At 41.9% G+C, this 72089-nt stretch overlaps 1 protein-coding gene, 1 non-coding gene and 1 pseudogene across 6 annotated transcripts; 1 reads left to right on the top strand and 2 right to left on the bottom strand.

The window, feature by feature from the left end:
- Positions 1–6990: 6990 nt before the first annotated feature.
- On the bottom strand, positions 6991–8285 carry LOC117095343 (annotated as a pseudogene).
- Positions 8286–19389: 11104 nt separating this feature from the next.
- On the bottom strand, positions 19390–69306 carry SF3B1 (splicing factor 3b subunit 1). Of its 5 annotated transcripts, XM_033230762.1 has the most exons (25): positions 69173–69306; positions 54965–55131; positions 52099–52203; positions 51496–51610; positions 49580–49659; positions 47845–48015; positions 39167–39404; positions 37240–37452; positions 36855–36976; positions 33786–33983; positions 33586–33687; positions 32099–32278; positions 31460–31546; positions 31063–31333; positions 30492–30637; positions 30250–30396; positions 29554–29679; positions 28873–29094; positions 28409–28591; positions 28212–28323; positions 26621–26741; positions 26147–26278; positions 23619–23891; positions 20519–20735; positions 19390–20019 (listed from the first exon to the last, which is right to left on the bottom strand). In XM_033230762.1, the coding sequence occupies exons 1-25, from the start codon at positions 69198–69200 to the stop codon at positions 19861–19863; spliced, it is 3915 nt and encodes a 1304-aa protein (XP_033086653.1). In that variant the 5' UTR covers positions 69201–69306; the 3' UTR covers positions 19390–19860. The 5 variants fall into 5 exon arrangements, 4 of the variants coding, with proteins under 4 accessions (XP_033086653.1, XP_033086654.1, XP_033086655.1 ...); XM_033230763.1 differs by lacking the exons at positions 51496–51610; positions 52099–52203; positions 54965–55131; positions 69173–69306 and adding an exon at positions 49966–51257 and having other exon boundaries at positions 19861–20019; XM_033230764.1 differs by lacking the exons at positions 19390–20019; positions 20519–20735; positions 23619–23891; positions 26147–26278; positions 26621–26741 and adding an exon at positions 27104–27198.
- LOC117095505 lies at positions 33228–33362 on the top strand. Its single transcript, XR_004442040.1, has one exon. It is a non-coding gene; the product is annotated as a small nucleolar RNA SNORA4 (small nucleolar RNA).
- Positions 69307–72089: the final 2783 nt, after the last annotated feature.

The raw sequence follows: 72089 nt of genomic DNA, 5'->3' as shown, positions 1-72089 counted from the left end.
TCTTGGCTCATTGCAACCTCTGCCTCCGAGGTTGAAGCAATTCTCCTACCTCAGTCTCTTGAGTAACTGAGATTATAGGCACGGGCAACCACACCTGGCCAATTTTGTATTTCTATTAGAGACAGGGTTTCACCATGTTGGTCGGGCTGGTCTCAAACTCCTGACCTCAAGTGATCCACCCACATTAGCCTCCTAAAAGTGCTGGGATTAGGCCGGGCGCGGTGGCTCAAGCCTGTAATCCCAGCACTTTGGGAGGCCGAGACGGGCGGATCACGAGGTCAGGAAATCGAGACCATCCTGGCTAACACGGTGAAACCCCGTATCTACTAAAAAACACAAAAAACTAGCCGGGCGAGGTGGCGGGTGCCTGTAGTCCCAGCTACTCTGGAGGCTGAGGCAGGAGAATGGGGTAAACCTGGGAGGCGGAGCTTGCAGTGAGCTGAGATCCGGCCACTGCACTCCAGCCCGGGGGAGCTTGCAGTGAGCTGAGATCCGGCCACTGCATTCCAGCCCAGGCGACAGAGCGAGACTCCGTTTCAAAAAAAAAAAAAAAAAAAGTGCTGGGATTAAAGGCGTGAACCACCTCGCCCAACTGCTTTAGTAGTTTCCCCCTGCACCCCCCCAACCCGCCCCTGAGACAGAGTCTCGCTCTGTGGCGCAGGCTGGAGTGCAGTGGTGCAATCTCGGCTCAGTGCACCCTCTGCCTCCCGGGTTCAAGCGATTCTCCTGCCTTGGCCTCCCCAGTAGCTGGGATTACAGCTGGGATTATGCCCAGCTAATTTCTGTAATTTTAGTAGAGATGGGGTTTCACCAAGTTGGCCAGGCTGGTATAAACTGACCTCAGGTGATCTGCCCACCTCAGCCTCCCAAAGTACTGGGATTACAGGGGTGAGCCACTGTGCCTGGCCTGTGCTTCAGTACTTTTGATGTGAGAGGTATTTATTGTTCATGCCTGACCATAATACCTGTATGTTATTAATTTTTTTTTTTTTTTTTGAGACGGAGTCTCGCTCTGTCACCCAGGCTGGAGTGCAGTGGCGGGATCTCAGCTCACTGCAAGCTCCGCCTCCCAGGTTCACGCCATTCTCCTGCCTCAGCCTCCAGAGTAGCTGGGACTACAGGCACCCGCCACCTCACCCGGATAGTTTTTTGTATTTTTTAGTAGAGACGGGGTTTCACCGTGTTAGCCAGGATGGTCTCGATCTCCTGACCTCGTGATCCGCCCGTCTCAGCCTCCCAAAGTGCTGGGATTACAGGCTTGAGCCACCGTGCCCGGCCGTATGTTATTAAATTATCTCTCTCTCTCTCTCTCTCTCTCTCACACACACATACACACACACACTCTCTCTCTCTCTCTCTCTCTCTCTCTCTCTCTCTCTCTCTCTCTGATCCTTCTGGCTAAATCAGTTTTCCAAATCTTTTGACTTCTGTCCTGCATAGCAGCTCCACCTCATTCATAAGCGTCCAGTCTTTTTTTCTCATTCACACTCTGATACTCACAGTCACCTCACAGCCCTCAGACTACAGATCTTATGGGTGTCAACTTCTCCGGGGTGCCTTTCTAGATACCCAGGCTGGACTCTTTGGAAAACAATGGATGAAAGAGAAAATGAAGGGTGAAAAAGGAACTTTCTTTGCTCTTTCTTCTTGAGGACTAGACCAGCATGGTGAACAGGAGCACTTTCACAGGCAGTCAGGGCCACCGTAACAGAGAAATAAAAGCTCTTGCTCAAGTAGAGAAAGAAAAAGCAAGATCCAAGCTCACACAATTCCACCTCTGATTTAACTCCAGAAAATGCCTGAGGCCAATTCACTTAAGACTTACTTAAATTTTATAGCTCATTTTTACTACAGCATCATGAGCCTCTTATTCTGCCCAATTTTGTCATATTTCAACAAATGAAATGGAATTTTGCTGTTAAGCTGCCTAAAGAACAGAAACATTTGCTGAAGAGAAATACAAGAAGCCAAGGAACATAGACCTGGTTATTATTTCTCATCATTATCACCCAAGAACATCTAGCACGCCTTTTTCTTCTTCCTTGTGAGGAAGCTGGAAGCTTCAAGGCCCAAGTCTGAGCCACATGCTTTTCATTTCTTGACCTCCTCCCTGGGCCTCCACAACACCCGCTGCACACACAAAGGCTCCATCCTCTGCTTGCAGACTCGGGCCCCATCACTTTTACCATTTTTTCAGAAGTAAATGAAGCATAAAAAGTCAATACTCTGCATACATATCAGCTCCAAATAATAATCGTTTGCCTGCTGGCCCTATCCATTCCCTTGATCTGTACTGACCCTTGCGTGGCTCCAAACCTTCTCAGCTTTATGAAGCACTTTCACGTTCATTAATTCAGAGTCCTCTCCCTAAACCTGAGAGAAGGGTATCCTTCTCTTTGTATTACAGAACTGAGAATGGCTGGGCAGAGGGGAGGTGACTGGCCAAGGTCACACAGGTCAGTGGCAGACCCAGAACTCTAACCCCCAGTCCAGAGTTTATTTTTCTATAACCTGTACAAGGTTCTCCCTTGTTAGAGACATACATAAATCTGAGCCTTACTGGGCAATGTTGGGTTCCAGAAAAAAATAGTCTCAGAAGCTGGTCACGGTGGCTCACACCTGTAATCCCAGCACTTTGGGAGGCTGAGGTGGGCGGGGTAGCTTGAGTTCAGAAGTTCGAGACCTGCCCCAGCAATATGGCAAAACCCTGTCTCTGCAAAACAAACAAACAAACAAACAAACAAAAAACCACAAAAAATGAGCTGAGCATGATGGCACACATCTGTAGTCCCAGCTATTCAGGAGGCTGAGGTGAGAGGGTCAACTGAGTCCAGGCAATGGAGGCTGCGCTGAGCTGAGATCGTGCCACTGTACTTCAGCCTAAGTGACAGAGTGAGACCCTGTCTCAAGAGAAAAAAAAAGTCTCAGAAGATGCAGAATGAAGTAGTGCTAAGAACTCAGGCTATGGAGCCAGAGAACCAAAGTGTGGATCTGAACTCTACCTGCTAATAACTGTATGATGCTGTGTAATTTCGGGAGGCTTCATTCACACAATGCTTCATGTGAATTGCTCCCCCATGTGAATGATGACTAATGTCTTCAGTGCAGGTGTCTTGGGAATTACATGACTTCCCTGTGACTCAATAGTTCCATTGGAGAAAGGGGCATAATGAGAACTATTTCCAAGGCTGTCATGGCAACTGAATAAAACAAAGCCTACAAAGAGCAGATAAAGCCTGGCCCAATCGCAGATGCCCCAGATGCCCTGTCTCCTTTGAGGACGATTTCCCTCATCCCCACCCCACTGCATATTATCCCTTCTGTAGAAATGCTTGCCTCTAGTGAACGGCTTCCCCTCCACGCCCTCGGCGACTCCCACAGCTGGGACATCCCATAACCTATACTGTGTCAGGCACTGCACTAAGCCCAAGCATGCATGCTCTTCCTCGATCCCCATGTTGCAGGATCTCCGCCACCCTTTCACTAATCCAGACCCTCACTGAAGAATGAGCACCCCAAGTTGCTCCAGGAACACCTGGATAACGGGATTCTCATCTCAGTACTGCCATTAACAATCAAGGTGACCCACAAGCCCCGGATGTCGCTGCTCTGAGTTCCAACTAATTCATCTACCAGGAAAGGTATCTTAATACCTGTCCTGTCCCTTAAGAGAATTGCTGTCTCTATAAACAAGATGAATCATGTGAAGCCGTAAATGAGAGCGGAGAAGAAGGTGAATTCAATGTAAGAGGCTCTAAGTTATTGTTGAAAGAAATGGCCAGGTTCTTACTAACTGCCGAGAACCCCATTTTAAAATTTACCTCTGGGTCAGGCATGGTGGTTCATGCCTATAATCCTAGTACTTTGGGAGGCCAAGGAGGGAGGATCGGTTGAACTCAGAAGTTCAAGACCAGCCTGAGCAACATAGTGAAAGCTTGTCTCTACAAAAAAACTAAAAATTAGCTGAGCGTGGTGGTGTGTGCCTGTAGTCCCAGCTACTCAGGAGGCTGAGATGGAAGGATCGCTTGAGCCCAAGAGGTCAAGTCTGCAGTGAGCCATGATCACATTGTGCCTGTACACTCCAGCCTGGGTGACAGAGCAAGACACTGTCTCAAAAAATAAAAATAAAAATCTACCTCTGAGGGCTGGGTGTGGTGGCTCACGCCTGTAATCCCACCACTTTGGGTGGCTGAGGTGGGCAGATCACTGGAGGTCAGGAGTTTGACACGGGCCTGACCAACATGGTGAAACCCCATCTCTACTAAAAATACAGAAATTAGCTAGGTGTGGTGGCACAGGCCTGTAATTCCAGCTACTTGGGAGGCTGAGGCAGGAGAATCGCTTGAGCCTGGGAAGTGGAGGTTGCAGTGAGCCGAGATGGCACCATTTCACTCAAGCCTGGGCGACAAAAGCATAACTCTGACTCAAAAAAAAAAATCTTCCTCTGAGAAGTACAAACAGAACCTGACAGTACTGGAGGCAGAAGTCTAAACACGAACACACTAAGAAGATAGAAAGCTTCATGTAATGTGCTATGCAGTGCTAGAAAGGAGAACATGAGGGAATTCCCGCTGAACCATAAGGACGCCTAGACTAAGGCAGGGACAGACATCAGAGAGCCTCAGGATACCCTGCAGACCTCTTCTGTACTCCTGGTTTCAAGGTGACCATGTGGACTGAGGGCCAAATTACTGCCAATCAGATTCAGCCCACCTGTATGTCTCTTACCTGTGCAAACCCATGGGCAACCACATGGACTCCTCCCTCTTTTCTTTCCCCTGCCCTCCTTTGCATAGCTTTAAAGAATGGAAAAGTAGCAGAGTTCCTGAAGTTAGATGTGGGATAGTACATGTTTCTGAATGTACATTCCCCATGAAGTATATTTATGGGACAATTGGGTGTCATATATGACTTAGAAACTCCCCTAGAGAACTAAGATGTGAACAGGCCAGAGATGTTCCTTCAATTCCACCAAGCACCTGCTGCCACACACCAGGCCTGCACTGGGCACTGGACATAGAAAGGGGCAGAAAGCATGAGCCTGGACCCCCAAGGGGTCATGCCATAATGGGTGGGGCAAGGAGGATTTTGGTTCTGGCTATTTGCTTTCATTATTATCTCACTGTTTTCATTGGTTTTTTGGTTTTTTTGTTTGGTTTTGGTTTTGTTTGAGATGGAGTCTCGCTCGCGGCTCACTGCAACCTCTCCCTCTTGGGGTGATGTGATTCTTGTGCCTCAGCCTCCTGTAGCTGGGATCACAGGCCCGTGCCACCACGCCTGGCTAATTTTTGTATTTTTAGTAGAGACAAGGTTTCATTATGTTGGCCAGACTGCTCTTGAACTCCTGACCTCAAATGATCTGCCAGCCTCAGCCTCTGAAAGTGCTGGGATTACAGGAGTGAGTCGCCATGCCTGGCCTAGGTTTTTTTTTTTAATTATTATTATTTACTATGTCTTTTTTTTTTCCCAGGATGATGGGGGTGAGGGGACAATAGCCCAGCATCTGGTCATAATTTGTAAATCTCCACATTCTCCCTAACACCAGCTGGAAACACTTCATGCTCTAGCATCATTTTACAAGTTGCTGGCAAAAAATAAGCATCCATCTTATTTAAAGACTGTGATAAAATGAGAGAGATGGTTATTTGCCTTATTTTTTGTCTTTTTTTTTTCCCTTTTATAAAAACAGTAAGTTGTTTACAGTGCCTTCAAAGAATATTAAGTTAATAAAAGCCAGCCTTTACCTTAAAGTCTTTCTTCAACAGTGAGGTTTGTCAGATACCAAGGGCTGGTTTCTCCTGAAAATCATTAACGGTCTGGCGCCAAAGGTGTGCAAGCCACAATTAACCGGGGCCAGCCTTTGTTTTCCTAGGCTCTGCTGCCCCCTGTCAGAAGCTAAGAATATTACAGGAAATAGAATATTTTGAACAAAGGTTTTCACAGAACAGCAGTTTTAGGCTCTATCAGGTGATGAAATAGAATACTCTCCCATCTTGTGAATGAAGACCAAAGAATTATTTGCTTAAAAATATGCCTATTTGCTTGGCTGCTTAGAAAGAAGTTCTTGAGCAACTCCCAGCAGTAATCACCTGTCTGAAATAATTCAGGCGGTGGCTGTCATTCACTGAGTCCATCTGCACATGTACAGGGAGCGGCAGACGGGTGCTGGGGGCGTGAGGGTGAGTTGTGTGTCCATCCCACGTCGTCATGCTGTTCACAGACCATCGGGGAAGACGAGTGAACAGACGACTTCCACGTCGTAGAGCGAGGGAGAAGTGTGTGCGCCCCAGGTGCTGGGGAAGCACACAAGGCAGCACCTTCGCCAGGGGTGTCCTAATGAAGTTACGGAGTCCATTCTCAAAGAACTAGTGGGGACCACCCAGCTGAAGGGAAAGCAAAGAGCTTTTCTGGATAGTGGCAACTGCATGTGCCAAGGCAGAGGCTCCTGGAAGAGGGTGGCAAGTTCTGGCAATAGGAAGAGGGGACTGAATTATGCGGTGGTCCTACTCTGAACATCCCAGCTGCTACTCCGCTGCCTGGCAACTGGTGGTCCCCGGGCCATTTCATCTCCCATTGCCTCAGTGTACGGTCAGGTCAGAGGCCAAGACAAAGGCAAGGAAAAGGGACCCTGGAGGAGGATCCAAGGCGCACTAAAGTGCTGGCAGTTGCCTTGTGTTCTGCATGCATCCTTTTTTTTTTTTTTTACTTTATTAAAATACTGAGTTTTATTTCACATGTATATTTTTGTCTCCCCACCATTTCCATGTCTGACCACCGCTACTACTGTGTCCTATCGTAACATTCCACACATACTCAAAACCAAGCAAAGGGTGGAGCTCCAGCTTTAAAAACTAAACAGGCATTTTGGACAACACATTCTTGACAATGGAACCTGGACAACACTTAACAAACATGGTAGGGAAAGTTCTCACTCTGCATTATAAAAACGACAGCCAGATTATCAACTATTACAGAAATGAAATAAGACGGAACATTTTTAACAAATTGTTTAAACTATTTTCTTAAAGAGACTTCCTCCACTGCCAGAGATCTTGAATAGCCTCCTGCTCAGTTGTACAGAAGCAATTCTTCACATAATTGATGAACTTGGCTTCCACTCTGCGAAGAAAGCCACCTTTTTCTATACTTGCTTGCATTTTTCCTTTAATGTCTTCTACAGAACTAGGTCCTTTTGGTGTTTTAGGAATTTTTTCCTGTTTTTTGAAGGATTCTTGTCCTTTTGATCTTGGTGTTGATGATGGTTTTGAATCTTTTCCATTCTGATTTGGCTTTTGTGCATTTGTGGCTCAAGTATCTCAAATAGATTTTTTCACTGGTGCTTTTTCTTCAGCTTCCTCATCATCAAAATCGTCATCTTCTTCATCATCATCTTCAGCAGCAGCAAGTTTTACTTTTTTCTGTGGAACCTTGCTACCACCTCCAGGGGCAGACCCCTTTCCTGATATACTTAAGAGTTTCACATCCTCCTCCTCTTCATCTTCTGACTCTGCATCTTCCTCCACAGCTACTAAGTGCTGTCCACTAATATGCACTGGCCCTGAACCACACTTCAACTGTAAGACCACTGGTTGTGATTTCAAAGCCCCCAAGGGAAACCGTTGGCTGTACAGACATTTTCTTTTTTCGTTTTTGTTTTTGTTTGTTTGTTTGTTTTGAGAGAGTCTCGCTCTATTACCCAGGCTGGAGTGTAGTGGTGCAATCTCGGCTCACTGCACGCTCTGCCTCCCGGGTTCACGCCATTCTCCTGCCTCAGCCTCCTGAGTAGCTGGGACTGCAGGAGCCCGCCACCTCGCCCGGCTAATTTTTTTTGTATTTCTGGTAGAGACAGGGTTTCACCGTGTTAGCCAGGAGGGTCTCGATCTCCTGACCTCGTGATCCGCCCGCCTTGGCCTCCCAAAGTGCTGGGATTTACAGGTGTGAGCCACCGCAGACATTTTCAAAGTTGCCAGTGTTACTTGAATTGGACTACCTTGGTAATTCATTGCCTCTGCTTCAACAATGTACAATTCATCCTTTGCACCAGCCCCTAAACTGACCGTTCTTAAACGTAACTGGTGCTCGTTTTCATCATTTTCTACCTTAAAGTGATCATCTTTGTCGGCCTTTAGTTCACAACTGAAAAGACGGTTCTGGGGCCTCAGGGGGCGCGTGTCCACATCCATCGCATCTTCCATCAGGTGGCGGCATGCACTTCGGTGGGAGAGAAGGCGGACGGAGATAAACCAATGCTGCTCCAGAGAACAGCCGCGTAGGACAGAATCATACCAGGAATGTTCTGTATGCATTCTGTCCACATCCACAAGAGTTCAAATATTTTGCTATCTGGCCGGGCACAGTGGCTCACGCCTGTAATCCCTGCGCTTTGGGTAGCTGAGGTAGGTGGATCACTTGAGCCCAGGAGATCCAGACCAGCCTGGCCAACATGACAAAACCCCATCTCTAAAAAAACACAAAAATTACCCGGGCATGGTGGTATGTGCCTGTAAGTCCCACCTACTCAGGAGGCTGAGGTGGGAGGATCAGCCGACCAAGCCCAGGAGGTTGAGGTTGCAGTGAGCTGAGATCATGCCACTTAACTCCAGCCTGAGCGACAGAGTGAGAACTTGTCTCAAAATATATATGTGTGTGTGTGTGTGTGTGTGTGTTGTGTGTGTGTGTGCGCGCGCGCGCGCGCACGCGCGCACTAACTGAGGACACTATCTCAAAACCTGAAGAGAAAGGGGATCACTAAATAGCTAACAGAGATTTGGACATAATCACAGCTACTGTTCACAAAATGACACAAGGAAACACCAAGCGGGGAGTAAACAGTGATCATCTGTGGGATTTGAAAACTCGACCTTCAGGAAACACCTAGATTGATTGCTCATAAAACTATTTCCTTTGCCCAGCTGCCCACCGTCTGGGAAGTGAGGAGCGCCTCTGCCCGGCTGCTGTGCAACGCTCCAAGTGTGAAGAGACAGGCTTGTGTGTGATATTTCTGCCCTCCCCAAGTTTGCATTTTCAACATTAAAGTTTACTTTTTAATTGAAAGTTTTAAATTGGAGAATTAAAAAAAAAACTATTTCCCCTCAGTCCTGAACTTGTTTCACCTCATGAAACCAGTTAACTAAGTGACAAAAGAAAGTTTTGTCTTTATCAGAGTACACACACATGCCAAGGCATTAATTATTTACAATTTCCCGTTATTTATCTCATTTCCATTTAGTGCCTCATCTTTCAATGAGCCATATGTTTTCCCTTTGAACAGGGTTTTGGCAAAATTTTTCCATTTTTTTATGTCGCTGTAATTCATTCTCTATCAAACATTAAATATTCATTTATTTCTATACTCTGTAATAAGGTTTTCCATCCTTCTGGTCTCCTGGTGACTTTGACTTTATCAGTCCTATTGAATTTTGGTAAGAAAATGATACCCCTTAAAAAAATCATATACTTCTCATTAGTTCAGAACAATAGGGTTGAAAACTAATTTTGATAGTTAAAATAGCTGAAAATAGCTGGGCACAGTGGCTCAGACTTGTAATCCCAGCACTTTGGGAGGCTGAGGCGGGCAGATCACGAGGTCAGGAGATCGAGACCATCCTGGCTAACACGGTGAAACCCCATCTCTACTAAAAATACAAAAAAAAAAATTAGCCAGGCGTAGTGGCAGGCACCTGTAGTCCCAGCCACTTGGGAGGCTTAGGCAGGAGAATGGCGTGAACCTGGGAGGCGGAGCTTGCAGTGACCAGAGATTGCACCACTGCACTCCAGCCTGGGCAACAGAGCGAGATTCTGTCTCAAAAAAAAAAAAAAAAAAAAAAGCTGAAAATAACACTGAATACGTGCATCAGTGGCAAGAGCATTGGCTTGGAGTCAGACCAGCCATGCTTGAAATAACTGCACCATCAATTAACCTCTCTTAGCCTTAATTTTCTCATTTGTGCAGTTGGCATAAGAAGTGTCTACTTCTTAAAGGTGCTGTGAGAAATAAGTGAGCAAATGAATGCTAATGCATTTGGAAATTATAAAGCACTAATCAGATGTAAAGCATGTTCTTAAGTTACTTATTGAATGAATGTAGGTTTTATAATTTTTCCTTTGAACACAAAGGTTCTAATCATGATGACATTCTTTTTTAGACATTGTCTATTTGCACACATCTCACCAAAATCAGGAATGATTTTCTTCTCTTTGCTAGGCCCCAGTTAATTGATTCTTGTTAAAACTAACAAGATAAGCTGGGTGTGGTGGCTCATGCCTGTAATCTCAAGACTTTGGGAGGTCAAGGCAGGCGGATCCCTTAAGCCCAGGAGCTTGAGACCAACCTGGGCAACATGGCGAAACCCAGTCTCTATTAAAAATACAAAAATTAGCTGGGTGCAGTGGCATGCACCTGTAGTCCCAGCTACTTGGGAGGTTGAGGTGGGAGGATCACTTGAGCTTGGGAGGTGAAGGGTGCAGTGATCCATGATCATACCACTGGACTCCAGTTTGGGCGATAGAGTGAGACCCTATCTCAAAACAAAAACAAAAACAAAAAGCTAGCAAGACAAAAATTTTAGGCTGGGCATGGTGGCTCACACCTGTAATCCCAGCACTTTGGGAGGCCAAGGTGGAAGGACAACTTGAGCCCAGGAGTTGAGACCAGCCTGGGCAAGATAGGGAGACCACCATCTCTACAAATAATAATTTGAAAAATACCCAGGCATGGTACACGCCTGTAGTCCCAGCTACTTGGGAGGCTGAGGTGCAAGGATCACTTGAGTCTGGGAGGCTGAGGCTGCAGAGAGCTGTGATCATGCCACTGCACTTTAGCCTGGGCAAAAGAGTGAGATCCTGTCTCAAAAAATGAAATAAATAAATAAGTAAATTTCAGCACACAAGAAAACAGCACTGCATTCAAAAAAGATTTTCCTTCTTATTCTTTTATTTTTTCTCCAAGACAATATTAAGTAATAGCTGTCATGCATCCCTTTTCAGAGCAATTGCCTGTTTGTTTCCCTGCCTTGTCACGTGTATACATGATCTATTGGGGTGGTTGGGCAGAGTGCTGCAGCTCCAAGCTCCAGAAACAACACGAACAGCTCACCCGTCCCAACTCCTCATATGGAAAATGTCCATCCCCACTCTGTCTGCAAATCCAATTAGCCAGGGTCATTTGGAAGATTTTCTATAAATCATTTTCCCCTGGAAAATACGGAATATCCTAGATCCCTTTGTGTTATAAAAAAGCTATTTTTCTGACTAACACCCTCTAGACCTCTAAAGTAAACTTTTAAGGAAAGAAGCAAACAAGCAAGTAATCCGAAGAACACAAAACTAGTTTGATACTGTTGCCTTCCACAATTGTCCCAGCTCTTGGGCAGTGGTTGTCTAGCTTGGAGGCAGCGATCAGCAGGGGCCACAGTATCACAGTTAAGGAGGTGGAAGAAAGCACCTGGGTGGGTACCATTACGTAGTCTGAGCGTCTTTGAACTAATTCAGTTCTGAGAACATTTGCTGGATAAGTTATTTATATATCTATGATCTGGATCAAGGAAATGAACTAGAGATATTGATCTTCATGCAAGCATGGTTCAATTCATGCCATTTCCCTACTTTAAAATCTTCAATAAATACTTGTGGAATAAGTGAATATTGAATAGTCAGTAGTTACCCATTGCCTGTAAGATAAAGTTTAAGAATGGCCTTTAGAGAGTGATGATACCGTCTGGATCTGTGTCCCCACCCAAATCTCATGTAGAACTGTAATTCCCAGTGTTAAAGGTAAAGCCTGGTGAGAGGTGATTGGATCACAGGGGTGAATTTCTCCCAATAGTTTAGCCCCATCATCTTCTTGGTGCTGTTCTCGTGATAGTGAGTGAGTTCCTGCCAGATCTGGTCGTTTAAAAGTGTGTGGCACCTCCCTTCTCTCTCGCTCTTGCTCCTGCTCTGGCCGTGTGACTGTGCCTGCTCCCGCTTTGCCTTCTGCCATGATTATGTTTCCTGAGGCCTCCCTAGAACCCAAACAGATGCTAGCACCATGCTTCCTGCACAGCCTGCAAAACCATGGGCCAATTAAACCTCTTTTCTTTTTAAATTACCTAGTCTCAAGTATTTCTTTATAGCAATGCAAGAACAGACTAATACAGAGGCATTCCATAATCTGAATCCAAAATACCTCTCATGCATTCATTTGTTCGATAAATACATACTGGGTGCCTAGGAAAGGAAGTACTGTACTTGGCGCTGTAGATTCAGATTTGAACAGACACAGCAGATACTGGCCCTGACTTCTTGGGGCTACATCTGATCTTCCGCTATTTCTCACCATTTGGGCTGTCCCCGCACTCTATTTTCTTAGACGCAATCCATCCCAGTTTCACTGTTTTGCCAAGGCTCTTCATTGTTCCTTTCAACACCATATATGCAATTCTAACTTTTCCCTAAAAGGTATACCCTCCTCCTGAAGCTCCCACCTAATCTCCTTTCCCTCCTCCTCCCATGTGAGGGAAGGTCCCAGGTGAAGGAAGTTTTCCCAGCACCTTACAGGGAAGGACCTTTTCAACTATGTTTATAGTATTAATAGTTAGCAAATGCCTTGTAGATAGCTGACACTTAGTAAATATTTGCCAAATAAATGAATGAAGTCCTCGTGATTTAAATTGTAGATACTGTGTTTACGCCCCTGAGAAACATTTCTCAAACCTCCTTAAAGTTATCATCTCATGAACTCAAAAGCCAAGTAGATCATTTGTTCATGATTACTCAGTGCAATTAAAATATATGGCTGGGCACAGTGGCTCACACCTGTAATCCTAGCACTTTGGGAAACTGAAGCAAGAGGATCACTTAAGCCTAGGAGTTCAAGACCAGCCTGGGCAACATAGCAAAACCCCAGCTCTATAAATAAATAAGCCAGGCACAGTGGCTCATGCCTGTAATCCCAGCACTTTGGGAGGCCGAGGCGGGCAGACCACTTGAGCTCAGGAGTTCAAGAGCAGCCTGGGAAACATGGCAAAACCCTGCCTCTACAAAAAATACGAAACTTAGCCTGGTATGGTGGCATGCGCCTGTGGTCCCAGCTACTTAAGAGGCTGAGGTGGGAGGATTGCTTGAACCTAGGAAGCAGAGATTACAGTGAGCTGAGAATATGCCATTGCGCTCCAGCCTGGGAGACAGAGCAAGACACTGTCTCAAATAAATTAATTAAAGAAAAAAATGTAAAAACCCCCATTAGAAAATGAAAATATATTGGACTATAGATCTCATTTGTTTACCATTCGGGGTAGAATCATGTCACTATTCCCAGAGAAATAAAACTTAATGGATGTGCTTCTCAGGTGCTTCTAACCACTGAATGACACTAGTTCCATCTAAAATGATTTGAAGATTTAAAGAGCAAATTTTTATATATATATATATATATATATATATAATTTTTTTTTTTTAGACGGAGTCTTGCTCTGTCACCCAGGCTGGAGTGCAGTGGCGTGATCTTGGCTCACTGCAACCTCTGCCTCCTGAGTTCAAGCGATTCTCCTGCCTCAGTCTCCCAATTAGTTGGGACTAAGGCATGTGCTACCATGCCCGGCTAATTTTTTTGCCTTTTTAGTAGAGACAGAGTTTCACCATGTTAAGTCAGTCTGGTCTCGAACTCCTGACCTCAAATGATCCACCCACCTTGGCCTCCCAAAGTGCTGGGAATACAGGTGTGAGCCACCATGCCCGGCCCAAATCTATGCTTTTAAGTCTTCAGCTAAACTCACACCAGTCCCCTAATTCTCTTTCCTTCTGCTGCACCTGCAGATCAATCCAACCAAATACCTTCTCTAGCCAGCTGGACTGTTGAGCAGTACTAAAGAATACCCTGCAATCTCTTGGGATTCCCAGACAATCCAAACGTCCCTGATGAGTGCCTTTTATTTCCTTAAGAGTTATTTCCAAAGTGCTTGCTCCTCAAGCCACCTGCCAATCTCCATCCCTTCTAATGTCAGCAATAACAGAGGTCTTTTCCCTCATGATAACAGGCCAGGAGCGATGGCTCACACTTGCAAATCCCAGCACTTTGGGAGGTCAAGGTAGGAGGATTTGCTTGAACCTAGGAGTCTAAGACAAGCCTGGACAATATAGTGAGACCCCATATCTAAAATAATAACAACAAAATAACTATGTCAACAGCAGCAGCCATTACATTTATTAAGTGCTGTGCTTTGGCATTTTGCTTTATATACATTATCTTAGCTAATCTTTACAAGGACCACCACTTACTTAGGTAGGTACCATTATTATCCCCATTCTACAAATTAGAAAGCTGAAGCATAGGTTAAAAAACTTGCCCAAGGTCACATAACCAGCTAGTGGCATGTCCAGGTTACAAATCCAGGACTGACTGCAGAGCCAACTGTTAAACCTATACTGTGTTGACTTCCTGTTCCACTCTTCTGTCAGGGCACAGAGCCAGGATTCCCAAAGGCTACCTGGCTCCCCCAGGTGACCTCATACCAGTGTCAAGACAGTGAGCTCTCCTCTTCCAGTCCAAGACTCTCCAACAACCAATGTCAGTCAACTAGTAAGCAGCAGAAGCAATATGGAGATATACCTACGAGGTTTAACTACATTATGCTGACCTGCTTTATTGGAAAAAGCAATGGATTTTATCAAAATTAAAAAGGCTCCCTGCACCGTCTCTTTTAATTTCACCCAGGTTCCAGCAAAGTACCTTCCTGGAAGTGTTTTGATCACCTCTTGGCTATCTGTGTCTAAGGCCCACTTGCTTCCACACCCAAATAGGCACTTCCATCCCTTTTTTACTGTGTTATTGCCACATTGAGAATGGAGTGGTGTCCTAGTCTAGTGCTTCTCAATTTTAATGTACATGAACCACCTGGGTATCTTATAAAAATGCAGTTTTTTTGGTTTGTTTTTGTTTTTTGAGACGGAGTTTCGCTCATTACACAGGCTGGAGCGTAATGGTGTGATCTCGGCTCACCACAACCTCCACCTCCCGGGTTCAAGCAATTCTGCAGCCTCAGCCTCCCAAGTAGCTGGGACTACAGGCATGCACCACCATGCCTGGCAAATTTTGTATTTTTAGTAGCGATGGGGTTTCTCCATATTGGTCAGGCAGGTCTTGAACTCCTGACCTCAGGTGATCTGCTCGCCTCACCCTCTCAAAGTGCTGGAATTACAGACGAAGCCACCAAGCCCAGCCCCAAAATGCAGCTTCTTATTCAGGTTCCGGATGGAGCCTACTAGCATGTGTTTCTCAGATCCCCATGTGACATTGATACCAATCTCCAGGCCACACTTGAGTAACAATGACCTAGATATGTGGCATGTGAACAGTTCTTCCTTGGTGATCATCTTGTTGCTAAGTGATTTTCTTCCCAAATGTATAAATTATATTCTGCTTCTGTGACCAAAACTATGCAAAGCATCAGTTTATACATTACACATTATACATACTATAGACACCAGAGTGTCTGAGTGTTAAACTTTACCAGTTTCTTTTTGCATGAATTTTTTACACAAGTCTCATTTTCCTCACTGTGTCCACTTGTTTCTAAAGCACCAAGAAAACTGTTTTGAAATTCTGACATGCCATAGATGAACTTTCATGCCTATAGCCCACGATATCTTTTTCCTTATGGACTCAGGAAAGATGCTGCTCCTCCTCTTCAGGAAAATCCTTCCATCTGTGCCTGATTTCCACCCTTCTCTACCTCATTACTCATTCAAGCAATCGCCCACTTTGTTTAGCTCATTAGCCTCCTCCTCTGTTTTTTATCTAGTCAAAACTTCTCTTCAGCAATACTGCTTGAAAATTGTCTCAGGAAATTCACTATTTAAAATAAACATATAAAAGCAAAATAGCAAAAATTTTAATTGTTGAATTTAAGTGGAAAATATACGGTTGCTCACTGTAATAGTCTTTCAACTTTTTTTGGGCAGAGTTATAGAACAATTTCTTCTATTTAAAAGTTTTTTCCTAGCACAAACCTATTTAGATTAAATCCCCTCACCAGCCACTCAGCTAACATGTTAAAATTTCCCTCCAGAACTTCATTAATCAGCCAGGCTATAAAAAAGTAACTGTCCAACATAAGGCCCAAGCATGTGCTTTTATGAAAAATCTTTCTAGAATTCACAAATGTTAAAACTTATTATAACAGGAACACTAGAGATGTCACTGACTACACTCACTACTCTGATTTACTTATTCCCTCCTGCCTACAACTGACTGCCTTGCAAACCTACATTCTCTATCAAGTCTCATTAAATTCCCTCCATGGCTTCCTATCCAAATTTTTTATTTTTTTTTTTTATTTTTTTTATTTTTTTTTTATTTTTTTTATTTTTATTTTTATTTTTTTGAGGCGGAGTCTCGCTCTGTAGCCCGGACTGGAGTGCAGTGGCCGGATCTCAGCTCACTGCAAGCTCCGCCTCCTGGGTTTACGCCATTCTCCTGCCTCAGCCTCCCGAGTAGCTGGGACTACAGGCGCCCGCCACCTCGCCCAGCTAGTTTTTGTATTTTTAGTAGAGACGGGGTTTCACCGTGTTAGCCAGGATGGTCTCGATCTCCTGACCTCGTGATCCGCCCGTCTCGGCCTCCCAAAGTGCTGGGATTACAGGCTTGAGCCACCGCGCCCGGCCCCAAATTTTTTAAAAGGTGAGGAAGGGGTTTCTGTACCCTGCCTGCCCTCCTCTTCCAGCCATACCATATAACCCACCTATCGCCAGCTCACAGGTGAGAATAAAACGCTTGAAGACCAGCATCCCAAGTGGAGCACCAAGCCACCTCCAGCACTCCTGCCCACCCGGCTCCCACCTGTCACAAGATGCTCTGAGGACCAGTGTGGGGTCATCTTACACATTTTCACTGCTTACTTTCCCCAAGACTTATGCGGAGCTTTAGCCCAAGGTAGGCATTTAAGTATTTGCTAAGTTGTATTTCTAGTTACTTCCTAGATAACTGCTGCCTAAAATCAAATGTTTTACATATCATGCTTTAATTTTATTAAACATGTAAGTTCTGCTTAAACAATGGTCTAAGGCTAGCTCAGTGGTTCTCACCCTAGGAAGACTTTGCCCTCCAAGGGACATGAGACAGTCTGGAGGCATTTTTGGTTTAACACTGAGATGAGGGTGTGCTGCTAGCATCTCATAGGTAGAGGTCAGGAACACTGCTCAACATTCTGCAAGGCACAGGACAGCACCCCCACAATAATGACTTACTGATTCAAGATGTCAATAATGCCAAGGTTGAGAAACCCCTGGGTAGCTGTAGCGTTTTCTTTTAACCTTAGGGGATTTGAAAGCCACTGGAAACCAAAGAGCCAAACTGAACCTATGTGGCTGCAACTTTTTTAGTTTCTTATTAAGAAAAAGTTCTCTGGTTTTTCAACATTAAGTTCCCTTATTTTGAAAACAACCGAAAGAGCTCAATATTGCAAAAATGGCACAACCACAACAGAGTGCAGTGTGATAACAATACAGAGTCAACTAAGATTAAAAATTGGTCTACTAAGACTTTAGATATAATATGTTTTATTCATCTAGTGGTACTTGGTGCTCACAGGGCACCGTACAACAAGTTTTAAAAATACAATATCAAAAAAAACCAAACAGCCAGAGATCAATTCCATTAGAGGGTGATGGCCCACAGAAAAACCAACAAAGGTCCACAGAAAAACCCACCCTGTGTCCTTAAGAACATTTCCTTCTTAGTTTGGCTTTAAGAAACACCAAAAGAAAATATGAAAGAAAAGGTCTTTTAGAAGATAGGTAAAACTTCACATAGCGTCTTCCATGTATCACAAAATGCTTTCCTTATTTAATAATAAGCACATAAAATAATCCAAGTATCTGTGAGCCTCTATTTGGTCTCAATTTTTTAGGTCATAGCTTTCACTACTTCCCTCCTGTCCTCAAATTATTTGCATCAGTAAAAAAGTTACTTAAGATGTTAACAGTCTCCTTTGCTCCACACTGCCACTACAAAGCCTATTTTCCATAAAAAGCCAGAGGCCAAGCAAACGTAAGCTACTAAGTACTTGAACTGAAAATATAATGAAAATTTCCAAAGTGATACATCATCAAATTTTGGCTTTGTAATCTATTTGTATTCAATTCTCTGTCATTACTGAAGGTCATTTGACATCAACCATAGAGAGCAGTTAAAGTTGCATAGAAGTACTGCTGAAAACTTGTAACAGAAAGATGAGTTTGGAGTGTTTAATTTTACTACATAGTGACATATTTTCAGAAAGTTGTCATACAAGGAATGATGAGGAATTACAAATCCAAGTTGGAAACCGTTAATGCTCACTATCGATTTGTTGAAAGTCAATTACAAGCTGTTTTATTTTTATTTTTTTTTTGAGACAGAGTCTTGCTCTGTCGCCCAGGCTGGGGGCAGTGGCACCTTCTCGGCTCACTGCAAGCTCCGCCTCCCGGGTTCACGCCATTCTCCTGCCTCAGCCTCCCAAGTAGCTGGGACTACAGGCACCCACCACCACGGCCAGCTAATTTTTTGTACTTTTAGTAGAGAAGGGGTTTCACTGTTAGCCAGGATGGTCTTGATCTCCTGACCTCATGGCCCGCCTTGGCTTCCCAAAGTGCTGGGATTACAGGCGTGAGCCACCGCGCCCGGCCACAAGCTGTTTCTTAACTAAGCTTCCAAAGCAGGAACTATTCAAGTGTTAACAGGCAGTTTTACTTACAGTAGTAGTTATATGCTAATGCTGCTTGCAGAATTTATTTTCTCTTTAGTGTTCACAGAAGTACTACCACATGGAGACAAAACAAAATAGTAAAAATAGTATAGGTAGTAAAAAGGCCAACACCAAGAAATTTGGGGCCATAACATTATAAAAGGTTGAAAATATACTTTACATATTTGCTAAAAAAATTAAGTCTAGTACTGCCTTAATGCTTGGTTCCTCTATCATTAAATGGCATTTCATTCAGTTTATGCTGAACTCTTAGATCAACTTATTACTGAATACAAAGCTAAGCAAACCTAGACATTTTAGCTGCTGCCACTGTATATTATCACAGTACATAAGGAATCCATTCTATCAGCATTACTTAGGTATCCTCACTCTTAACAGGCAGAAAGCAGTTTTGAAGTAAAGTTAAATTCCTCACTTGCTAACACAGCATACCTGTCAAGTGTTGGACAAGACTTAAACCACTTCCTTTAAACATGTTCATAAAGCATTTTGAGAAATCAAGAGATGAAAGGCGCTATGTAAGTACAAAATATTCAAGACAGTTTAGCAAAAGTGCTACTTTTCTACGATGATGGAATGGTTGTGCTAGTTTGAGGGGAACACCTCCTGAGGCTACTGTTCTTGCTGTCATTATTAACAGAACAATGGAATTTTGACAAAGATGCCATCACTTCATATAGTTTTTATTCGGCTAACTACTTTCTATTAACCAGGTGACAGAAAATGAAATTAAGCCACTTATTCCACATAAACCAATACTTTATCAAAGTTCCGCATTTTACAAGTCATGTTCAAAAAACACACACAAATTAGCATTTTGTACACAAATGTTTATTTCTCAATTAAACATTCCCTTTAAACACAAGGAATGAGTTCTAAATCTTCATAAAGATGAATTAAAAATGAAATCCCTCCAGTATAGTGTATGTAATCACTGTGTTCTTGGTCACTACTGGCATTTACTGCTTAACATCAAAAACAAAGACAGGTTATTTAAAAATCATGCTACTGGATTTCTAGCTCTTCCTCTATGACCAGTTCTACACTGATCTGCAATGTTTAAAAGTTTACATCACCAAATCAAAGCAAGTTTAAGGTGTGAAGTAGCTGTGCATTAAACACAAAATAAACAATAAAATTATAAGATATAGTCAAGTTCATAACGAATATAGGTGTTCTTATCATCGTTGTAGATTCTTGGGTAATGTGCTATGAGAGCATCCTGGGAACCAATGTAGATGGAGTTGTAAATTTTCCAATATACATCTCTGACTTTCCGGGCTGGGTGAAACAGACCCTAAAATAATAGTGAATAGTTACATTATTTCAATTTTCAAGAACACACATAACCTTAACAAAATTAACAAATCATAAAGATATGATTCAAAATTATTTCCCTTGGGGAGTGAGGTGGGGGCTAGTAATTATACAAAGCTAAAATGGAAGAGACAAAACTCACTCCCCCCTCACCACACAACTGTTCTACCATATGGCACAATATACCCTATTGATAATCAGGAAAAGTAACTTAATTCAACACACTACTTTTCTTGCTAAGTAATCTTTTAAAAATCTTTTACAGGGAGTGGGGGGAAAGGGGAGGGAGAGCATTAGGACAAATACCTAATGCATGCGGGACTTAAAACCTAGATGATGGGTTGATACGTGCAGCAAACCACCATGCCACATGTATACCTATGTAACAAACCTGCACATTCAGCACATGTATCCCAGAACTTAAAGTATTTAAAAAAAAAAAAAATTCACCGATTAAAAAAAAAAAAACTTTAACTTACCTGTAAACAATACTGCAACATTCTACATGGTCCAATAGCAACTCTGAGACCCTCTAGGGCTCCCATAACTGCCTGAATTACATGAGGAGATGTCTCAAACACATTGGGCCATACATAGTTCAACAAGTGATTCAGTGAATCTTCACAACCAAATCCATAAACCCCAAGTGACATGTGCTGTACCACTGCACTAGCCGTCTGTCTGTGTACAAGATCTCTATAAGGGAAGGGAAAAAAGTCCTTTAAGATACAGTCTTATAAGAAAGGGGGAAAAATCCTTCAAGATATGGTCTTAGTTTTACAGGAAATATTCACCTGCCCATTGGAAACGAAATTACTAATTCAGTGCACTAAATAGATGTGAAATCATCCTAACATTTTGTGTGTCTAATATATCCTTTAGAATAACTAATGCTTCCACTTGAGAACTTTTGCTTTAATGACTCAAGCTTCGCTATCGCTCAACAATTAAGCCATATTTTCTAATTAACTTTTTTTTTTTGAGACAGAGTCTCACTCTGTCGCCCAGGCTGGAGTGCAGTGGTGTGATCTTGGCTCACTGCAACCTCTGCCTCCCAGGTTCAAGCAATTCTCCTGCCTCAGCCTCCTGAGTAGCTGGAATTACAGGTGTGTGCCGCCACACCCAGCTAATTTTTGAATTTTTAGTAGAGATGGGGTTTCACCATGTTGGCCAGGATGGTCTTGATCTCTTGACCTTGTGATCTGCCTGCCTCAGCCTCCCAAAGCACTGGGATTACAGGGGTGAGCCACCGCGCCTGGACTTCTAATTAACTTTTAAAAGGAATATGAGCAGGAGAGCTCTGTGAAGTCTTGGCTTTATTATGCTATTAAAGAGGAGGTATGTAATTCTAATGTATGAATAATAAACAGTAATATCTTATTTTAAACTTTTTTCTCTTTTTAAAAAGTATTTTTCAGGCTGGGCATGGTGGCTCATGCCTATAATCCCAGCACTTTGGGAGGCCGAGGCAGGTGAATCACCTGAGGTCAGGAGTTCTAGACCAGCCTGGCCAACGTGGCGAAACCCCGTCTCTACTAAACATACGAAAATTAGTCAGGCGTTCTGGGAAATGCCTGTAATCCCAGCTACTCGGGAGGCTGAGGCAGGAGAATCACCTGAACCTGGGGGGTAGAGGTTGCCGTGAGCCGAGATCATGCTGCTGCACTCCAGCCTAGGCAACAAGAGCGAAACTCTGTCTCAAAAAAAAAAGAAAAAAGAAAAATTATTTTAAAAAATTTTTATTTTGTTAGAGATAGGGAGGGCCTCGCTATGTTGCCCAAGCTGATCTTGAGCTCCTGGGGTCGAGTGATCCTCCCACCTTGGCCTCCCAAATCATTTTAAACTCTTGATTATAAACTTAAATCTTTACTAGTACTTCAGATACTGGTATATAATAGGTAACTAAATTAAAATTAAATTCCCTTCTCACGTAAAGTTTAAGTTTCAATAACTCAATCTGGGGAGAGGAAGAAAAGATCAACAATTTTTTCAAACCTACAGAAGTAACTATCATCTCCTATGTTAACTGAGTATATGTTCATGAAAAATCAATCGGTTATTCATTCCACAATTATTCAACCAAGTATGAGCTCATTGGCTAACACACTGGGATTTGCAACGGGTATGAAAATGAGTTTCCAGACCAGGGACGGTGGCTCACGCCTGTAATCCCAGAACTTTGGGAGGCCAAGGCCAGTGGATCACAAGGTCAGGAGATAGAGACCATCCTGGCTAACATGGTGAAACCCTATCTCTGCCAAAAATACAAAAAATTAGCTGGGCATGGTGGCACATGCCTGTAGTCCCAGCTACTTGGGAGCTGAGGCAGGAGAATCACTTGAACCTGGGAGGCAGAAGCTGCAGTGAGTCGAGATCATGCCACTGTACTCCAGCCTGGGTGACAAAGCGAAAAGTCCGTCTAAAAAACAAAATGAGTGTCCACGCTTTGCTCCAAAGATAGTAACACAGACCATATCAAAAGAGAAAAATACTTGTATTTACTAATATTCTTGTTTTTCTTATTTATTTTAATAATGTCACTCAGCATAAGAATGAAGGAATGAAGCAGTATTCCTCATTAATACAAATTCCAGCTGAAGTATTCTTTTCATTTAGTAATTTTCAATGGAATTACTCCCTCCACTTCTTAGTACACAGAACAAAGTTTTTAACTGCAGGTGACATACATTAATGACTGCACTATGGTCCTCACGCACTTCTCACTGAGGAATATGGAGCAAGGGTGATTTACCCTCATATTTTTTAGCCCTGGGCAGCCAGGCTTTTACAGAGCACAATTCTTACTTTGCTTCCATGTCTTGCATATACACTTTCTGGTAACTTGTCAAGTCCAGTTAAGTCTCCCTTTCAGAAGGTTATTAATGAATAACTTTAATCTGTACACAAAAGTATGTGAATGGGCTCTGATTTGAGTAACTTCTCTCTCCTGAAAAATAAAGAGCCAGTGAAACAGTTCTTTCCCTTACTATGCCTGCACTTTCCTTTGCACTTTCTTCAGTTACTTTTGTGTTTATGGCTGTGCATCAGTCTAGATGGTAAAAGGTATTAGCAATCTGTCAAATAACTCAAACAGTACTGTACTGGTGGTCACCATCTGAAACACCAGGGACCTGCAATAGGAAGAGTGTAGCTCTGGCAGGCTATGTTCAGTAATTCAAAGGCTTAAGAGAAACCTGTCCTTTACCTGCAACAAAAAGCTAAAAAGATCAGGTCTCTGCCACACTGATTAGCTCCTGCTCATCATGTCCTCTAACTATATTTGACCAATTTTGAAAACAAAAGATTATCAGTCAACCCTTTTCAAAATGTATTTAGTTCAATAGATATGAAAAGAGATTTAAAGGGGGTGGGGGAACTTGAAAGAAAGTCTGGGGAATCACTACAGTGTGCACATTATTTTAAAATAATAAGTCATATTTACAATGTTCCAAGACTCCAGGCTAGCATTTTTTTCTTTAACTACATTACAGTAAAAAGTCATCTAATAACTATTTCAGGATGTTCTAAAATGAAGGAAGAGTTATAATTATTTTCTTGTAATCAGTTCAAGTCACTTACCTATCCATTAAAGCATCTTCAAGTAACGGTGTTACAGCATAAATGTAGTCTTTCCCCATTTCACCAATATATTCAAACAAGAAGGAAAGTGATTTTAACACTCCATTTTGAACATTCAGTTCAGGAACTCTGTATTCATTCATTAAGGCAGGGAGTACTGTGAAGGGTGAACATGTTTCCGCAACAATAGCTATTGCTACAGTGGTACAAACTCTGTTCTGCCTTTCTTGAACTTTGAGGTTGTTTAGTAGTGTAGCCAATACATCATGAGGGCTGGAAAAAAAAAATGGGTCAACAAGCTGTTACATTATAAGTCAAAAATTTATGGAAGAAAAAAATGCATAAAGATGAAAACTTTTAAATATTAATAATTACAGGGAACTCAGTAATTTTATAAAACGCAGTACTTCCAAGTCATTGGCATTGTTGTTTCTACATTAAAATTTCATATAAATTAAAAGGTCAGTTTAAAAAAGTTAACTCTGAGAAGATCAGAGGTCACAGCTGTACAAATTTTAAAAATTTTGGCCGGGGGCCGGGCGCGGTGGCTCACGCCTGTAATCCCAGCACTTTGGGAGGCCGAGGCGGGCGGATCACAAGGTCAGGAGATGGAGACCATGGTGAAACCCCGTCTCTACTAAAAATACAAAAAAATTAGCCAGGCGCGGTTGCGGGCGCCTGTAGTCCCAGCTACTCTGGAGGCTGAGGCAGGAGAATGGCGTGAACCCGGGAGGCGGAGCTTGCAGTGAGCCGAGATCGCGCCACTGCACTCCAGCCTGGGCGGCAGAGCGAGACTCCGCCTCAAAAAAAAAAAAAAAAAAAAATTTTTGGCCGGATGCAGTGGCTCACGCTTGCATCCCAGCACTCTGGGAGGCCGAGGCAGACGGATCACGAGGTCAGGAGTTCGAGACCAACCTGGCCAACATAGTGAAACCCCATCTCTACTAAAGATACAAAAATTAGCCGAGTGTGGTGGCACATGTCTGTAGTCCCAGCTACTTGGGAGGCTGAGGTGGCAGAACCACTTGAACTTGGGAGGCAGAGGTTGCAGTGAGCTGAGACCATGCCATTGTACTCCAGCCTGCGTGACAGAGTGACACTCTGTCTCAAAAAAAAAAAAAAAAGTTTAAGTTAACTCAAATTAATTTTCATATGTAATTTTCAGTTTTTAAACTTTCTGAAATATAAAGAAATTTAACTAAATGTTTAAAGTGAGTAATTCTCTGAGTTGTCAAAATGGGCACTAGAACTAGGTAGGAGTGATGAGGGGAATATCTGAATTGTGGTCTCCCATTATAAACCATATAAAATCTCTTTTCCTTTTATCTTCCCTCCCACACAATGTGCTGCATCTATTTGCCTCTTCTTTGACATAAACTTAGAGAGACACTGGGGCTAAAAGCTTGCACAACAGCTATTCACTACAAATTTCTTGACTCCATCACCACTGAAATAAATACTATGCTACCAAAATAGGAGAGAAATTAGTGTGTGTTAGGGGAGGGGGTGTGGTCTGGTTAATTCTACCTAATTAATCAGACATTCACATGTCATATTCCTTGAACACATTTTCTTAAGCCACATGGACATGTGGTGTCTCGTTTTCTATAATGACTGTTTTTTCCTATTTTAGTTGTGATGGAATGGAAGCAAACCACCATAGATTATCTCACAAAGCAGCTATAATTCAGTTAAATCCATGGAGTAATGTTAGAATAGCATTTTTGTTGTTTTTTTTTTTTTTAGAGACAGGGTCTCGCCCTGTTCCCCAGGTTGGAGTGCAGTGGCACAATCACAGCTCACTGTAACAAACTCCTGAGCTCAAACAATCCATAATACAACTTTTAAAACACATAAAGCATTAATATGAGACTTAAATGATGCTGTGAGACTAAAAATTTGCCTTAATAGTTTAAGCAATATCCTAAAAGACACATTTTGAATTTTTCTGAAAATGGTACTGTTTCCCTCCCTGAAAACACCTAAAGTATAATTAAAGTAAATCTTAAACCCTTCCATCTATTTCAATTCAATTAAGAATTTAAGACTACAGGCTGGGTGTGGTAGCTCACGCCTGTAATCTCAGCACTTCTGGAGGCCAAGATAGGTGGCTCACTTGAGGTCAGGAGTTCGAGAACAGCCTGGCCCACATGGTGAAACCTCATCTGTACTAAAAAATACAAAAATTACCTGGGCGTGATGGCGCATGCCTATAGTCCCAGCTACTGGGGAGGGTGAGGCAGGAGAATCGCCTGAACCCGGGAGGCAGCGATGGGTGCAGTGAGCTGAAATCAAATCACTGCATTCCAGCCTGGGTGACAGAGCGAGACTCTGTCTCAAAAAAAAAACAAAAAAAACAAATTGAATTTAAGAATACATTCCCAAAATCAGAAGGTCAGTGGTTAAATGATTCTCAACTGCATTATTCAGACCATGCCTCAAAAGAGATTTCTAAATGAACTATTTTTCAATACCACAATGAATTTATTATAAAGTAATTTTTTTTTTTTAATGGAAGTAACACTCACCCAATGGCCTTTGCAATATAACCAAATGTGTTGACTGTGGCTCTACGAATAGCCTTTTTGTGGGCTTTTAAGAGCTCTAAAAGCTCAAAGCAAATCCTCATCCACTCTCTTGCAGACACATATTCAGCTCCCCTAATTTAAAAAATACACATATTATTTGTGACAGTAGGAAAAGTTTTAAGGATAAATTTGCAAATTCAGTTCTAAAAACATGATTGTTAACTCATTTTAAGCATTAAATAAGAGTTATTACTCTTCAGAAAGGCTGAAGAGTTAGTCTTACAGGTTTAGTCTAAAATTACATGGCCACCCCATTACCATCCAAATTGAAATTTGACTGAAAATATTAATACTAGATAGCCTAATCATATACACTTATATTAGTGACATTAAGAAAATTTTGCTAACTGAATACAAAGTGGCCAAATTTGAAAACTGATACTGCTTATAAAAATGTGTGGGTAATCTGCTTACCTGTCAGCAATACGCCCAACAAGATCAATACAATTCTCTTGTACTTTTTCATGTCTGTTCTTTAAGATGGGGGTGAGTCTAGGCAGCAGATCTTTAATTGGTGGAGTCATCTTATGCATACCTATTTAATAGAAGTCAATAAACTATCAACATTTGAATTGCAACTTTTGTTCACTTTCCTTTTACTTAGCAACATCATATATGACTATGCATAAATATAAACTTACAGCTGCCTATGGAAAGAGAAAGCCCCGGATTCTGATCAGACTCAGAATCGTTTTTAACTTTTATTAACAATTTTTGATTACGTATAGAAATGAAAGAAATCAGTGAAGTGATTTAAAGAATGATGGATACTCAGTAACAAAAAAGTTTCGTTTGGTTCTGAAATGTATTTGTGCACTGACATTTAAATACGGGGACAGCTTATGTTCCGGCCGTACACAACAATATAAGCCAGAGGTAAACATGTAAATACAGCAAAAATTTCCAGAAAGGGCCCCCTTACCCTTTAACTGCAAAACAAACAGATCTCCAGTCTCCCTGCAATGCAGGGCATACTTGGATGGTATTTACACCTATGAAGAGAGAAAAAAGGAGGCAGCTGGCAGGGGCTCTTGCTCTAACTAGAATCACTTGCTCTGATTCTCTCTCCATTGCTCTTCCCATGCCTCTCTGACAAACAATATGGTTTAAAACTCCCTGCAAACCAGAGCCCTACAAGTGGCCATGTAAATAATTTTTGGCTAGTGGCTATCTTCAAGTGTAGCACTGGGCTGCATTGGAGATTATATGCAAATACAATAGTTTAAAAATGTATATTGCATAAATACCTCTTACAAAACAAGAAAAAACAGTGGCTCTCTCACAGTCAGATATTTTGACTTCTGCTAGGTTATCAGAGCCTCTAAACTCTGCAGGAGTTACATTTGGCAACAGTTATAATCAATTTAAAAAAAGATTAAATACAAGAAACCATTTGTTTTCTGACATACTGCCCTAACAGAATAAAAACTTTGCTCTCCATATCCAAGACCATTTGTAATATAGCTGTGTTTTGGGTTAGAAAACTGAATGGACAGTATTGAAAACTTGGGTATGTAAATAAAGACAATAATTTGATCAGTTCACTTTTCTGATTATATTCCTTGAAACTGATGGCAAGTAAAAAACCTGTCATAATCACTAATTCAAGGTTTAAATATACATACATAGTTCTAAAACTAAATTAAAACTTTAGGTTTCCCTTTTCCCCCTCGTAGCAGAACATGGCAGAGTATATTTCACCTGACACACTATTTCTACTAGGGTCCTGTATTCCAAGACTTCAAAGCTTTTTGAGCTGTGACTACTCCCACCTCTCCTGTAGGTCCTAAACTTGCCCTTTTTTTTCTCTTTAAAGTAAAATATAAATGAGTTTTGGGAAACAAAACTTTTGTGACATCCCCTGACTTAACTACAATCTTGAAGTGCTTTTAAAAAAGTAACAAAAACCTCCCAAATCCTAAATAAGACTTTACTTACAGAAAAAAGAAAAAGAAAAAGAAAATTAAAACAAGAAAAAGTCTTGTAACCACAGCAAATTCCATACCTATGACATTCACAATGGCCTTCAGTGCTCCGAGAATGCTGCCCAATACTTCAGGGTACTCCTCACCCAAATACTCATACAACACAACACCCAAGTGTCCCATCAATTTTTCCTATAATAAAACAAATAATGTTAAAATGTTACTATTTACATTAAACTATTTGGTGAATAAGTAATAATTTGAAAAAGAAGTTTACCTCTTGACAAGTCTTCATGACAACAGCAGTTCGAGAAATCAAGTCAGCTGCCTGCTGCCTAACTTTTGCAGATTTGTTATTTAAACGCCACAAAACTGTACCACAGATCTGAGGCAAGTATGGTTTGACTCGTTTGCCAAGAGCATTAACCACTGTGCCAAAGCCGTTCAACATTACTGAGTCCTAAAAAATAAATTTAAAAAAAAGACACATTCATTTGGTTTATGACTGCACAGTTGACATAAACTAATAGCCAACCTTTTCTAACCACCCAAACATCTGTGGTTGTTTTTTTACATCAAATCTTAAAACTTGAGGTAGAATAGTATTTTTTGGTAACCGAGTGAGCATATTAAAAATTACTTCAAATTCAATTGCATTCTAGAAAAATTTGCTTGACAACTAATATGCTTTTCTACAAATATTAAAGTCAGTAGCAATGTGCCATAATTAGTTATCATTACCTCTGTAGTCTGTTCTTGGAAAGCATAAAGAATACCATCAATCAGTTGTTCTTCAAGTTTATGATCAATATCTGCTGCTCCCAAATTGCCCATAATTTTCTCAATTGTCTCCATCACCATTTTTCTGTACTGTTCAGCTTCATCTTTCAGATCATCCACAATCCTGGATATAATTTCTGCTGCACCTACTTTGTTTGCCAACTCCACAGTAGTATCAACTAACTAAAAAGAACAGGAAAAAAACATTTTAGACTGCTTTTCCAAGGACATAAAACAACATCATTAAAACCAAATACTCTAAATACACTACTTATTTAGCTAATAAACATGATAAGAATGATTCATTGCTATTTATTAAAGTTGAAGAGAAAAGTGACCAAACATCGAAAAATGAGTATAAGTTAACATGATTCAAGGTAAAACTGTGTCCATGTTTCATCTAGCTAGATAAAGCACTGAATTTACCAGACAAAAACATCAATTCACAATTGAGTATTAATCCTGAAATCCAAAATCAAAATGGAAGTTAACTGGCTGACTAAAATCCATCTCCTTTCATAATCAAGCACATATAAACTATGAGATAATTAAGGCAAAAAATAATATATAACATGCATTCAAGTCGACTAAAGAATGAGTCAAAAGGATTTTTGAGAATATTCTTTTAAAATAAAAGCTTACCTGTCGGTAATTTCTTCTATCCAAAGCCATCCTGTGCTGCCAGAAGTGTTTAAAAAAGGGAGGAAGAATCTCTGTTTTAATGTAGTTTGCTTCTACACCATCTGTCCCACAACACTGTTTTACCACCTAAAAGGTTAAAAAATAGTAATAATAAATCAACTGACTTGAAATGAACAGACTACTCATTGCTGATTACATAATTTTAAAACATAAAATTTAAAAACAAATGAAACAGGCCGGGCGCGGTGGCTCAAGCCTGTAATCCCAGCACTTTGGGAGGCCGAGACAGGCGAATCACGAGGTCAGGAGATTGAGACCATCCTGGCTAACACGGTGAAACCCCATCTCTACTAAAAAAAAATACAAAAAACTAGCCAGGCGAGGTGGCGGGCGCCTGTAGTCCCAGCTGCTCAGGAGGCTGAGGCAGGAGAATGGCGTAAACCCGGGAGGCGGAGCTTGCAGTGAGCTGAGATCCGGTCACTGCACTCCAGCCTGGGCGACAGAGCGAAACTCCGTCTCAAAAAAATAATAATAAATAAATAAATAAAAAATAAATAAATAAATAAATAAATAAAAACAAATGAAACAGTACTAGTGTAACATACAGTTTTTTTTTTTGTTTTTAAAAAACACTTTAAAATTCTCTTAGAACCATGAAACAAATCCAGTTTACATTAACAAATCTGGAATAATTACCTTCAGCACAATCTTCTTCATTTCCTCATCAGGAGATTGGAATTCTCGAATAAGGATTAACATCACTTCTCTAGTATAGTAGTTGGCATATTCTGCATCCATAAGAGGAATAAGATACCCAATAGCCTTCAAGAAAGCAGCCAAACCCTATTTTTAAATAAAAATATATGTACTTTAATAATTTAGATTTATGTCACCTTGACTTTAATGAAGATAAATCAAAAGGTAAGTGGTGGATTTACCTTTCCTCTGTGTTGGCGAATACCCTTCCATAAAGGCTTTAACACGGAATCAAAAGATTCGATACCATAAGGAGTTGCTGCTTCAGCCAAGGCAGCAATGGCCAAAGCACTGATAGTCCGAACTTTCTGCTGCTCATCCACAAGACCTACAAAACCAAACACAGGTTTTAACTATGCCCCAACATTACCTAAGTTACACAATATCATCCAGATTCTCGCAATGTATCAACTATTTAGCCAAACTGCAGAATACGTTCACATTAAAATTAGGTAAAAGAAAAATATGAACCATACCCTGTTAGCAGATAATATTACAAACCCATCATAAAATCTATAGTTTGTACAGTTATGCCTTTCCATTCATCTCCCCAAATCAGTAGCCCAAATTTTAGGACAGTTGTCCTATTAAAAGTAGACAGGCTGTGTGTGTACCTCTAGTCCCAACCACTCAGAAGGCTGAGCAGGAGGATCACTTGAGTCCAAAAGTTTGAGTCCAGTCTGGGCAACATAGTAAGACCCTGTCTCTTAAAGAAAAAAAAAAAAAAAAAGACAAAGTTACATTACAACTTACCATGTTCAATGATTTCAACTAAACTTCTAAGATGTGGCAAGATGGCACAGCCCATAAGAATAGCTATCTGTTGTACAATCTTAATACCAGTGTGTCTCGCTTGCCAGGACTTCTTGCTTTTGCACACAGCTTTTAAGAAGGGCAATAAAGAAGGAATGCCCAGGGCAGAGGCTACAACAGCAAAAGCTCTAGCTGTTGTGTTACGGACATACTCATCCATGTTATCTATATCAGGTCTCATGGTAGAGATCATAGTAGCCAGACCAGCAGCCTAAAAAGTAAACAAAGAAAGGACACTCATGAGTTGGTAATATTAATCTTCAACCATTTCCTTCCATAATCAAATAATTCCATAAACAGATACAAATTTTCTTCTCTAGAAATTAAATGTAAATACCTTTGCCAAATTAGAAATGATCTCTCGGCCTTCCACTCTAGCATAGTAATCTTCATCAATCAATAGTGGTTCAATGACCACAAGGATCTGAAAAAGAGAAAAAAGAGAAGAAGCTACACTTTCACATCAATTACTAATGAAATACTCATGCAGAGAATTAAACATATACAAGAAATTTAGAATTATCAGGACTTTTGTTAATCAAGGGACAAATTGTTTAAGAAGTTTAATTACACAAGTTCAAACTCCAGATAGAGATGAAAATTTAAGAGAGCTATTAGTGACACACTAATATTCAGTATTTTTTAAAGAAATAACTTACATGCCCTATGAACATACTGCACCATAATTACCATCGGTGAAAAAACTGGTTCTTAATACTAACTGGCACAGTACAGAATCACATATGTTCTCATCCTAATCTAATCTCAATAAAAGCAAATGAAAAAATTAAATAATATGAACCTTATGGCAAAGATGACAAAAACTAATATCTGTACATCTGTATAAAACTGTATTTGTACATGTATGATGTGTACTTGTGCAAAGAAAAAGGTCTAGAGGGATATGTAAATTTAACATTGATTAACTGAAAAAGTTAAAATATTAAAACTATCAGAAACACTATTAAGAACAAACCTTATGCACATATGGACGAACTAAGTCATCAAGTTTGTATAGTATCCTATCAATAACTTTCACAAGTAAATGACGCTCTTGATCCTCAAGTGTAGGAGACATCAGTAGAGGAAGAATCTGATTAAACAAAGGACCAGCTCCAAATTCACGAGCTTTATCAGTAATCTGACGCAATGCAGCCTGGGAAAAAGAGCAGAGGAATAGGTGTGGTTTCTTTATAATCAAGCATCTTGAATGAGCAAATTACTCAAAGAAGATTTTCCATAATTTAATATGTTGGTGTTTACTTTTACACACATTTTACACAGACAGCATGAGTTCATTTCCATCCAAATTACTCTGGAATTTCAACTACTATGATAGAAATTTTATGTTAATTCAAAAGAGTAATTTAATAGAACAAAAGAACCACAGAGTTATGTACCAAATTAGCCTTCACTTCCCCTAAAGTATCTTCCATTTCCAAGGCACATATAGTGTTAATATAATCCCTCACTAATTTCACTAATTATCTTCAAGCTTTAAGCATATTTTAAAGGCCTTGAGAAACGGAGAATCTCGTGTTTCAGCATCTTTATCAGCTTTTTTAACCAAAGAATTTTGTGCTAACTCCAGCTGGGCATGGTGGCTCACACCTGTAATCCCAACACTTTGGGAGACTGAGGCGGGAGGATCTCTTGAGCCCTGGAGTATTTAAACAATAAAAACAAACGGCTGGGCATGGTGGCTCACGCCTGTAATCCCAGCACTTTGGGAGGCTGAGGCAGGTTAATCATTTGAGGTCAGGAGTTCAAGACCAGCCTGGCCAACATGGTGAAACCCTGTCTCTACTAAAAATACAGAAATTAGCAGGGCGTGGGCGTGCACGCCTGTAATCCCAGCTACGTGGGAGGCTGAGGCAGGACTTGAACCCAAGAGGCAGAGGTTGCAGTGAGCCAAGACTGCACCACTGCACTCCAGCCTGGGTAAGACAGCAAGACCCTGTCTCAAACATATGTATATAATATTAATAATAAAAACAAGCAAAAAAGTTAAATCCTTCACACTACATAAATTGTTTTCCCTCATGCTATGTCCTTGATAAAGATGAAGAGAGTAATTATAAATTCCTAAACACAAAAATATAACACTACCAAAAGTTAATTTTTTGTGGGGAAAGCTTTCTAAATAACCTTTATCAATTTGGGCCACTTGGAAGAGTAAAGGAAAGACCACACTCCAGCGGGTTATACCAATAGTTCAGTACTATTTTGTGGCCTACATTTCCTGGTGAAAAAATTAAAAACATTTTTAAAAATATAAACTTGGCCAGGTGCAGTGCCTCACACCTGTAATCCCAGCACTCTAGGAGGTAGGCCAAAGCAGCAGGATCACTTGAGACCAGCCTGGGCAACATGGCAAAACCCTGTCTCTACAAAAACTACAAAATTTTTTTTAAATTAAATAAATAAGCAACAAACATGACAATTTAACAAACCGAGACTTACCTTTCTCATTGGTGGTGTTCCATTCTTAATTTTTAAAAGCAACTTCATTATTTTTCTCTCTTTTTGCTCTTCTGGACTAAGTGTTGATTCATCAACATCAACCTACAGTAAAAAGAAAAAAATGTTAAGGGAAGTTGAAATGTTATGATTTATAATTCTGGAACAAAGTGTAATAGTTTATTTCTGCTAGTATCACTTACCAATAGTTTATCAAAGTACTGAATATCATCAGGTTTTAAAAATGGAAGATTTCCAGATGGCTGATCATTAACACTTTTCATAGTTCGATCTTCAGTTTGCATGTGGAAACCAGTCATACCACCCAAAGGTGTTGGAGTAGCTGTCAGTTTTCGAGCTGGAGTTCGAATAGGAACATAACCAGCTGGAGGAGGAAGTACCTAATAAAAGTTGTAAGACAGTTTAGGATTTTCTTAACTTAAAAAACAGCATAAGGAACAATATTTGCACTTAAAATATTTTAGTTTATTAGCTAATAAGGTTTTTATTTGCTTGGAGACAACATCTATCTTGCTTTTCTATCTTAATTAGAAACTTAAAATATCTGCTTCTCATCTGCTAACTGATTATATCAGTGGTGTAGGGAACAGAGGAAATACAAGAGAAGAGCTTAGAAAACACTGATCACGTTCAAACATGTTGTGGGTAAAAATGTCAAATTATTAAAAATTTGAAAATTATAAAATCTGAGTCAGCAATTCCAAAAAATTGCTCTAGTCGAGCAAATAACATTTCTTTTTTTTTTTTTTTTGAGACGGAGTCTTGCTCTGCCACCCAGACTGGAGTGCAGAGGCCGGATCTCAGCTCACTGCAAGCTCCGCCTCCCGGGTTTATGCCATTCTCCTGCCTCAGCCTCCCGAGTAGCTGGGACTACAGGCGCCCGCCTCGTCGCCCGGCTAGTTTTTTGTATTTTTAAGTAGAGACGGGGTTTCACCGTATTAGCCAGGATGGTCTCGATCTCCTGACCTCGTGATTCGCCCGTCTCGGCCTCCCAAAGTGCTGGGATTATAGGCTTGAGCCACCGCGCCCGGCCGCAAATAACATTTCATAAGTATTTATATAAAATGGAAATAAGCTCATATGGGGCATAAAGCATAAAAAGTTTTATTTTAGTATTAAAATATCACATAAATTCCTGTACTATAAAATCTTTTAAGTGTAAAACTCTACAAAAAATTAGTTAAATGCATAAAAACTAAAACCAAAATGTTTGCCAAAGCCCTGTAAAATACACACCACCTGATCAAACCTTTTGCAAAACAAGTAAAATTTCAAAAAATGCAGGCTGAAAATCACAAAGTTTTTTTTTTTTTTTTTTTTTTTTTAAAAGCTGGTAACAGACTTCCAAAAAAACAAAAACAAAAAAAAACACACAACTTCTGGGCAGGCCAGGTGTGGTGTCTCACGCCTGTAATCCCAGCACTTTGGGAGGCTGAGATGGGAGGAACGCTTGAGCCTAGGAGTTTGAGACCAGCCTGGGCAACATGGTAAGACCCCATCTCTATTTTATATAATTTAACATATAGTAAAAGAAAAAAAATACAGCTTCCTGGGGAGGTCGATAAACCTATACACGTCTTCTCCAGTGAGCCTAAAATTGTTGTCTATTAAATATTAAATTATGTTAAATTTACATTGATGCTATCTGTACTCCGTACAGATATTTTTTGTTGCTAGTTAATGTCTGCACCAGCACAGACCACTAAGCATTTTGCATAAAGTGGATACTCTATAGACGTGAGACCTAGGGAAATCAATGTCAAGTCCACAGGCATCACATGCCATTAAGGATTTAAAGGTCTACTATATTTTTACATTCACTAGTAAGGATGTTGCTTATTAGTAGGATTCACTGAGGGAGACTTTTCCTCCTAGTGACTCTAAGGAAATCAATGACTACGACTGAGAAAGACACTCAGGCAGTCAACAGTAAGTTGTATCTATACCCACAGCATTGTGTGGAAGCTACAAAAAGCTTTAAGGCAAAACTTCATGCAAACTTGAAACAAATACTCAAACATAAATAACAGGGATCAAAAACAAAACAAGGCTGGACACAGTGGCTCATGCCTACAATCCCAGCAGTTTGGGAGGTCAATGTGGGAGGATACTTTGAGCCTAGGAGTTTGAGACCAGCCTGGCAACACAGTGAGACTCCATTATCTACAAAAAATAAAAAAAATTAGCCAGGTATGGTGGTGCATGCCTGTAGCCCCCGCTACTCAAGAGGCTGAGGCAGGAGGATCACTTGAGCCCAGGAGTTCAAGGCTGCAGCAAGCTATGTCGGCGCCACTGCTCTCCAGTCTGGGCAACACAGTGAGATCCTGTCTCTAAAACAAAACAAAATAAAACAAAAAACATATGCATGAACTGTTAAAAATCAATAGTCATTAACAGAAAAAGCTCTATAAAGGCCATCAGATGACTTACAAAGTTATCTGGTACCCCTTGGTTATGATGTCAGCTATATGACCACAGGCTATCTTCAGACTGACAAATACTCCCTGAGTACGAGGCACCTAGAAAATTTTATAGTTCAAAATAAATTTTAGGTTGATATGGTAAAAAGAAGGCTGGGCACGGTAACTCACGCCTGTAATCCCAGCACTTTGGGAGGCTGAAAAGGACGGATCACTTGAGGTCAGGAGTTCAAGACCAGCCTGGCCAACATGGCAAAACCGTGTCTCTATTAGAAATACAAAAATCAGTCAGGCGTGGTGGTGGGCGCCTATAATCCCAGCTACTCGGGAGACTGAGGCAAGAGAATCGCTTGAACCTGGAAGGCAGAGGTTGCAATGAGCCGAAATCACGCCACTGCACTCCAACCCAGTGACAAAGAGTGAGACTCCATCTTAAAAAAAAAAAAAAAAAAAAGAGGAATGTTCTTTGTGTCCACTGACAATCCATAAACTTAAGTACACGAAATCTTGGTGAAGCACCAAGTAAAATAACCACAATCTTTAAATAAGCTTATTCCTGGGACTGCTAGAAAACTGAAGCACCAGCAGTTCTCAAAGTATAACCGATAGACCTGTATACAAGTCCTTGAGATGTCTTTCAAATAGTAATAGAATCATGTTGCTTATTTCTTTTCATCTCTATTTGGAACTGAAATATACCTGGAAATAGCTAAGAGAATGGAATGACAATAGTAAATTTGGGCAAAGCCAATGCAAGCTTGATCAATTTTTTTCACTATTTAAAATAAATGCATATCCTAAATACCATCTCATTCATATTTGATGTACTACCTTATATCCTTCTGGGAACATAGCATCTAATTCCTCATCAGAAAGTGGGCGATTTCTCTCATCAATTTCTCTTTCCCATCGCCAAGCCTGAAGCTGTTCAGGAGTCATACTCATTATGTGACCTACCAAGAAAAGCAAAGTTTTATATACTCTATAGTGCAAGACTGTATTATTACATATATCTTTGAGATAAAAGAGAATTAAGATCAACCCTATTATATATTTTGCTTTTACATTATAAATGCAAACCAAGACTTAAATTTTTATATCTCTTTATTCTTGCTAGAAGTTGAGATTAACAGCACACAGAATACCACAAAGAAAAAAAATTAAATAATTTATGGAGAAAAAAAACAATTCTTTCCAATGAGAGAGAGAGTTCTACCTGGAGTAGGGGTAGCCATGTTCATGGCTGGTGTGCCAATTGGTGTTTTTCCAGGGGTCAGAACTGGAGTGCTTCCACCCATCTGACTAGCTGGTGTTTCATCCCACCGTGATTTTCTTTTACTGGCTCCAGGAGTTGGTGTTTCACCAATAGAATCTCCACCTCGATCTGTTCTAGGAGTCTCAGCCCATCCACTTCCATGGCCAGGAGTATCTTTAAAAAGAAAGAGTGAGTAAAACCACAATTTTAATTACTGTTAAAATAATATTCTTTATTCTCAAACAGTTATACTCAAAACTATCAAGTTCTAAAACAGAATATTCCTAAAATGGTGACCCATTTAAAGTTGTTTGAGACCAGCCTGACCAACATGGTGAAACTCTGTCTCTACGAAAAATACAAAAGTTAGCCAGGTGTGGTGGTGGGTGCCTGTAATCCCAGCTACTCAGGAGGCTGAGGCAAAAGAATCTCTCGAACCTGGCTGGGCACGGTGGCTCACACCTGTAACCCCAGCACTTTGGGAGGCCAAGGCGGGTGGATCACAAGGTCAGGAGATCGAGACCATCCTGGCTAACACGGTGAAACCCCGTCTCTACTAAAAACACAAAAAGATTAGCCAGGCGTGGTGGCGGGCACCTGTAGTCCCAGCTATTTGGGAGGCTGAGGCAGGAGAATGGCATGAACTCGGGAGGCGGAAGTTGCAGTGAGCAGAGATCACGCCACTGCACTCCAGCCTGGGCGACAGAGTGAGACTCCATCTCAAAAAAAAAAAAAAAAAAAAAAAGAATCACTTGAACCCGGAAGGCAGACGTTGCAGTGAGGCGAGAGCGCACCACTGCACTCTAACTTGGGTGACAGAGTGAGACTCTGTCTCAACAACAGCAACAAAAAAGTAAATTTGATGTTAGGTACATTTTTCCATAATAAAAAACAAAGGGTGGCCGGGCGTGGTGGCTCAAGCCTGTAATCCCAGCACTTTGGGAGGCCGAGACGGGTGGATCACGAGGTCAGGACATCGAGACCCTCCTGGCTAACACGGTGAAACCCCGTCTCTACTAAAAATACAAAAAACTAGCCGGGCGCGGTGGCGGGCGCCTGTAGTCCCAGCTACTCGGAGGCTGAGGCGGGAGAATGGCAGGAACCCGGGAGGCGGAGCTTGCAGTGAGCTGAGATCACACCACTGCACTCCAGCCTGGGCGACACAGCGAGACTCTGTCTCAAAAAAAAACAAACAAAAAAAAAACAAAGGGTAAGCCAGGCACAGCAGTTCATGCCTGTAATCCCAACACTTTGGCAGGAGATCACCTGAAGCCAGGAGTTCAAGACTAGGCTGGGCAATAAAGCAAAACATTGTCTCTCTACAAAAAATTTAAAACTTAGCCGGGGACCGGGCGCGGTGGCTCACGCCTATAATGCCAGCACTTCGGCAGGCCGAGGGGGGCGGATCATCTGAGGTCCAGAGTTCAAGACCCGCCTGACCAGCATGGAGAAACCTCGTCTCTGAGGTTGCAGTGAGCTGAGATCGCGCCATTGCATTCCAGCCTGCGCAGTAAGAGCAAAACTCTGTCTCAAAAAAAAAAAAAAAATCAGCCAGGCATGGTGGCATGCCCCTATAGTCTCAGCTACTCAGAAGGCTGAGGTGGGAAGATCGCTTGACCCTAGGATGTCAAGGCTACAGTGAGCAAGACCCTGTCTCTAAAGAAACAAATAAAATCAAATCAAAGGTTACAGCCTACTAACTTTACTCTAGCCTAAGGTTCTTAAATCTTAAACCTCTTCAAGAAGTTAAAAAAATCAAGCATATGATCTGTTCTGTTCTTAATCTGTCCCCTTATATGCGTCCACCCAGGAATAAATAGAACACATTTCAGTCTGTAAACATACCACTCAACATTTCACCCACACACCCATACTCCACTAGAAGTACCTCTCTCTGTTTTGGGGGTTTCATCCCATCTGTTTTTACGAGCACTGGAAGTTGCGCCTCCATGGCCTGGTGTTGCGTGGCCTGGTGTATCGCCTCGTCCAGGAGTAGCAGCTCCCGCCGGTGTGTGGCTAGGTGTAGGATCCCATATTTTTGAGCCTGGGGTTGCTCCAGGAGTCTCACTTCCCTTTGCACGACCTGGTGTCTCATCCCATCTTAAGGAAGGAGTATGCCCAGGGGTCTTAAAAAGGCAAAAAAAAATTTATTTCACACACCCACATAGAAATAGTTAGAAAATTTCCATAAAATAAAAAACTTGAAATGAAAAATATTTTAGTTCTACGCACTATAATTAACTTAGAGGACACTACCTCTACCTAAAGGAAAAGATACCTACTTTCTAGCAAATGTTTATGATTAAAAACAATGTAAAGTTTCAATCTGAAGCACTGACAAAAGTTCCAGTTTAAAAAAAACAAAATATGGCCGGGCGCAGTGGCTCAAGCCTGTAATCCCAGCACTTTGGGAGGCCGAGACGGGTGGATCACGAGGTCAGGAGATCGAGACCATCCTGGCTAACACGGTGAAACCCCGTCTCTACTAAAAAATACAAAAAAAAAACTAGCCGGGCGAGATGGCAGGCGCCTGTAGTCCCAGCTACTCCGGAGGCTGAGGCAGGAGAATGGCGTAACCCGAGAGGAGGAGCTTGCAGTGAGCTGAGATCCGGCCACTGCACTCCAGCCTGGGTGACAGAGCCAGACTCCGTCTCAAAAAAAAAATAAAAATAAAAAAAAATAAAAAAAATATTCTGGGTATGAATCTTTGATATGCTATTAACAGCTCTGTGACTTTGGGGGAAATCAATAAAGTTTCTCTGTCTAGATCTGTAATCGAAGGCTTTCAGCTCTAATTACATTAGTACTTCTCAAAGTGGGGCTTAGAGACACATATTTAGGGGAGAAGGAATTCATGCGTTCTAAGGAAATAGTCCTGTTGATGTTTTGTTCAATTGTGTGTGTTTAATTAATATAAGCATGCTTCAGGTCACCTACGTAAATTTTTTTTTTTTTTTTGAGACAGAGTCTTCCTCTGTCACCCAGGCTGGAGTGCCGTGGCACAATATCGGCTCACTGCAAGCTCCACCTCCTGGGTAATCTTGAGATCAGTTTGTATTTACAGTTACATGTGTACCAAATAATATTACCCTAGCTGAGGCTGGTAAGATTAATGAAAAAAGATGAGAGGTAGATTTTCATTTGTTTTTTGACAGAGGGTCTCACTCTGCCGCCCAGGTTGAGTGCAGTGGCACAATCACGGCTCACTACAGTCTCCACCTACCAGGCTCAAGCGATCCTCCCATGTCAGTCTCCTGAGTAGCTGAGACTACATACAGGAGCACACCACCCCACCCGGTTAATTTCTTTTTCCTTGGAGAGATAAGCATCTTACTATGCTGCCCAGGCTGAGAGGTGGGTTTAAGTAACATCAAAGGTTCCACAATAGTTCAGAGTAACAGCTGGACAACTGACTGCATGTGACAGCAAAAGAATCTCCACCAATAAAGACAGTGTCATATCAAAGTAGCACAGAGTTGAGTGTAAAGAAAACAAAATTTGTACTTATATACTGCCTCATAAGTATTCCATAGGATGTGTAATGTACTTTATATATTTGTTTTAAAGTTGGGAGCTCTTGGCTGGGTACGGTGGCTCACGCCCGTAATCCCAGCACTTTGGGAGGCCGAGGCGGGCAGCTCACAAGGTCAGGAGATCAAGATCATCCTGGCTAACACGGTGAAACCCCGTCTCTACTAAAAATACAAAAAAATTAGCCAGGCACTGTGGAGGGCGCCTGTAGTTCCAGCTACTTGGGAGGCTGAGGCAGAAGAACTGCGTGAACCCAGGAGGCGGAGTTTGCAGTGAGCCGAGATCATGCCACTGCACTCCAGCGGGGGCAATAGAGTGAGATCCAGTCTCAAAAAGAACAAAAAAAAAATTGGGAAAGTTGGGAGCTCTTATAGACACAAGGACTTTATCTACCTTTATGTCTGCAAATTTGCATAGTACCATTAAACAAGTTTAAGACTCAATAGTTTTTCCTTTAAAAAGATACTACTCAGGGCCAGGCATGGTGGTTCAAGCCTGTAATCCTAGCACTTTGGGAGGCCAGGCAGGCAGATCAATTGAGGTCAGGAGTTGAGACCAGCCTGGCCAACATGGCAAAAGCCCATCTCCACTAAAAATAAAAAATAAAAATAGCTGGGTGTGGTGGTGCGCACTTGTAATTCCAGCTACTCAGGAGGGTGAAGCACAAGAACTGCCTAAACCCAGGAGGCGGAGGCTGCAACGAGCTAAGATCGCGCCACTGCACTCCAGCCTGGGTGACAGAGTGAGACTCTGTCTCAAAAAAAAAAGATATTACTGTTACTCAGGGTTGAAAAATTCTGGATTAGGTAAATAAAGCACACAAATCATTTAAAATCTCCATTCTGGCATCTGTCCCTCCTGCTGAATTATAAGGAAAGGTGGGGAATAAATTCTATTATCTAATTCCTACATTTATGACTAGAGTACAGTTGTATTAAATGAACAGAACAAAAAAAAGTCTGAGTCTCTGAATTATTGATTTATTTATTATTTATTTATTTATTTTGAGACAGAGCCTCACTCTGTCACCCAGGTCAGAGTGCAACGGCACAATCTCAGCTCCCTGCAACCTCTGCCTCCCGGGTTCAAGCGATTTTCCTGCCTCAGCCTCCTGAGTAGCTGGGATTACAGGTGCCTGCCACCACGCCTGGCTAATTTTTTGTATTTTTAGTAGAGACGGGGTTTCACTATGTTGGCCAGGCTGGTCTCAAACTCCCAACCTCAGGTGATCTGCCCACTTGGCCTCCCAAAGTGCTGGGATTACAGGCATGAGCCAGCACGCCTGGCCAAGTCTCTGTAGTTTCTATAAGAAAGATTATCAGCATATCAGCTCTCACGCCAGGCGCAGTGGCTCACACCTGTAATCCCAGCACTTTGAGAGGCTGAGGCGGGTGGGTCACCTAAAGTTGGGAGTTTGAGACCAGCCTAGCCAACATGGCAAAACCCCATCTCTCCTAAAAATTAGCCAGGTGTGGCGGCAGGCACCTATAAATCCCAGCTACTTGGGAGGCTGAGGCAGGAGACTCGCTTGAACCCAGGAGGCGGAGGGTACACGGGGGCCGAAATCATGCCATTGCACTCTAGTCAGGGTGACAGAGCAAGACTCTGTCTCAAAAAAAAAGAAAAAAAAAAGAAAGATATCAGCTCTTGTGTCTAGTTATGTGCATACAGTTAAACAATTACCAGGACAAACTTCTTTCTCTTTCTCAAACTTAGTACTGAATGTCATCCACAGAATTAGAGTTAGTAGTTACTTGGCTGGACACAGTGGCTCATAACTGTAATCCCAGCACTTTGGGAGGCCAAGGTGGGGGGATCACTTGAGGCCAGGGATTCAGCACCAGCCTGGCCAACATGGAGAAACCCTGTCTCTACTAAAAACACAAAAATTAGCTGGGCCTGATGGCACATGCCTGTAATCCCAGCTACTTGGGAGGCTGAGGCTCAAGAGTCACTTGAGTCTGGGAGGCAGAGATTGCAATGAGATGAGGTTGCACCAATGCACTCCAGCTACCCAAGGGTAACAGAGGAAGACTGTCTCAAAAATTAAGATTAAAATTAAAGCCAGTAGTTACTTATATTGAGCAGAACCATATCCCTTCTACATATCACTAAGCAAATGAGAAGTCCTCAGCTTAAAGTAAATTGTTTAGAAATTATGTATTAGGTTTTGTATATCCCAATTCTGGGTTTGGGGAAATACTGCATGATCTGATAGGTTTTATCTTGATTTATAAGTTAAATCTATAGCAGTCCACGCTAGAGCTAATAGTGATTTAGACAAGGATGGTAGAGGCAGACAGAGATCATGAAAAGTGGCTAGCTCCTTAATATATTTAAAGCTGATGCCAAGAAAATCTATATGGGTAGGATATGGGATAAGAGAATAAGGAGTATAGGATGACTCCCTAAATGTTTTTTTGTTGTTGTTCTTGTTTTTGTTGTTTTTTTTTTTTTGAGACACAGTCTCGCTCTGTTGCCAAGACTGGAGTGCAGTGGCGCGATCTCTGCTCACTGCAACCTCCACCTCCCAGGTTCAAGTGATTCTCCTGCCTCAGCCTCCAGAGCAGCTGGGATTACAGGCGCTCGCCAACACACCAGGCTAACTTTTGTATTTTTACTAGAGTAAAAACACACCATGTTGGCCAGGCTGGTCTCGAACTCCTGACCTCAAATAATTCACCCACCTTGGCCTCCCAAAGTGCTGGGATTACAGGCATGAGCCACTGCACCCGGTCCTAAATGTTTTGCTTGAGCCAAACAGACACGGGAAAGACCAGGGGAGCAGGATTGAGAAGAGATGTACGCGAAGAAAATCAATAATTTTCTTTCAGAAATACTGATTTTTGAAATGCCCATTGAACAGCCAAATAAGTATGTCAGGCTGAACAAACACGCAAGTCTACGGAACAGAAGCAGAGGAAAGATTTATAAGTTTGGGAGCTATTTTATACAAATGGTACATAAAGACAAGAATGAGATCCTAGGGATCGAGCACTGATGGAAAAGAATCCAAAAAACTCAGCACTACTATAACACCCCAAAGTTCGGAGGTAAGAATGAGGATCCAGCAAACAAGACTAAGGAGTAGTGTAACCAGTGAGGAGATTTTGAGGAGAAGCAAGAAAGACTAAAACCCAGAGACTAAGAGAGAAAAGGGTATGAAGAAGTGTCAAATGTTCTTGATATGCTAAGTCATATGAGAAATGAAAATACACTTTTTAAATTTATCAAGTAGGGGTCAAGTGACCTTGACAAGAGATTTTAGGTGGAGTAGACTAGAACTATGTAAGAAGACTAGAAACTACGTAAGACTAGAACTGATGGTCCTCGGCGGGTCTGGACGTAGCGGGTTGCTTTCCAAAATGGCGCCCGCGCTGAGGGCTGCAGCCGCGAATGCCAGACTGGGGAGAAACCACAAAGGAGAGCAAGTCCTGTAAAAACAACAGCTACTACTTCGGCCGAACTCCAGGCATGACCAGCTTTCTGTTGGGAACACTCAAAGGGTTTTTTTTCCATACTCCAAGCTCCCATACCAACAGTAAGAGCTTCTTCCACATCATGGCCCTTGGATCAAGTGGCAGGTTCTGTGTGAAACCTTGGTTGACTCAATCATGTAGCCACAGCAGTGCCAGATTTGGAAAACGTGCAACATTTTACAAGAATATTCTGGGGGACCCCGTAAGTGAAGCGGTCCCTCTTCCTGAACATGAAGTATCTGTTGTTTTTGTCAACCTGGGAAATACCAAGATGGAACTGCTTCATCCATTGGGATGTGACAGTCCAATTGCAGGTTTTCTGCAGAAAAACAAGGCTGGAGGAATGCATCACATCTGCATCGAGATGGGGAATAACATTTTGATGGCAATTTAATCGTGATTTCATGTGTATCTTGATAACGTCAAAGGTGGATAATGTTAATGCAGCTGTGATGGATTTGACAAAAAAGATCTGCAGTCTAAGTGAAAAGGTCAAAATAGGAGCACATGGAAAACCAGTGATTTTTCTCCATCCTAAAGACTGTGGTGAGGGGCCGGGCGCGGTGGCTCATGCCTGTAATCCCAGCACTTTGGGAGGCCAAGGCGAGCGGATCACGAGGTCAGGAGATCGAGACCATCCTGGCTAACAGTGTGAAACCCTGTCTCTACTAAAAATACAAAAAATTAGCCGGGCGTGGTGGCGAGCGCCTGTGGTCCCAGCTACTCGGGAGGCTGAGACAGGAGAATGGTGTGAACCCGGGGGGCGGAGCTTGCAGTGAGCCGAGATCTCGCCACTGCACTCCAGCCTGGGCGACAGAGCAAGACTCCGTCTCAAAAAAAAAAAAAAAAAAAAAAAAAAAACCAGACTGTGGTGGAGTCCTTGTGGAAGTGTTGGAGCAAGCTTGATTTGTATTTGAAAGCAACTAAATTAATTGACCTGAAAAAGCCTATCAAATACTATCAAAAGGTACTATGACATTGAGTCCTTCGCTGCTTCCAACATGTAAAAGTTCACCATTAAAAACTGAATTACAGAAAGATTAAAATATATACATATATAAATCCATAAATATGTAATTATTTAGATTAACAAACATCTGTTAATCTGAATCTGAAGATTAGGGAACACTACTAAAATCATATAGAAATAAATTATTCCTCTTTACAATGGGGTAATTGAATGTAAAAAAAAAAAAAAAGACTAGAACTATGTAAGCAGAGAAAGCAAGTACAAACAACTCATTCAAAGCACTTGTGGCTCATGCCTGTAATCCCAGCACTTTGCAAGGCTGAGGCAGACAGACTGCTTAAGCCCAGGAGTTTGAGACCAGCCTGGACAACACAGTGAGACCCGTTTCTACAAAAAATAAAAAACTAGCCAGGCATGGTGGTACGTGTCTACCGTCCCATCTACTTGGGGGGTTGAGGTGGCAGGATCATTTGAGCCCAGGAGGTGGAGGCTGCAGTGAGCTATTATTGCGCCCCTGCACTCCAACCCTGGCAACAGAATGAGACCCTGCCTCAAGAAAAAAACAAAGAACAAAGCACTTTGTTCTAAAAAGATATAGAAACAGGATTGTCGCTGAATGAAGTTGTGAATGAGGGTTAAGAGATGTTTTCTGCAGGTTTTTTGTTGCTGTTGTTAAGACAAAGCATGGTAAAACATGTTTGCTGATGATGATAATCTAGTATGGAGAAAAAAATTAATGGTACATCATGAGAGTCTCCAAGAGGGGAAGGGAAATGGTACATAAGCAAGAAGAGTGGCTTTAATTCATTATTTATTTATTTTAAGACAAAGTCTCACTCTGTTGCCCAAGCTGGAGTACAGTAGCGTTAATCTCGGCTCACTACACCCTCCACCTCCAGGGTTCAAGCGATTCTCCTGCCTCACCCTCCCAAGTAGCTGGGACTACAGGTGCATGCCACCATGCCTGGCTAATTTTTTTGTATTTTTAGTAGAGCCAGGGCTGGTCTTGAACTCCTGACCTCATGATCCGCCTGCCTCAGCCTCTCAAAATGCTGGGATTACAGGCATGAGCCACCACACCTAGCCACTTTATTTTTCTAGCAATGATTAAATATTTTCAAGTGCTTTCTAAAAAATCCATTTTAAAGGCCTTTCTATTCAGGCTAATGAAAACACAATAAAGGCACATATGATAGTTTAACATAATTAGCTGCTTTTATGCAGCACTTATATCTTTTAGTCTGCAAGTATATTATTAAATGACAGAAAACATCTAATATAACCATTTCTACAGAACTAGGAAATACATTTATAAGAATGATTTTACAGACTCCATCATTTTGTTTTTTTGAGACAGGGTCTTACTCTGTCACCAGGCTGGAATGCAATGGCACGATCATAGCTCAATGCAACCTCTACCTCCTAGGATCAAGGGATCCTCCTGTCTCAGCCCCCACCACTCCCCATACCCCAGTAGCTGGGACTACAGGCATGTGTCACTATGCCCAGCTAATTTTTTTCTTTTTTTTTTTTTTTGTAAAGACAGGGTCTCCCTCTATTGCCCAAGCTGGTCTCAAACTCCTTGAGCTCAACCAATCCTTCCACCTGGGCCCCCAAAGTGCTGGGATTACAGCATGAGCCAATGCACTCCACCTCCAAAACAAATGTTTAAAAAAACAAAAAAGAGGCCGGGCGCGGTGGCTCAAGCCTGTAATCCCAGCACTTTGGGAGGCCGAGACGGGCGGATCACGAGGTCAGGAGATCGAGACCATCCTGGCTAACACGGTGAAACCCCGTCTCTACTAAAAATACAAAAAAACTAGCCGGGCGAGGTGGCGGGCGCCTGTAGTCCCAGCTACTCGGGAGGCTGAGGCAGGAGAATGGCGGGAACCCGAGAGGCGGAGCTTGCAGTGAGCTGAGATCTGGCCACTGCACTCCAGTCCGGGTGACAGAGCGAGACTCCGCCTCAAAAAAAACAAAAACAAAAACAAAAAAGAAAGTAGGGGAGTAGGCTGGCCAAGGGAATGAATTAGCATTGACTATTTGCTGCCTGTAGTGAGGGGCTTAAGTTATCTATCTAGAAGATAAGGAAGACCACTATATCACACTCAACCTCCACAATGTAACATACCTACAGGTCTGTATTTAATATTCTAAAAAGAACTTTCCTTACTCTATGACATGGGCTAAATTGCATGCCCCTTAGAATTTGTATGTTGAACCCCTAGTGTGGCTGTATTTGGAGATTGGGTCTTTAAGGAGGTAAATTAAGGTCAAATGAGGTCATGAGGGTGGGGCCCTAATCTAACAGACTGATGTCCTCATAGGAAGACCAGGGACAACAGAGCTTGCTGGCGTAGAGAAAGGCCATGTGAGGATACAGTAAGAGAGCCCTCAACAAATACCAACCCTGTTGGCACTCTGATCTTGGATTTCAAGCCTCCAAGAACTGCGAAAAAAAATCAATGTCTGTTGTTTAAGGCACCCAGTCTGTGGTATCTTTTTATGGCAACCCAAGCAGACTAATACAGTCCATAACAGAAAAAAAATTTTAAACAGTAATAACAAAAAACAAAAAGAAATTACCTCTGCCTGATCCCAACTTGATAATTTTTTGGGAGTGGCACCAGGAGTCTGATCAGCTGTTTGATCCCAACGCCGTTTTCGTTTTGATGGAGGCTGGGACGCTGCTGCTCCATTGACGACTTTTAGTTCTCCAGCTTTAGCTTTTTCTGCTAGCTGTTGCCTAATTTCTCGCTGAAAAAAAAAAAAAACAGTGAGTGTTTACCTTTAAAATGCTTTCAATATATTTTTCTATCATTAGCACAATCATTTCCACTTAACATCCCATTTTGTACTTTGCTCATTCTCCTTTCTATGGTACTGGTGGTCTCCCTTCTATGCTAGCTGGTTCCACAGTCTGTGTGTCTTTATTTCATTTTACATAATGCCTGTCTTTCTAAACAAAAGATAACCAAGTTCAGAATTTGTAACATAGCACACTGGTTTATATATTGTAGGTGAAGTAAAATCTTCAGTCAACAATGGAGAACCATAATGCTTCCACTGAAAAATAGGGTTTTCTTCAAAACTAATAAAAATAGCAATTAAGACTATGCAACAAGATAGAAAAATGGTAAAAGATAAAAATAGTAAATTTATACTGACAAATTATGTAAATACACATAATTTAGTGGTAATGGATGCAAATTTAATTCACTCTATACTGTTAAAATGGGGTTTTACTATCCCACTTAACTCATTCAACATATAAAATCTATTATATATTCATAATAGTAACGGAGGAGGCTGGGTACAGTGGCTCACACCTGTAATCCCAGCACTTTGGGAGGCTAAGGCGGGCAGGTCGTCTGAGGTCAGGAGTTCGAGACCAGCCTGGCCAACATAACGAAACCCCATCTCTACTAAAAAATAAACAAATACGAAAATTAGCTGGGCATGGTGGCGCACACCTGCAATCCCAGGAATTCGGGAGGCTGTGGCAGGAGAATCGCTTGGACCTGGAAGGCAGAGGTTGCAGTAAGCTGAAATTGCACCACTGCACTTCAGCCTGGACAACAAAGCAAGACTCCGCTCAAAAAACAAAAAAATAGGCGGTTACTAGACAAAATGGCATAATCTCTGTAGGCCAAAAGGAATTATTCAAAATTCTCCACTTACATCCAAACTGAAACTTACAGAATCTCACACTGAACTCTTTGACTTTCCCCTAACATCCTGGGTTCAGATACACACCATCAACCTTCTCCGCATGGAAACAACCCCTGTAATGGCCAGCCACAGTGGCTCACATCTGTAATCCCAGCACTTTGGGAGGTCGAGGCAGGCAGATCACCTGAGGTCAGGAGTTCGAGACCAGCCTGGCCAACATGGTGAAACCCCATCTCTACTAAAAATACAAAAATTAGCTAGGCGTGGTGACGCACACTTGTGTTCCCAGCTCCTTAGGAGGCTGAAGTGGGAGGATAACTTGAACCTGGGAAGCACAGGTTGCAGTGAGACGAGATCACGCCACTGCACTCTAGCCTGGATGAGTGAGACTCTGTCTCAAAAAAAAAAAAAATCCCCTGTAAGACACATACATACATATACAGCCAAGGAGCCCAGGACTTAAAAAGGATATAGAAATGATTTTGAAAGGTGGTATAATTTGGGGGTAAGATTCTTTCTCAGTTAATTTTTATTAATACTATTAAAATATTTGTGCAGCAAATAGCAAAAAAGAAACGTAACAGTCTCTCAATCACAACTGTATTTACATTCTTTCATAACCATTAAAACAGGAGACAGGTTTACATACTTCTTCTTTAGTCAAGTGTTGTTCTCGCATTACATCCATGTAAGTCCTAGCATTCATTTTAGGATCAGGGGTCTTCCCTCCTGCAGAAAAGAACAGCAACAGGAAAAGAGTACAATAAATAAAAGATAATCAGGTTCAACTGATTTATCTGCCCTGCTCTAAATATTATGTTATTCCATAATCATTTAAATTATTTTTTGATGGAAAACTTTAATAATTATACATCTTACTTTTTATTGAGTTTGCTGATCAATTTAACCTGTTTGAACACAAACATCTACAGCAGTTTAAAACAAATATTTTAATGCATATAAAAACAAAATGACAGCACAGTTTAGAGTCTTCAGAAGTGATGGGTTCCTGGGTTGCTAATCCGGAATACGTACACTTTCGTGCCTTTGTCTCCATCAGCAGTTCTGACTTCAAGCAGCAGAATAGAAGCCTAGAAAATTATCTCTTTACCATTAGTAACACTTTGGAAAGATATTTATATTCAAAACATTACCTGTTGCAAGTTGTTAAAATCCTGACTACAAATAACTATGACTAGATAAGTTCTTCATACAGTGTTCTAAAACAATTGTAGTTTAGAAAATCTGATTTTAAAAATATACCTATAATCTTATTCTGATGTCACGTTACTAAAAAGGGCTTCATGCTTTAAGTTTTTTGACCCAGAAAACATATTTTTATTTCTTAGAAAGCATAAATTAAAACTGGAAACATATTACTTGAAATATATTACTTCTACCAGTTATTATGATGCACACAGAAGTAACATGGTGTACAAAGAGATGTGTCGGTCTCTTGGTTAAAGTTTCAGTATTTGCTTTTCAAACTTCAAAATATCTTACAGAAGCCCAAACAGTATATAACAAGATTCACAGAGGAACATTATGCTTTAGAAATGTGGTAACTAGCTATACAAGTGGTATAGCATCACAATTTAGGAAAATATAATAAAATTCTAAGACATTTCCTATGCTGAAGATCATGCCCAATTGGTAGTGTCATTCTTTCTGACACTAGCTCTGATAAGACTTCCTTTGGAATACTTTTTCACCATAATCTAGAGAGGATGTGTTGAACTGCACCCTTAAGAATGCAGACAGGACTGGCATATAGCAGTACTGCTGTAGGAAAGAAATTAAGGACAGTTAGTATGGGCCTGTGAATTCTGGCATACATGTTTAAATCAATTACAATTATGCAAGTAAAAAAAGAATATCCCTACTAATTCATGCAGGCTGAAAATCTAGTATGCAAACCTGCAGCAGAATCTAATTTTAAGAAACAGGCACCTAATTTTGATTGTGAAACTCACTCACCTGAGGAAAGCTTCCATCAGGCTCACTATGCCCCTTGTGCTGACTTGCACACTAAAATTAGCAAAACAGACTCCAACTATTAAAAATATCAAACTCTTTGTATACATACTTTTGTTTTAACTTTAAGTATGCTTAGAGCAAAGTAGGTGCCTTTACTAAGCTATATTTAGAGCACTATGGGGGGAGTTCTAGTGTGAGAAACAGTTTCTCAAGGGTAACAATCCTAAACATCTAGGATTTGGAATGAAAACTTTCAATAATTTGAAAGTATTTTGAGCAGAAAAACACATTTGTTCCAAGTATAGAAAGCGTACCCAAAACAAAAGTAAAAGTAAAACCTTTAACCCTTTGCGTTTCTATGGCATTGGCTCATTTTTTTCTTGTCCTTCTACCTGGAAAGAAAACTTGCATTATAAAGATGAAGAATATGGCATCTGTGACTTCAACCAAATCTATACAAATCTATAGTACGGGGGATTTTTAAAAAGAAAAGCAAATTCAGAAGCATGCCAAAAAAAATCAAAGGGCTAAAGACAACTTAATACAAATAAATTTCTGAATACTTATAGAAAAGTGGGAAAGAATTACCATCTGCAAAAGGATCAAGACGCTCTGGGGAAATTATCATGGTCCGCCTATGCTTTTTGTATTCATCTTCCCGGTCTGCAATCTTCGGAGGTCGGTGCTCAGCAAATGGATCGTACTGAAAAGAGTTATGTCTCACTTAATATTCACTTTATTAAAATAACAAAGCAGAATATCATAAACAAAAATCAGAACACTGTAAAGCACAAATGTTTAACACATGTCTACTAATATTCTGTACTGCTTCACAGATAAATGTTAATATAAAAAAATAAGGCATATGGAAACAAGGTAATATATATATCCACATTTCCATAGTTCAATGCTTCACTACATGATTACAGCCAAGCGTGATGGCCTGTGTGTATAATCTCAACTACTTGGGAGGTTGAGACAGGAGGAATGCTTGAGCCCAGGAGTTTGGAATCAGCCTGAGCAAGACAGCAAGACCTTGTGTCAAAAAAAAAAAGAACATTACACCTTTACAAAATAAACTATTATTTATAATTCTCCTTAAAGCATCCTAAAATTTATGGGTTTCTATGGGAACTCAGACATTCACTTTTCTTTAGCTGAATAAACTATGCTTTTAAAATAAAAGGTCACCTGTTCTGTTGACTGTGGTATATCATTAAGCAATGCCACAGGGGCATGATATCCTGGCTTCTTCTGACCAAGCAAACTCGTAGATGATGAATAGTCATCGTCATCCTGCAATGAAAACCCCCCAAAAAGCCATAAACAAAATGTCAGAACTTAAAAATTAGAAAGAATATGTAAAGATTCAACATGAAATCAAAAGATCTACTGATAGTGTGATGTCTAAGCCCTCCTCCATAAAACTTACAAACAAAATTGGTCTTCTTTCACTTCAAAAACCTATTAAATTCAATTCAGTAAAGTTATCTTTATTTTTAAAACGATTAAGCAAGGTATATCTTCTATAGAAGTCAATTAAGATAAAGTAGGTATGGACTAGAAAAACCTTAGCATTTAATTTTAATGTTTTTTCAATTTGATAACTATAGCTTATTTTAGAACTTTCTACTTTTAACTCATTTTTTTAACACAATTTAACAACCATAGAAACAAATATTTAATTTTAAATGTATTTGCCCCTAATAGTATGTTTAAACAGAACAGTTATACTTATACTGTTACTTTTCTAGTATAAAAAGTACAACTGTTTGGGAGGTTAAGGTGGGAGAATGGCTTGAGTGTAGGAGTTTTGAGACTAGCCTAGGCAACAGAGACCCAGCTGGGCAAGGTGGCTCACATCTGTAATCCCAACACTTTGGGAGGCCGAGGCTGGGGACTGCTTGAGCCCAGGAGTTCAAGACCAGCCTGGGCAACATGGTGAAACTCTGTCTCTACCAAAAAAATACAAAAATTAGCCAGGCGTAGTGGTGTGTATATGTAGTCCCAGCTACTCAGGAGGCTGAGGTGGGAAAATTGCTTGAACTTGGGAGGCGAAGGTTGCATGGAGCCATGATCTGGCCACTGTGGGCAACAGAGCAAGACTTTGTCTCCAAAAAACAAAACCACATATATAGTGAGATCTCATCTCTACTGTAATAAAAATAAATAAAAAATAAAAAACGCAACACGGGGTAATTCTCCAGATCTTAACACCTCACTTATTTTATTTAAAAATAAAGTGACAACTTCCCCCTCAGTTTCTGAAACATACAGCTATCACTTTCTTTTACCATTAGGGTATGAGACCCCCAAATAAAGTGCTACCACTGGCTTCTAGAAATCTCACCTTTTGGGACTTTAAATTTCTCTCAAGAAAAAAAAAGGAAGAGAGAGCCAACTATAAAGTAAAATGTGACTTGAATTTCTTTTAAATTTCTCTCAAGAAAAAAAGAGGGAAAGAGAGAGCCAACTATAAAGTAAAATGTGACTTGAATTTCTTAAAAATAACCAGTTTGGCACCACATGTTCTCACTCATAGGTGGGAACTGAACAACAAGAACACTTAGACACAGGATGGGGAATATCACACACCGAGGCTTGTCGTGGGGTGGGGTAGGGGGATGGGATAGCATTAGGAGATATACCTCATGTAAATGATGAGTTAATGGGTATAGCACACCAATATGGCACACGTATACATATGTAACAAACCTGCACGTTGTGCACATATACCCTAGAACTTATAGTAACAAAAAAAAAAAAAAAGGAAGAAAGAAATATACATCACCTATCCAAAAATTTAAAAACAATAAAAAATAACCAGTTTGGGCCAGGCGCAGTGGCTCATGCCTGTAATCACAGCACTCTGGGAGGCCAAGGCAGGCGGATCACGAGGTCAGGAGATCGAGACCATCCTGGCTAACACAGTGGAACCCTGTCTCTACTAAAAATACAAAAAATTAGCTGGACGTGGTGGCGGGCGTCTGTAGTCCCAGCTACTCGAGATGCTGAGGCAGGAGAATGGAATGAACCCAGGAGGCGGAGCATGCAGTAAGCCGAGATCGCACCACTGCATTCCAGCCTGGGCGACAGAGCGAGACCAAAAAAAAAAAAAAAAAAAAAAACCAGTTTGATAATCTATATACATAAAATTTATCTGTAACTGAATCACCAAATTTGGAGTTTGGAATGGCCTGATAAAATATAAGCTACCTGGAATACCTAAAAAATACTTTGAGGGAACAGATATCAAAATGAAAGGCACTCCTCCTCCATAGTAATTGAAACAGATATGAAAAGCTCATCAATATCAGTACTAAGAAGAATTCCAGGCTGGGCGCAGTGGCTCAAGCCTGTAATCCCAGTACTTTGGGAGGCCGAGGCAGGTGGATCGCCCGAGGTCATGAGTTCAAGACCAGTCTGGCCAACATGGAAAAACTCCATCTCTACTAAAAATACAAAAATCAGCCAGGCCTGGTGGCAGGTGCCTGTAATCCCACCTACTTGGGAGGCTGAGGCAGGAGAATCACTTGAACCCAGGAGGCCGAGGCTGCAGTGAGTGAAGATCACGCCACTGTACTCAAGCCTGGGCGACAGGGCGAGACTGTCTAAAAAAAAAAAAAAAAAAAAGAAAAGGAAAAGAAAATCCATTCACATTAAGATACCAAGAGGAGAAAAACAGTATCAAGTACAATCAGTAATCAAATCGCAAGGACAGATGCCTATTTACAATTAAGTCACTTCTCACACAGGCTACTCTAGATAGAGCTGATAAGTAATGGCAGGGATTTACTTTACTGTTTACTTTATAAGGGTAATGGCTGGCAGGTGCTTCACTGGATAAACAAATTAGTCTTTACCAAAAATTCTCAGAACAAAGCATTTCCAGTGAAGTTTCTGAACCTTAGAGAGGATACCTCCGGTAGTTTTATCCTCTAAAAGATCCCAAAAATGTTTCTCCAGATTAAACCAGATGGCTGAAACAAAAGTTATTCATATTTCTTGCTCTCTCAAAAAAAAAAAAACTGTCTCTTGTACATAATTTGTAACTTACATCTTCAAGTTCAGTTGCAGCAATTGATGTCACGTATCCAGCAAATCTGCTGTCACTTCCACCATAAATTTCCTGGTCATAATAACCTGTAGAATCGAGGCCCACTCCTTGAGCTTCATCAAGAGCTGCCTTCTTGCCTTGAATTTCTCGAATCTGTGCTTCAATATCTATAAAAAGATGATACAGACTTTCTTAATTTCACTTTCCAAAAGAATTCCCAACACAATGCATTTCTTTACTAGGTAATTATCAAAATACTCTCTTTTTTTTTTTGAGACGGAGTCTCACTCTGTCGCCCGGGCTGGAGTGCAGTGGCCGGATCTCAGCTTACTGCAAGTTCCGCCTCCTGGGTTCACGCCATTCTCCTGCCTCAGCCTCCTGAGTAGCTGGGACTACAGGCGCTCGCCACCTCGCCCGGCTAGTCTTTTGTATTTTTTAGTAGAGACGGGGTTTCACAGTGTTAGCCAGGATGGTCTCGATCTCCTGACCTCGTGATCCGCCCGTCTCGGCCTCCCAAAGTGCTGGGATTACAGGCTTGAGCCACCGTGCCCGGCCAAAATACTCTCTTAAATACAGAAAATGTACATAATTGTACCATATAAGAGACTAGTAATCACGACAGCGTAAACATGCTCTAGAAATTAAATCATGATAGGCTGGGCACCGTGGCTCACACCTATAATCCCAACACTTTGGGAGGACGAGGTGGGCGGATCACTTGAGGTCAGGAGTTCAAGACCAGCCTGGCCAACATACAGCGAAACCCCGTAACTACTAAAAAATACAAAAATTAGCTAGGCGTGGGGGCAATGCACCTGTAGTCTCAGGTACTTGGGAAGCTGAGGCAGGGGAATCACTTTAACCCGGGAGGCGGAGGTTGCAGTGAGTGGAGATCACACCACTACACTCCAACCTGGGCGACAGAGCAAGACTCTGTCTCTCAAAAAAAAACAAAAACCGTGATAAGATATCATCTAACATATAACCCAGCTTCAAATTTCCCCAGCTGCCCTAGTAACAGCCTTTACAGATGTTCTTTTTTAACCCACAATCCAATCAAGCACCCTACACTGCATTTAGTTGTCACTCTCTTTGCTCTTCTTTAAATACAGACTAGTCTTCCATTTTGTAGTCTTTCCTGACACCAGGTTAATTTTGCAAAGTAATGTTTTGTTTTAATAATCTAAATAGTACATAGATATATAAAGAAATAGTTTTGATTGCAAAAGATTTCTATGGCCTGACAAATAGCTGTTTAAATTCTTGCCAGCCCATGCTGAATTAAGCCCTTTGACACCAGGCACTTTAAAAAAGCTTACTTGCTGGCCGGGCGTGGTAGTCCATGCCTGTAATCCCATCACTTTGGGAGGCCAAGGCGGGCAGATCACCTGAAGTCAGGCGTTGGAGACCAGCCTGGCCAACATGGTGAAACCTCCTCTCTAGTAAAAATACAAAGTTAGCCGGGTATAATGGTGCACGCCTGTGGTCCCAGCTACTCAGGAGGCTGAGGTAGAACAACTGCTTGAACCCAGAAGGCCAAGGTTGCAGTAAGCCAAGATCACATGCCAGTGCACTCTAGCCTAGGTAAAGAGAGCAAAACTCATCTCAAAAATAAATAAATAAATAAATAAAAATTAGACTGGGCACAGTGGCTCACATCTGCAATCCCAGCACTTCAGGAGGCCGAGGCGGGCAGATCACCTGAGGTCAGGAGTTCGAGACCAGCCTGGCCAGTGGAGTAAAACCCTGTCTCTACTAAAAATACAAAAATTAGCTGGGCATGGTGGCAGGCGCCTGTAATCCCAGCTACTCAGGAGGCTGAGGCAGGAGAATCACTTGAACCCGGAAGGCAGAGGTTACAGTAAGCGGAGATCATGCCACTGCACTCCAGCCTGGGCAACAAGAGCGAAACACCATCTCAATAAATAAATAAATAAGCTCAACTGCTAGCTGCATGAATCAAAAGCTAAAGATTCAAATAGCATCCTGTATTTGCCAAACCTCCCAGCTAGGGGAGAAAGCCCTCTATAGTTCCTCAAGATAGATGTGCAGGATAACAAAATGTCCTTATCTAGTCTAAGGCACAGCTGGGTCACATTTCCACATAAGAAAGGAAGAGGAGCAGGTCTCAGAAACTGGAGGCGGGACGCGGTAGCTCACATACGTCATCCAAACACTTTGGAAGGCTGAGGTGGGCGGATCACTTGATCCCAGGAGTTCAAAACCAGCCTGGGCAACATAGCAAAACCCCATCTCTACAAAAACTGCAAAAATTAGCCAGGCATGGTGGCAAACCTATAGTCCCCTGCCACTTGGGGGGCTGAGGTGGGAGGACTGCTTGAGCCCAGGAGGTCAAGGCTGCAGTGAGCCATGACTGCTGCCACTGCACTCCAGCCTGGATGTGAGACACTATCTCAGAAACAAAGAAACAGAAAGAAAGTAACTCAAAATGATAAAATAGTTTTCATGCTGAATTTAGCAGCCCCAGTTTGTGATCAGATCTCAAAATTCTTATAGTGTACTGTGTTACACAGCACCACTACATGCACAGATGTTACTTTCTCCCCAAACCATTACAGCAGCCCAGGCAGCCAGAAATATCCTCACTTGAGCAGGGTGGTTCTTTTTACTATGATCTCTACTTTTGTTTCTGTTCGTAGTTTTATATTTTGAAAAATTTAATCTACATCTGCCCCACTCCCAGCCCCTTCAGGTGTTTTCTTTTCTTTTCTTTTTTTTTTTTTGAGACAGAGTTTTGCTCTTGTCACCCAGGCTGGAGTGCAGTGGCCCGAACTCAGCTCACTGCAATCTCCGCCTCCCAGGTTCAAACGATTCTCCTGCCTCAGCCTCCCAAATAGTTGGCATTACAGGTGCCTGCCACCACGCCCAGCTTCAGGCTTTTTTTTTTTTCAAACCACAGGTACATTTATCACTTTTACCTAAACAGCTTTTTGTAAAAGGACCACAAATGCTACTTCCATGAGGATTTAGGCAAGAAACAAATGGGTGAATCAGGACAAACAGTCTGCAATCTCCTATACAGCATTAGTATAGACTAAGGACCACGTACAAAGAAATGACCTGGTGCACCTGTTACAAAGGTGGAATCCTAGGTCTTGGATACACTAACTCCGAACCTCCAACTCAGGCTGTGAAGCCCAGGATTCTGCATCATTAACAAACACCCTAGGAAACTATTTTACCTGGCCCTTCACCCCTCCCATTTCCAACCCCAGCCCTCCTCTACCAAATTTTCCAATTTAAAGCATCATTTTATACTTTCCTCTACCTCATACACAACTAAAAAATAGGAAAGGGGTGCTGTTTTATAAAAACTGCACACTACACATATTGTGCAACTTGCATTTTCCGCCTTATCAAGCATCTCTCTTATTTTCCGTCTAAAGAACTTTTCCATCCTAAAGTTTCAGCAACTAGTTCCTCATCTGGATAACATTTATTCAGGAACTAATTTCAGCTACTGAATTTTACCTACTGATTTTATGTACCTGCTGATTAGCATCAGAGTTTCCAATTACAAAGGTTCATAAAATACTGAAATAGTGTTGGTATGAAATCCATGTAAATCATGACTAGATTCTTATTAAAATTTAGTAACAAAATTACCCAGCCCAAAATCTCCTGGGGCTAGGCAGTTGTTTGTAGTTAATTAATCCTGAGGGGAGTTTATTACTGAACTTCTTATAGGCAGTACAATTAAATGTTTATATGCAAATCAGGCATTGTTTTCTGTCTGCTGGAAACTATGGATATAAAGTCCAAAAAGCTAATGGGCTTTGTTAACACACTGCAAACTGCAGCACATTTACACATACACCATGTGATTCATAAAATTAAGACATCAGATTCCATAAAACTCAGCAGCTTATTATGCAATTCGGAGAACTAAAAACTCAGAAATTTCTTAATAAACTATGTGCCAAAATACCAAACATAACATACCCAAATATTTATGAGAAAACAAATTATTACCATGACATTCATAAATAAGGTAACTTTATGTCTGAGGTTTCATTTTCAAAATAAATAAATAAAAAGGTGGGAAAAATATGGCAGAAAACGAAGAATTGATAAAGCTGAACAGTGGGTTAGTGTTCATTATATTTTGTTCTATTCTCTTCTGTACGTTAAAATATTTCATAAAAGGTAATCTGGGCCAGGCATGGGGGCTCACAATGGTAATCCCAGCACTTTGGGAGGCCGAGGCGGGTGGATCACGAGGTCAGGAGTTCAGGACCAGCCTAGCCAAGACGGTGAAACCACATCTCTACTAAAAATATAAAAATTAACCAGGCGAGTGTCTGGAATCCCAGTTACTCAGGAGGCTGAGTCAGAGAACTGCTTGAACCCCAGAGGCAGAGGATGCAGTGAGCCGAGATCGCACCACTGCACTCCAACCTAGGCGACAGAGCAAGACCCCATCTCAAATAAATAAATTAATCAATAAAAAGATAATAAGGCTGGGCACTTTGGGATGCTCAGGCAGGCAGATCACTTGAGTTCACAAGTTCAAGGCCAGCCTGAGCAACATGACGAAACCCTGTCTCTACAAAAAAATACAAAAATTAGTCAGACAAAAATACAAAAATCAGTCACTACAGGTGCACACCTGTAGTCCCAGATACTCAGGAGGCTGAGGTCAGAGGATGGCTTGAGCCCAGGAGGTAGAGGCTGCGGTGAGCTGAGATCACACCACTGTACTCTAGCCTGGGTGTTAACAGCCAGGCCCTGTCTCTAAATAAGTAAATAAACAAATAGGTCATCTGTAGAAGTCATTAAAAGTAATTTTCCAAATTTTTCTCTCCCCTATCCACGCCAGCCAAGGTTTGTAAAATTCCACTTCAAATTCTGCATCTCTGGGGATGACAATGTTGTCTCTAACTCCGTATCTTCAAAGCCAACACTAAGTTACAGCCTGGTGTGTAAGTATTCCTGTAATTTCTTAAATATAAACTGACTAAAAATGTGCAAATAGATCATTTCTGACAACAAATGATCAATGCATAAAATTTCTTGGCAACTGGCCAAGTGCGGTGGCTCATGCCTGTAATCCCAGCACTTTGGGGAAGTCAAAGCAGCTGGATCACTTGAGATCAGGAGTTCAAAGCCAGCCTGACCAACAATGAAACCCTGTCTTGACTAAAAACACAAAAATTAGCTAGGCATGGTGGTGGCATGCCTATAATCCCAGCTACTCAGGAGGCTGAGGCATGAGAATCGCTTGAATCTGGGAGGTGGAGGTTGCAGTGAGCCAAGATGACGCCACTGCAATCCAGCCTGGGTAACAGAGTGAGACTTCACCTCCATAAAAAAGGGGGTTGGCAACTATGAAAATAAAAAATGGGCCGGGCGCAGTGGCTCAAGCCTGTAATCCCAGCACTTTGGGAGGCCGAGACGGGCGGATCACGAGGCCAGGAGATCGAGACCATCCTGGCTAACACGGTGAAACCCCGTCTCTACTAAAAAATACAAAAAAAACTAGCCGGGCGAGGTGGCAGGTGCCTATAGTCCCAGCTACTCGGGAGGCTGAGGCAGGAGAATGGCGTAACCCTGGGAAGCGGAGCTTGCAGTGAGCTGAGACCCGGCCACTGCACTCCAGCCTGGGCGACAGAGCGAGACTCCGTCTCAAAAAAAAAAGAAAAGAAAAGAAAAAATGAGAGAACATACCAAAATGAGTAACCAGGGGTCAAAAACAATGAAGACTTGAGGAGGCAAAGAAACGTCTATGCTAATAATCTCTTCCAACTTCAGTTATGACCAACATGGACAAATCCTGTTCCAGCCTAATCCCTTCCCAATTTGGACTCGTAGTTCAATACATTCAGATGTGAAGACAAAGAAAAAAGGGATACTGTCTGCTAGAGACTGAGCAAAAAGAGACTAGGACCTCCTATTGGCCACACAAAACTGCCAAAAGCTAGCACTCTTTAACCCATTTAAACCGTTAAATATTCCAATTTCCACACTGTTGTGCACATCAATAGTTTCTGCCTTTTTATTACTGGGTAGTATTCCACTGTGCTAGTGTGTTTATCCATTCTCTAGTTGAAGTACATCGAGTTGTTTGCAGTGATTACAAGTAAAGCTACTGTAAACATTTGTTTAGAGGTTTTTGTGTGAAGACAGGTTTTAATAACACTGGGGTAGGCCGAGCATGGTGGCTCACGCCTGTAATCCCAGCACTTTGGGAAGCCAATGTGGATGGATCACCTGAGGTCAGGAGTTCAAGACCAGCCCAGCCAATATGGTGAAACCCCATCTCTACTAAAAAGACAAAAATTAGCCAGGTGTAATGGCGCGCGCCTGTAGTCCCAGCTACTCGGGAGGCTGAGGCAGAAGTATTGCTTGAACCCGGGAGGCGGAGCTTGCAGTGAGCTGAGATCTTGTGACTGCACTCCAGCCTGGGCAACAGAGCCAGACTCCGTCTCAAAAACAAAAACAAACAAACAAAAAAACACTAGGGGGTAAACATCTATACCTAGCAATAGGATTGCTGGATCCTGTAGTAAATAAATGTTTACCTTTATAAGAAACTTAGAAGGCCTTTTTGATGGATTTACTTCTCCAAGTTTAAAAGCAGAGGAGAGCAGAATGTGTAACAGAAAAAGAAGAATTTTGAGAGATGAAATGGAGGCGAGAGATATTAAGGGAACAAGTAAGATAAAGAGAAGCTGGGACAAGTGAGGTTAGTAAAATTCCAATTCTGTGGTAGTAGAAAAAGGAGTACAGAGGTAGAAATAGGTGATATGGATTACCTAACTACCTGATTTTCTGGATGAAAGCCACATTTCTGTTCCCTGCCTCAACCTCTCCCCTACTTCCATCTTTAGTAAAACCCACTCACTGGGGGTAGGGAAGGGATATATGCTCGGACTCTTAGCTATTGACTATGAAATCTTAAAAAGAAGTGATTCCCTATCATGACACTATATTTAGAATCCTAAAATTGAAGTTACGGGTAGTCCTTAAAATCCTGAGTTGTCATATCCAAGTGTAGTTTTTAAAAATGTCTTAAACAAGAGATCAGAGCACTTACTGAAGTGTTTATCAGACTTGCATTTACCAAAGAGCCATGCTAAAGGAAAAGTCTTGATGGTATATGGTCAAAAATGAAGTTTTTCTTAAATTGGTCATCTTATTTTTAAGATATATGTATAACTGTGTGTCATACAAAACAGGTAGCAGTTAGGCTTGTTAGAAAAATGAAGAGTAGGCCAGGCTCAGTGGCTCACGCCTGTAATCCCAGCACTTTGGGAGGCTGAGGCAGGCAGATCACCTGACGTCGGGAGTTCGAGACCAGCCTGACCAACATGGAGAAACCCCGTCTCTACTAAAAACACAAAAGTAGCTGGGCGTGGTGGCGCATGCCTGTAATTCCAGCTACTCCGGAGGCTGAGGCAGGAGAATCGCTTGAATCCAGGAGGCAGAGCTTACAGTGAGCCGAGATCACGCCATTGCACTCCAGCCTGGGCAACGAGAGCAAACCTCCGTTTCAAAAAAAAAAGAAAGAAAAAACAAAACAAAACTGAAGAGTGTATTTATTGCCATTAAAATTATGGTGGGGGGAGAACCAGAATGTACGAATCCTTTTTAAGATTTCCTTCCCAGGGCCAAGCGCAGTGGCTCACGCCTGTAATCCCAGCACTTTGGGAGGCCAAGGCAGGCAGATCACAAGGTCAGGAACTCGAGACCATCCTAGATAACACGGTAAAACCCCAACTCTATTAAAAATATAAAAAAATTAGCCGAGTGTGGTGGTGGGCGCCTGTAGTCCCAGCTACTAGGGAGGCAGAAGCAGGAGAATGGCATGAACCCAGGAGGTGGAACTTGCAGTGAGCCGAGATCGTGCCACTGCACTCCAGTCTGGGCGACCGAGCGAGACTCCGTCTCAAAAAAAAAAAAAAAGCTTTCCTTCCTGGCCAGGCATGGTAGCTCACGCCTATAATCCCAGCACTTTGGTAGACGGAGGTGGGTGAATCACCTGAGGTCAAGAGTTCAAGATCAGCCTGGCCAACATGGTGAAACACTGTCTCTACTAAAAATACAAAAATTAGCCAAGCATGGTAGCAGGTGCCCGTGGTCACAGCTACTCAGGAGGCTGAGGCAAAAGAATTGCTTGAACCTGGAAGGCAAAGGTTGTAGTGAGCTGAGATCACACCATTGCACTCCAGCCTGGACGACAGAGTGAGACTCGGTCTCCAAAAAAAAAAAAAAAAAAAAAAGGATTTCCTTCCCATGACTAACACAATCTAAACCTGAAGTATGATTTCAGAACTATGCTCATACCTAGAGTCAATAATTTTCTGAGTGCTTCCATTGCTTGTGGACCCCCTAACATCTTGATTGCAGCAGTAATGGGAAGGAGGGAACCAGTTTTGACTGACATTTTCCCCAATTCCTCCAGACTGTGGGAAACCACACAACAAAGGTTCTGCAACAAATGAAGTGCAAGGAAAAAGAAAGAGACAGAGGAGGAACCTATGAACTGAAAAAGATTTAGGAGATAAATCACTCAATCACAATGTACTGTGAAATGAAAAAGATGTAAGAGAAACCAACCAATCAAAATGTATCAGTTTTCTTGGCAGCCTGACTGAAACTGAAAACAAAGTTTAAAAGAATGGGTAAAACAGAACATTGACTAGGTATTTTATTATTTTAATTTTAGGTGTAATTATGGTATTATCTTTTTAAGTCCTTACATTTTAGAAATACACACTGAAATATTTATGGATAAAGTGGTACATCTAAGATCTGCTTCAAAATAATGGGAAGAGTAGAAGGGACCAGTGTACAAATTAAACAAAGTTGGCCTAAGCTTGGAACCATTGAAGCTAGGTGATAAGTATATGAGGGATTCATTTTACTACTCACTGTACTTTTTTGTTTTGTTATTTTGCTTTGAGACGGAGTCTCACTCTGTTGCCCAGGCTGACATGCAGTGGCACGATCTCAGCTCACTGCAACTTCCACCTCCCGGTTCAAAAGATTCTCCTTGGGGCCGGGCGCGGTGGCTCAAGCCTGTAATCCCAGCACTTTGGGAGGCCGAGACGGGCGGATCACGAGGTCGGGAGATCGAGACCATCCTGGCTAACACGGTGAAACCCCGTCTCTAATAAAAAATACAAAAAAGCTAGCCGGGCGAGGTGGCGGGCGCCTGTAGTCCCAGCTACTCGGGAGGCTGAGGCAGGAGAATGGCGTAAACCCGGGAGGCGGAGCTTGCAGTGAGCTGAGATCCGGCCACTGCACTCCAGCCTGGGCGACAGAGCGAGACTCCGTCTCAAAAAAAAAAAAAAAAAAAGATTCTCCTTGAGCCTCCCAAGTAGCTGGGATTACAGGCACGCACCACCAAGTCCAGCTAATTTTTGTATTTTCAGTAGAGACGGGGTTTCACCATGTTGGCCAAGCTCAAACTCCTGACCGCACGCAATCCATCCGCATCGGCCTCCCAAACTGGGATTACAGGCATAAGCCACCGTACCCGGTCTGTTGTTTTGTTTTTTTGAGATGGAGTCCTGCTCTGTTGCCCAGGTTGGAGTACAGTGGCATGATCAAGGCTCACTGCAACGTCCACCTCCTGGGTTCAAGCAATTTTCCTACCTCAGCCCTACTAGTAGCTGGGATTACAGGTGCGCACCATCACGCCCAGCTAATTTTTGTATTTTTTAGGAGAGACAGGGTTTCACCACGTTGGCCAGGCTGGTCTCAAACCCCTGACCTCAGGTGATCCACCAGCCTCAGCCTCCCAATGTGCTGGGATTACAGGCATGAGCCACTGTGCCCAGCCGTTTTGTTTTCTAGAAACTGGGTCTGACTCTCTTGCCCAGGCTGGAGCACAGTGGCACCATCATAGCTCACTGCAGCCTCCCCTCAATCTCCTGGGCTCAAGAGAGATTCTCCCACCTCAGCCTCCCAAGTAGCTGGGACAACAGGCACACACCACCACACCTGGCTAACTTGTATTTTTTTTTTTGTAGAGACAGGGTCTCATCATATTGCCCGGCCAATCTTGAACTCCTGAGCTCAAGCCATCCGCCCAGACATGCCACCGCACCAGCCGCTCTCTACTTTTCTGTATGTCTGCAGTCTCAAGCAATCCTCCTGTCTTGGCTTCCCAAAATGCTGGGATTATATGCGTGAGCAACCCCTGGCCTTCTGTATTTTAAAACTCAGACCTACATATCAAACTCTTGAGAAAAACAACTCATACCACTGATAGCAGAAGGTCACAACTGATACAACTATTTAACTGCTCCCCACCAATTCTGTCCCTCTGATCTCCCCTCCTCTGCCTTTTCTTCTTCTTTTTTTTTTTTTTTTCTGAGACAGAGTTTCACTCAGTCGCCCAGGCTGGAGTGCAGTGGCGTGATCTCAGCTCACTGCAAACTCTGCCTCCTGGGTTCAAGTGATTCTCCTGCCTCAGCCTCCTGAGTAGCTGGGATCACAGGCGCACATCACCATGCCCGGATAATTTTTTTGTATTTTTAGTATGGGGGGGTTTCACCATGTTGGCCAGGCTGGTCTGGAACTCCAGACCTCGGGTGATCCGCCCACCTCGGCCTCCGAAAGTGCTGGGATTACTGGTGTGAGACACCGTGACCAACGCTTTTCTTCTTTCTAAGCCTTAGATCATGCTAAATCCAACTTGTAGCACTTCTTCCTCCTTGATGCTTCTTTATTTTTCATTTTTCATCTGTATTATGTTCAATGTTCTAATCACTGCTCATTACATGTTACAGAGATACTGCCCTCAGATGTAAATCTCTCACCTACACCTTTTAATGTGGTCCCCAAGTGATATCTATTCTCCTTCAGCCAGATGTAACTGGTGAACAAGTATTTCCCAAATACGAGACTTCTAAAAGACAACACAGAAAAACAGGAAGTATATTCTGAATCCCAACCCTCAACTTTTTCATTAAACAAAACTCCAACAGGACAACTAACTATAATATAAATCATTTTACTGAGCACTACAAACAATACTGATAAATTGATTCCCAAATGATTAATTCTATTAAAAAAAAATTTCAAGGCCAGGCATTGTGGCTCACACCTGTAATCCTAGCACGGTGGAAGGCCAAGGCAGGAGGACTGCTTGAGCCCGGGAGTTTGAGATCAGCCTGGGTAACATAGCAAGATCCCATATCTAAAAAAAAATTGTAAAAATTAGCCAGGCGTGGTGGCACACGCCTGTAGTTGTAGCTACTTGGGAGGTTGAAATGGGAGGATCGCTTGAGCCCAGCAGTTGTAGGTTAAGTGAGCTATGATCACGCCACTGTACTCCAACCTGGGCAACAGGGCAAGACCCGGTCTTAAAAATAAACACAGGAAAAAAATATATATAACAGCAAGATACACAATAACAAAACTATAACTATTCCAGCCACTTATCAAGCAAAGAATTAGGGAAAAACTTTTTCAGCTTGGTGTGATGTACCAAAAAATCTAATTCAAAGGATTAGTGGCAAAACAAGCTTGATACACAGGATTTTTGATTAACCCATTTTTCCCCTTACAAAACAGAAGAATATGTGTTCCCTATTTGTTTGCCAAAGTCAGCAGTATCTGAAGAACTGCTGGATGGCAAGATTATGCATATTCATAACCATACATCTGACACAATTTAATATGCGGGAAGATCTAAAAGATTTTATCTGGTTTGAGTAAGTCCAGCTCTTTTTATATTTCAATCCTGGAAAGCATAAGCCACATTGGCCAGGGTAAAATATAATCAGATTGGTTAAAGAGGATGTGAGGCCTGACCCTAATGGAAATGTTTGAAAGGGTTCAGGCATTGTGGCTCATGCCAGCAATCCCAGCACTTTGGGAGGCCGAGGTGGGAGGATCAGTTGTGGTCAAGAGTTTGAGACCAGCCTGGCCAACATGGCGAAACCCTGTCTCTAAAACTACAAAAATCAGTCAGGTGTGGTGGCGCACGCCTGTGATCCCAGTACTCGGGAGGCTGAAGCAGGAGAATCACCTGAACCTAAAAGGCGGAGGTTGCTGTGAGCTGAGATTGCACCACTGCACTTCAGCCTGGGCAACAGAGCAAGACTCTATCTCAAAAAATAAAAATAAAAATAAAAAATAAAAAAATAAATGTTTGGAAAGAATATAACAGCAAAATAAATAAATAGTTACCAGTTTATTTCAATCTTGGAGCTAAGTAGAAGAGAAAATCTTAACACAATACACTACTCTAAGCAATATAACATTTATACTGAGTGCTATAGCAGCACTGCCCCTAAAAGCATTAATTCTGCTTCAGTTTATCAAAAATGGCTTAACAAGAGAAAACAGTGATGGACCACGAATAACTAGAGTTCCACCAAGAAAATGTCATTAGGAAGGAAGCAAGAAGCTATGTCAGTATTATGTGTATTTCTACTAAACATTTATTATCCCCTGACTTATATCCCATAGGGATGGGCACAGACAGTGTTCAAGTATTGAATGTTCTGCTATTTTCTTATGGTATCACTTAATTCACATTGATAGAATAATCTCAAAAATAACAAGTTTGGATAATGAATAGCAATAGACAAAAGCTTTTAGCTGGGTTTCTAAAAAATTCAGGAAAACTGAACAGAACTTTGATTTTCCTGTTTGAGAGCATCTTATACTGACGCTGCCAATAAATATCAAAGCTGTACTATCAATATCCCCAAATGAATAACCTCCTGAATGAACAAAAACAGCACATCTTTATATTTTCTACTTATTTTGCAAAAGGTTATATTTGAGATAGTCTAAAGAAAAATAATAAGGCCTAGGAACACTGAGAGCATTTAAATCCTAAATACCTAAAATAATACTGGTATTAAAGCCATTGCCAATTCATTAGCATGTCTGATAAACAGCAGAAAGCTGGACTTCAGGTCCTCTAGGTGACCCCACGATTCAAAGCCATTCACATTCTGGTCCTAAACCAACCTTTACAGATTCATTTATTTCTTTTCTCCTTGCACCCACTGTTCCTGCCACAGTGGACTACTACTTAAACACACCTTTCACGATTCAATACCTTGTTACAAGATGTTCTCAGGCTCAGATGTCCTTCCCGATTTAAAACTGATCCTTTTAAAACAGGGACATGTAACCTCTTCAGTGAAATAACCCTAAGCATAATAATTCCGTTATCCAGGTTCCCAGAACATGTTGCTTCTTGTTCTACTTAAGCATGCATTTGGCCTCATGAGAGAATGAGGACATACACATCTGTTTCCCCTATCTGACTGTAAAATTTTGGATGGCCTCAATCTGTTACCTCTCACAGACTAATACCGAGCCAAATACCCAGAAAGAACATATGAAACAAAAGTGAATTAGAAGTCTCGTTCTCAGTGAAAATCTCGGATTCCAAGTCAGAAATCAAAGAATGCAGTTCCAACTTCCCATGCCTCGTTTTTTCTGAAAAGTGATCCCGTTTCCTGTCATCTCTGGATATTTCCTAATGAACTATTCCCATTCCCAACGTTTTCCTAATTTGCACACTCTGCATTCCATAAAACGATCAACTAGCTTGAAAGCTTCGGCCATTAATGAAAGTAACTTATCTTTTCCTTTTCCATCTGGCTCTTCCAATAACCAGTCTCCAAAGAAAAAGATCAATATTATACTAAAAGTGACTAAGGGAGGGAAAATAACTACCAGATTTTATCCCCAAATCGTTTTGTGCAAGAAAAAGAAGCAAGTAACACTGACGCTTGAACACACACGGGGGCAGGAGTAATGGAATCTCGGTTTAACCAAATTCGATTCAGTCCTGTCGGAAAAGCGGCTGCCGTATTTCAGTGCTTTTCTGATCCTCTTCTGCATAAACTATGCGGACGACAGTGTCGACAGGCGAGTGAGACTTTCTCCCCACGCCCGCTTCCCAGATCCCTTGCCCACGAATCCTACTGAGGAAGCCGCTTAAACGAGGCTCTCTGGTCAGAGAAGAGAAGCTACTCTGAAGTAGCAGGTCCCAAACACTGAACAAAGCGCCTGTCGGGGGTGTAAGAGGAGGACGCCATTACGCGGGGCAGTGGCCTGCACCACTGGCGCGGAGGAGACGACCCTTGGCCCCGAAACGCGGGCTCGGCTCCCATGAAAGAAACCATAGGAAAAGGCAGAATCCTAGGAAGAAAGACTCTCAGTAGGCTAGCAACCAAGAAAACACGTAAGCAGGGGAAGACCGCTTACCTTCGTGAGTCTTGGCGATCTTCGCCATTTTGTCCACTCGAACACACTGACGGAACTGGCGCTCCCAAGAACTTCCGCTCGTCGCCGCCGCCACGGAGAAAAAAAAAAAAAAAAAAAAAAATAGCCGGGGCTGCACTCTGCGCGTGCGCCAAACAGGAGCGCGCTCCGTCGGGTGACACGTGACACAGCTGCCACCTAGAGGGACCCGCGAGGTGCATTGTGGGTGGGGGAGGAGTCACGGTTGGGCCCTGAAGCCGCCTGCGTGGTGACCCAGGAAATCCTCGGGCTAAGCCGTAAGGTCCTTAAGTGAGTAACTTTGCCCTGGAGGAAAGTGGATTCTACGAGGGGAGTTAAGAACAGACATTGAGTCCCAGCTACGCTGGAGACTGAAGTGGGAGCATCGCTTGAGCCCAGGAGTTCAAGGCTGCCGTGAGCCGTAATCGTGTCGCGCCACTATACTCCAGCCTCCAGCCCGGGCGACAGAGCAAGACCCCGAGACCCCTCCCATAAAAAGAATGAACACTGTAGGAAACACTGGGGTTTCAGAGCTGGAAGAGACCTCAGACGTTCAATCCCTTTTCCCACAATTCACCGGAAGAGCTCGAGGAAAACTTTACCTTGCGGCTGTCTCAGTCTTTACAGTGCTTAGTTACAAAGACAGTCTTAACAGTCTCATCTTTCGCCCTGTAATTCAAGGTCATTTTTCATTCTTTCTGTTTAATAATTGCAAATAATTTGGGTAAGAATTTCGTTGAGCCTCACAAATCGTTATTGAGTTGCACAGTGAGAATCTTGCCACCCTTTTAAAGCCTTTTAACTTTATGGGTTCTTAGAAAACCACTCATCGTCATTATTAACATTCATTAAATGTTTCTCTTAAATCCTAGACGGTATTCCTAAATCAGGAATTTTAATAGATCAGAATGCAGTCTGTTTTCCTAGACATCAATTAAAATATCATAACCTTGTGCTGTCACACTGATCTTGGACTTCGATGATGAAAAAGAAAGGCTCAGAAAGATGGGTCCTGGAAGCAGCCCAGGAAAACAGGTAGTTATCAAGGTTAGAGCCATCACAAAGAAAGGAGTACCTCACTATGTGATAAACCTACAACCCAAATACTAACCATACTATGGTCATTATGGTCGTTTGAAGGGAGGGAAATGGTATGGGTGTATTCCTCTTGCAGAAAGACCCCATGTCTACTTTGAGTACAGTGAGGAGCCATTTTCCTGAGGCTAGGGGTAGGTGGGAGATATATGGACAATGACACTGGACTGAGAGCTTAAGATAACCTGTCCCTGGTGACTCCTGACCTGCAGCCTTGCTCCCTCTTTCCCTCTCACAGACTCCCTTCTTTGGATCAGGTGACACAAAGGATTTTTTTTCTGTTTTTTTGACACAGAGTCTTGGTTTGTTGCCCAAGCTGGAGGGCAGTGGTGCGATCACAGCTCAACTTAACTTCGACCTTAAGGTTCAAGAGACTCTCCTGCCTCAGTCTCAAGAGTAGCTAGTACCACAAATATGGGCCACCATACCCAGCTAATATTTTATTTTTTGTAGAATGAGATCTTACTATATTGCCCAGGCTGGTCTTAAAGTCTTGACCTCAAGCAGTCCTCCTGCCTCAGACTCCCAAAGTGCTGGGATTACAGGCGTGAGCCACCACTGATTTTTATTAGCATCAGTAAAAGAATAAATTTGATAAATTAAAATTTTTGGCCAAGCGTGGTGGCTCACACCTGTAATCTCAGCACTTTGGGAGGCCAAGGCGGGCGGACCAGGAGGTCAGGAGTTCAAGACCAGCCTGACCAACAGGGTGAAACGCCATCTCTACTAAAAATACAAAAATTAGCCGCGCATAGTGGCATGTGCCTGTAATCCCAGCTACTCAGGAGGCTGAGGCAAGAGAAACGCTTGAACCCGGGAGGCAGAGTTTGCAGTAAGAGGAGATCACGCTACTGCACTCCAGCCAAAGGGAGACTCCGTCTCAAAAAAAAAATGCGCTGGTTAATTTTAAGTGTCAACTTGACTGGATTAAGGAATACCTAGAAACCTGGTAAAGCTATTTTTGTGGTGTGTCTGTATGGGTATTTCCAGATATTAGCGTGTGAGTACAAGTGGGCTAGGTGGGGAAGATCTGCCCTCCGTGTGGCCAAGTACCATCCGGTCTGATGGGGACCCCAGGAAGAACAGAAGCAGAGAAAAGGTGAAAATGTCAGTTTATGCGCCAACGCTGGCTACATCCATTCTTCCTCCATTGTTGTTTTTGGACAATAACCCAAGCTGCTCAGCCTTTGGAATCCTGGATTTATACCAGCAGCACCCCACCCCCACACCTTTCTCCTGGTTCTCAGGCCTTCGGCCTTGGACTGAGTTACATTATTGTCTTCGTTGGTTCTAAACCTTGGGACTTGGACTGACCTACCAGAATCTCAGGGCCTCCCGCTTGCAGATGGCCTGTCAAGGAACTTAGTCTCCAAAATTGCAGGAGCCAGTTTCCCTAATAAATCCCAATATGATAGTTCTTATCCCATAGGCCCACTTCTTTAGTTTAGTTTTGCTTTGTTTTTAGATATGGGGTCTTGCTTGTTGCCCCAGCTATAGTGCAGTGGCTCACTCCAGCCTCAAACTCCTGGGCCCTGGTGATTCTCCCAACTCAGCCTCCTGAGTACCTAGAATTACAGGTGCACACCACCATGCCCAGCTACTTTTTGATTTTTTGTTTTGTTTTGTTTGAGACAGTCTTACTCTTTCACCCAAGCTGGAGTGCAGTGGCGCGATCTCAGCTCACTGTAACCTTTGCCTCCCTAGTAGCTGGGACCATAGATATATGCCACCACACCCAGCTAATTTTTGTATTTTTTAGTAGAGACAAGGCTTTGCCATGTTGGCCAAGCTGGTCTTGAACGCCTGG

This window comes from Trachypithecus francoisi, unplaced genomic scaffold (assembly GCF_009764315.1).
Source record: "Trachypithecus francoisi isolate TF-2019V2 unplaced genomic scaffold, Tfra_2.0 Lachesis_group13, whole genome shotgun sequence".
NCBI classification, from domain to species: domain Eukaryota; kingdom Metazoa; phylum Chordata; class Mammalia; order Primates; family Cercopithecidae; genus Trachypithecus; species Trachypithecus francoisi.
The sequence above is the reverse complement of the archived record's forward strand: the minus strand, read 5'-3'. Positions and strand labels throughout refer to the sequence as shown.

Bases quoted from the DNA above. Each gene is read 5' to 3' on its own strand.
- SF3B1 (XM_033230762.1), bottom strand. From the start codon at position 69,200: ATGGCGAAGATCGCCAAGACTCACGAAG. The intron at 29,095-29,553 runs GTAAGCTTTTAT...TGTTCTTTTTAG, and splicing joins ATAGAAGAAATTACCGACAG to TTAGTTGATACTACTGTGGA. The intron at 28,592-28,872 runs GTAATGATAACT...TTTATTTTTTAG, and splicing joins TCCAAGAACAGACTACAGAG to GACTCAGTAATGTTGAACGG.